Raw genomic sequence first — 72,089 nt, forward strand, 5'->3', positions numbered from 1 at the left:
TCATTTCACAGCTTTCCACTGGAAACCTCCTTGATTGAATATGACAGTAAATGTAGTAAGGCTATATTTACGAGTACTTGAGTTTTTTATTCCACGTTCTTAATCATTTCTGGGAACTATCATTGTGTATTTTAACAGTTTTACCAAAATTAGACAGTTTGCTTTGAAGTATTTACCGGAATCGTCACCATTTCAACTGATTCACACAAAAAAACGCCAAAGCCAATCCACCTTGATTGTAAACATAAACACTATTCTCGTCATTCCAAGGCTTTAGACACCAATTCTGAGCTCTGTAAGCATGAACCCTTCATAACTGAAAGCACAGTCCCGTGAAAACGCCACCGGAAGTACCCGGAGTTGTAAATATTACCTGTATTTTCATCATTTCACAGCTTTCCACTGGAAACCTCCGAGATGGAATATGACAGTAAATGTACTAAGGCTCTATTTACGAGTATTTGAGTTGTTTCTTACACGTTGATAATCATTTCTGGGAACTATCATTGTGTATTTTAACAGTTTTACCAAAATTAGACAGTTTGCTTTGAAGTATTTACCGGAATCGTCACCATTTCAACTGATTCACACAAAAAAACGCCAAAGCCAATCCACCTTGATTGTAAACATAAACACTATTCTCGTCATTCCAAGGCTTTAGACACCAATTCTGAGCTCTGTAAGCATGAACCCTTCATAACTGAAAGCACAGTCCCGTGAAAACGCCACCGGAAGTACCCGGAGTTGTAAATATTACCTGTATTTTCATCATTTCACAGCTTTCCACTGGAAACCTCCGAGATGGAATATGACAGTAAATGTACTAAGGCTCTATTTACGAGTACTTGAGTTGTTTCTTACACGTTCTTAATCATTTCTGGGAACTATCGTTGTATATTTTCACAGTTTTACCAAAATTAGACAGTTTCCTTACAAGTATTTAATGGAATTGTCACCATTTTAACTGATTCACACAAAAAAACGCCAAAGCCAATCCTCCTTAATTGTAAATATAAACACTATTCTCGTCATTCCAGGGCTTTAGACACCAATTCTGAGCTCTGTAAGCATGAACTCTTCATATTTGAAAGCACAGTCCCGTGAATACGCCACCGGAAGTCCTGGAGTTGTAAATATTACCAGTATTTTCGTCATTTCACAGCTTTCCACTGGAAACTTCCGTGATTGAATATGACATTAAATGAAGTAAGGCTCTATTTACGAGTATTTGAGTTGTTTCTTACACGTTCTTAATCATTTCTTGGAACTATCATTGTGTATTTTAACAGTTTTACCAAAATTAGACAGTTTGCTTACAAGTATTTAACGGAATCGTCACCATTTTAACTGATTCACACAAAAAAACACCAAAGCCAATCCTCCTTAATTGAAAAACATAAACACTATTCTCGTCATTCCAGGGCTTTAGACACCAATTCTGAGCTCTGTAAGCATGAACTCTTAATATTTGAAAGCACAGCCCCGTGAATACGCCACCGGAAGTCCTGGAGTTGTAAATATTACCAGTATTTTCATTGTTTCACAGCTTTCCACTGGAAACTTCCGTGATTGAATATGACATTAAATGAAGTAAGGCTCTATTTACGAGTATTTGAGTTGTTTCTTACACGTTCTTAATCATTTCTGGGAACTATCATTGTGTGTTTTAACAGTTTTACAAAAATTAGACAGTTTGCTTAGAAGTATTTACCGGAATCGTCACCATTTCAACTGATTCACACAAAAAAACGCCAAAGCCAATCCTCCTTAATTGTAAACATAAACACTATTCTCGTCATTCCAAGGCCGTCGACACCAATTCTGAGCTCTGTAAACATGAACTCTTAATATTTGAAAGCACAGTCCCGTGAAAACGCCACCGGAAGTACCCGGAGTTGTAAATATTACCAGTATTTTCGTCATTTCACAGCTTTCCACTAGTATCCTCCGTGATTGAATTCGACAGTAAATGTAGTAAGACTCTATTTCCTAGTACTTGAGTTGTTTCTTACATGCTCTTAAGCATTTCTGGGAACTATCATTGTGTATTTTAACAGTTTTACCAAAATTAGACAGTTTGCTTAGAAGTATTTACTGAAGTCGTCACCATTTCAACTTATTCACACAAAAAACCACCAGAGCCTAACCTCCTTAATTATAAACATAAACCCTATTCTCGTCATTCCAAGGCTTTAGACACCAATTCTGAGCTCTGTAAGCATGAACTCTTAATATTTAAAGCACAGTCCCGTGAAAACGCCACCGGAAGTACCGGGAGTTGTAAATATTACCAGTATTTTCGTCATTTCACAGCATTCCACTGGAAACCTCCGTGATTGAATTCGACTGTAAATGTAATAAGACCCTATTTACGAGTACGTGAGTTGTTTCTTACACGTTCTTAATAATTTCTGGGATCTATCATTGTGTATTTTAACAGTTTTACCAAAATTAGACAGTTTGCTTAGAAGTATTTACCGGAATCGTCACCATTTTAACTGATTAACACAAAAAAACACCAAAGCCAATCCTCTTTAATTGTAAACATAAACACTATTCTTGTCATTCCAGGGCTTTAGACACCAATTCTGTGCTCTGTAAGCATGAACCCTTAATATTTGAAAGCAAAGTCCCGTGAAAACGCCACCTGAATACCCGGAGTTGTAAATATTACCAGTATTTTCGTCATTCAACAGCTTTCCACTGGAAACCTCTGAGACTGAATATGACAGTAAATGTAGTAAGGCTCTATTTACGAGTACTTGAGTTGTTTCTTACACGTTCTTAATCATTTCTGGGAACTATCATTGTGTATTTTAGCAGTTTTACCAAAATTAGACAGTTTGCTTAGAAGTATTTACCGGAATCGTCACCATTTCAACTGATTCACACAAAAAAACGCCAAAGCCAATCCACCGTGATTGAAAACATAAACACTATTCTCGTCATTCCAAGGCTTTAGACACCAATTCTGAGCTCCGTAAGCATGAACTCTTAATATTTGAAAGCACAGTCCCGTGAAAACGCCACCGGAATACCCGGAGTTGTAAATATTACCAGTATTTTCGTCATTTCACAGCTTTCCACTGGAAACCTCCGTGATTGAATATGACAGTAAATGTAGTAAGGCTATATTTACGAGTACTTGAGTTGTTTCTTACACGTTCTTAATCATTTCTGGGAACTATCGTTGTGTATTTTCACAGTTTTACCAAAATTAGACAGTTTCCTTACAAGTATTTAATGGAATCGTCACCATTTTCACTGATTCACACAAAAAACCGCTAAAGTCAATCCTCCTTAATTGTAAACATAAACACGATTCTCGTCATTCCAAGGCCTTAGACACCAATTCTGAGCTCTGTAAGCATGAACTCTTAATATTTGAAAGCACAGTCCCGTGAAAACGCCACCGGAAGTACCCGGACTTGTAAATATTACCAGTATTTTCGTCATTTCACAGCTTTCCATTGGAAACCTCCGTGATTGAATTCGACAGTAAATGTAGTAAGACTCTATTTACTAGTACTTGAGTTGTTTCTTACACGTTCTTAAGCATTTCTGGGAACTATCATTGTGTATTTTAACAGTTTTACCAAAATTAGACAGTTTCCTTAGATGTATTTCCCGGAATCGTCACCATTTCAACTGATTCACACAAAAAAACACCAAAGCCTATCCTCCTTAATTGTAAACATAAACACTATTCTCGTCATTCCAAGGCTTTAGACACCAATTCTGAGCTCTGTAAGCATGAACTCTTAATATTTGAAAGCACAGTCCCGTGAAAACGCCACCGGAAGTACCCGGACTTGTAAATATTACCAGTATTTTCGTCATTTCACAGCTTTCCATTGGAAACCTCCGTGATTGAATTCGACAGTAAATGTAGTAAGACTCTATTTACTAGTACTTGAGTTGTTTCTTACACGTTCTTAAGCATTTCTGGGAACTATCATTGTGTATTTTAACAGTTTTACCAAAATTAGACAGTTTCCTTAGATGTATTTCCCGGAATCGTCACCATTTCAACTGATTCACACAAAAAAACACCAAAGCCTATCCTCCTTAATTGTAAACATAAACACTATTCTCGTCATTCCAAGGCTTTAGACACCAATTCTGAGCTCTGTAAGCATGAACTCTTAATATTTGAAAGCACAGTCCCGTGAAAACGCCACCGGAAGTACCCGGACTTGTAAATATTACCAGTATTTTCGTCATTTCACAGCTTTCCACTGGAAACCTCCGTGATTGAATATGACAGTAAGTGAAGTAAGGCTCTATTTACGAGTATTTGAGTTGTTTCTTACACGTTCTTAATCATTTCTTGGAACTATCATTGTGTATTTTAACAGTTTTACCAAACTTAGACAGTTTGCTTAGAAGTATTTACCGGAATCGTCACCATTTCAACTGATTCACACAAAAAAACGCCAAAGCCTATCTTCCTTAATTGTAAACATAAACAGTATTCTCGTCATTCCAAGGCTTTAGACACCAATTCTAAGCTCCGTAAGCATGAACTCTTAATATTTGAAAGCACAGTCCCGTGAAAACGCCACCGGAATACCCGGAGTTGTAAATATTACCAGTATTTTCGTCATTTCACAGCTTTCCACTGGAAACCTCCGTGATTGAATTCGACAGTAAATGTAGTAAGACTCTATTTACTAGTACTTGAGTTGTTTCTTACACGTTCTTAAGCATTTCTGGGAACTATCATTGTGTATTTTAACAGTTTTACCAAAATTAGACAGTTTGCTTAGAAGTATTTACCGGAATCGTCACCATTTCAACTGATTCACACAAAAAAACGCCAAAGCCATTCCACCGTGATTGTAAACATAAACACTATTCTCGTCATTCCAAGGCTTTAGACACCAATTCTGAGCTCTGTAAGCATGAACCCTTCATAACTGAAAGCACAGTCCCGTGAAAACGCCACCGGAAGTACCCGGAGTTGTAAATATTACCTGTATTTTCATCATTTCACAGCTTTCCACTGGAAACCTCCGAGATTGAATATGACAGTGAATGTACTAAGGCTCTATTTACGAGTACTTGAGTTGTTTCTTACACGTTCTTAATCATTTCTGGGAAATATCGTTGTGTATTTTAACAGTTTTACCAAAATTAGACAGTTTGCTTAGAAGTATTTACCGGAATCGTCACCATTTTCACTGATTCACACAAAAAACCGCCAAAGCCAATCCTCCTTAATTGTAAACATAAACACGATTCTCGTCATTCCAAGGCCTTAGACACCAATTCTGAGCTCTGTAAGCATGAACTCTTAATATTTGAAAGCACAGTCCCGTGAAAACGCCACCGGAAGTACCCGGACTTGTAAATATTACCAGTATTTTCGACATTTCACAGCTATCCATTGGAAACCTCCGTGATTGAATTCGACAGTAAATGTAGTAAGACTCTATTTACTAGTACTTGAGTTGTTTCTTACACGTTCTTAAGCATTTCTGGGAACTATCATTGTGTATTTTAACAGTTTTACCAAAATTAGACAGTTTCCTTAGATGTATTTCCCGGAATCGTCACCATTTCAACTGATTCACACAAAAAAACACCAAAGCCTATCCTCCTTAATTGTAAACATAAACACTATTCTCATCATTCCAAGGCTTTAGACACCAATTCTGAGCTCTATAAGCATGAACCCTTAATATTTGAAAGCAAAGTCCCTTGAAAACGCCACCGGAATACCCGGAATTGTAAATATTACCAGTATTTTCGTCATTCCACAGCTTTCCACTGGAAACCTCCGTGATTGAATATGACAGTAAATGTAGTAAGACGCTATTTAAGAGTACTTGAGTTGCTTCTTACACGTTCTTAATCATTTCTGGGAACTATCATTGTGTATTTTAACAGTTTTACCAAAATTAGACAGTTTGCTTAGAAGTATTTACCAGAATCGTCACCATTTTAACTGATTCACACAAAAAAGCAACAAAGCCACTCCTCCTTAATTGTAAATATAAACACTATTCTCGTCTTTCCAAGGCTTTAGACACCAATTCTGAGCTCTGTAAGTATGAACTCTTAATATGAGAAAGCACAGTCCCATGAAAACGCCACCGGAAGTAGCCGGAGTTTTAAATATTACCAGTATTTTCATCATTTCACAGCTTTCCACTGGAAACTTCTGTGATTGAATATGACAGTAAATGAAGTAAGGCTCTATTTACGAGTATTTGAGTTGTTTCTTACACGTTCTTAATCATTTCTTGGAACTATCATTGTGTATTTTAACAGTTTTACCAAAATTAGACAGTTTGCTTAGAAGTATTTACCGGAATCGTCACCATTTCAACTGATTCACACAAAAAAACACCAAAGCCTATCCTCCTTAATTGTAAACATAAACACTATTCTCGTCATTCCAAGGCTTTAGACACCAATTCTAAGCTCCGTAAGCATGAACTCTTAATATTTGAAAGCACAGTCCCGTGAAAACGCCACCGGAATACCCGGAGTTGTAAATATTACCAGTATTTTCGTCATTTCACAGCTTTCCACTGGAAACCTCCGTGATTGAATATGACAGTAAATGTAGTAAGGCTATATTTACGAGTACTTGAGTTTTTTATTCCACGTTCTTAATCATTTCTGGGAACTATCATTGTGTATTTTAACAGTTTTACCAAAATTAGACAGTTTGCTTTGAAGTATTTACCGGAATCGTCACCATTTCAACTGATTCACACAAAAAAACGCCAAAGCCAATCCACCTTGATTGTAAACATAAACACTATTCTCGTCATTCCAAGGCTTTAGACACCAATTCTGAGCTCTGTAAGCATGAACCCTTCATAACTGAAAGCACAGTCCCGTGAAAACGCCACCGGAAGTACCCGGAGTTGTAAATATTACCTGTATTTTCATCATTTCACAGCTTTCCACTGGAAACCTCCGAGATGGAATATGACAGTAAATGTACTAAGGCTCTATTTACGAGTATTTGAGTTGTTTCTTACACGTTGTTAATCATTTCTGGGAACTATCATTGTGTATTTTAACAGTTTTACCAAAATTAGACAGTTTGCTTTGAAGTATTTACCGGAATCGTCACCATTTCAACTGATTCACACAAAAAAACGCCAAAGCCAATCCACCTTGATTGTAAACATAAACACTATTCTCGTCATTCCAAGGCTTTAGACACCAATTCTGAGCTCTGTAAGCATGAACCCTTCATAACTGAAAGCACAGTCCCGTGAAAACGCCACCGGAAGTACCCGGAGTTGTAAATATTACCTGTATTTTCATCATTTCACAGCTTTCCACTGGAAACCTCCGAGATGGAATATGACAGTAAATGTACTAAGGCTCTATTTACGAGTACTTGAGTTGTTTCTTACACGTTCTTAATCATTTCTGGGAACTATCGTTGTATATTTTCACAGTTTTACCAAAATTAGACAGTTTCCTTACAAGAATTTAATGGAATTGTCACCATTTTAACTGATTCACACAAAAAAACGCCAAAGCCAATCCTCCTTAATTGTAAATATAAACACTATTCTCGTCATTCCAGGGCTTTAGACACCAATTCTGAGCTCTGTAAGCATGAACTCTTCATATTTGAAAGCACAGTCCCGTGAATACGCCACCGGAAGTCCTGGAGTTGTAAATATTACCAGTATTTTCGTCATTTCACAGCTTTCCACTGGAAACTTCCGTGATTGAATATGACATTAAATGAAGTAAGGCTCTATTTACGAGTATTTGAGTTGTTTCTTACACGTTCTTAATCATTTCTTGGAACTATCATTGTGTATTTTAACAGTTTTACCAAAATTAGACAGTTTGCTTACAAGTATTTAACGGAATCGTCACCATTTTAACTGATTCACACAAAAAAACACCAAAGCCAATCCTCCTTAATTGAAAAACATAAACACTATTCTCGTCATTCCAGGGCTTTAGACACCAATTCTGAGCTCTGTAAGCATGAACTCTTAATATTTGAAAGCACAGCCCCGTGAATACGCCACCGGAAGTCCTGGAGTTGTAAATATTACCAGTATTTTCATTGTTTCACAGCTTTCCACTGGAAACTTCCGTGATTGAATATGACATTAAATGAAGTAAGGCTCTATTTACGAGTATTTGAGTTGTTTCTTACACGTTCTTAATCATTTCTGGGAACTATCATTGTGTATTTTAACAGTTTTACAAAAATTAGACAGTTTGCTTAGAAGTATTTACCGGAATCGTCACCATTTCAACTGATTCACACAAAAAAACGCCAAAGCCAATCCTCCTTAATTGTAAACATAAACACTATTCTCGTCATTCCAAGGCCGTCGACACCAATTCTGAGCTCTGTAAACATGAACTCTTAATATTTGAAAGCACAGTCCCGTGAAAACGCCACCGGAAGTACCCGGAGTTGTAAATATTACCAGTATTTTCGTCATTTCACAGCTTTCCACTAGTATCCTCCGTGATTGAATTCGACAGTAAATGTAGTAAGACTCTATTTCCTAGTACTTGAGTTGTTTCTTACATGCTCTTAAGCATTTCTGGGAACTATCATTGTGTATTTTAACAGTTTTACCAAAATTAGACAGTTTGCTTAGAAGTATTTACTGAAGTCGTCACCATTTCAACTTATTCACACAAAAAACCACCAGAGCCTAACCTCCTTAATTATAAACATAAACCCTATTCTCGTCATTCCAAGGCTTTAGACACCAATTCTGAGCTCTGTAAGCATGAACTCTTAATATTTAAAGCACAGTCCCGTGAAAACGCCACCGGAAGTACCGGGAGTTGTAAATATTACCAGTATTTTCGTCATTTCACAGCATTCCACTGGAAACCTCCGTGATTGAATTCGACTGTAAATGTAGTAAGACCCTATTTACGAGTACGTGAGTTGTTTCTTACACGTTCTTAATAATTTCTGGGATCTATCATTGTGTATTTTAACAGTTTTACCAAAATTAGACAGTTTGCTTAGAAGTATTTACCGGAATCGTCACCATTTTAACTGATTAACACAAAAAAACACCAAAGCCAATCCTCTTTAATTGTAAACATAAACACTATTCTTGTCATTCCAGGGCTTTAGACACCAATTCTGTGCTCTGTAAGCATGAACCCTTAATATTTGAAAGCAAAGTCCCGTGAAAACGCCACCTGAATACCCGGAGTTGTAAATATTACCAGTATTTTCGTCATTCAACAGCTTTCCACTGGAAACCTCTGAGACTGAATATGACAGTAAATGTAGTAAGGCTCTATTTACGAGTACTTGAGTTGTTTCTTACACGTTCTTAATCATTTCTGGGAACTATCATTGTGTATTTTAGCAGTTTTACCAAAATTAGACAGTTTGCTTAGAAGTATTTACCGGAATCGTCACCATTTCAACTGATTCACACAAAAAAACGCCAAAGCCAATCCACCGTGATTGTAAACATAAACACTATTCTCGTCATTCCAAGGCTTTAGACACCAATTCTGAGCTCCGTAAGCATGAACTCTTAATATTTGAAAGCACAGTCCCGTGAAAACGCCACCGGAATACCCGGAGTTGTAAATATTACCAGTATTTTCGTCATTTCACAGCTTTCCACTGGAAACCTCCGTGATTGAATATGACAGTAAATGTAGTAAGGCTATATTTACGAGTACTTGAGTTGTTTCTTACACGTTCTTAATCATTTCTGGGAACTATCGTTGTGTATTTTCACAGTTTTACCAAAATTAGACAGTTTCCTTACAAGTATTTAATGGAATCGTCACCATTTTCACTGATTCACACAAAAAACCGCTAAAGTCAATCCTCCTTAATTGTAAACATAAACACGATTCTCGTCATTCCAAGGCCTTAGACACCAATTCTGAGCTCTGTAAGCATGAACTCTTAATATTTGAAAGCACAGTCCCGTGAAAACGCCACCGGAAGTACCCGGACTTGTAAATATTACCAGTATTTTCGTCATTTCACAGCTTTCCATTGGAAACCTCCGTGATTGAATTCGACAGTAAATGTAGTAAGACTCTATTTACTAGTACTTGAGTTGTTTCTTACACGTTCTTAAGCATTTCTGGGAACTATCATTGTGTATTTTAACAGTTTTACCAAAATTAGACAGTTTCCTTAGATGTATTTCCCGGAATCGTCACCATTTCAACTGATTCACACAAAAAAACACCAAAGCCTATCCTCCTTAATTGTAAACATAAACACTATTCTCGTCATTCCAAGGCTTTAGACACCAATTCTGAGCTCTGTAAGCATGAACTCTTAATATTTGAAAGCACAGTCCCGTGAAAACGCCACCGGAAGTACCCGGACTTGTAAATATTACCAGTATTTTCGTCATTTCACAGCTTTCCACTGGAAACCTCCGTGATTGAATATGACAGTAAGTGAAGTAAGGCTCTATTTACGAGTATTTGAGTTTTTTCTTACACGTTCTTAATCATTTCTTGGAACTATCATTGTGTATTTTAACAGTTTTACCAAACTTAGACAGTTTGCTTAGAAGTATTTACCGGAATCGTCACCATTTCAACTGATTCACACAAAAAAACGCCAAAGCCTATCTTCCTTAATTGTAAACATAAACAGTATTCTCGTCATTCCAAGGCTTTAGACACCAATTCTAAGCTCCGTAAGCATGAACTCTTAATATTTGAAAGCACAGTCCCGTGAAAACGCCACCGGAAGTACCCGGACTTGTAAATATTACCAGTATTTTCGTCATTTCACAGCTTTCCACTGGAAACCTCCGTGATTGAATTCGACAGTAAATGTAGTAAGACTCTATTTACTAGTACTTGAGTTGTTTCTTACACGTTCTTAAGCATTTCTGGGAACTATCATTGTGTATTTTAACAGTTTTACCAAAATTAGACAGTTTGCTTAGAAGTATTTACCGGAATCGTCACCATTTCAACTGATTCACACAAAAAAACGCCAAAGCCATTCCACCGTGATTGTAAACATAAACACTATTCTCGTCATTCCAAGGCTTTAGACACCAATTCTGAGCTCTGTAAGCATGAACCCTTCATAACTGAAAGCACAGTCCCGTGAAAACGCCACCGGAAGTACCCGGAGTTGTAAATATTACCTGTATTTTCATCATTTCACAGCTTTCCACTGGAAACCTCCGAGATTGAATATGACAGTGAATGTACTAAGGCTCTATTTACGAGTACTTGAGTTGTTTCTTACACGTTCTTAATCATTTCTGGGAAATATCGTTGTGTATTTTAACAGTTTTACCAAAATTAGACAGTTTGCTTAGAAGTATTTACCGGAATCGTCACCATTTTCACTGATTCACACAAAAAACCGCCAAAGCCAATCCTCCTTAATTGTAAACATAAACACGATTCTCGTCATTCCAAGGCCTTAGACACCAATTCTGAGCTCTGTAAGCATGAACTCTTAATATTTGAAAGCACAGTCCCGTGAAAACGCCACCGGAAGTACCCGGACTTGTAAATATTACCAGTATTTTCGACATTTCACAGCTATCCATTGGAAACCTCCGTGATTGAATTCGACAGTAAATGTAGTAAGACTCTATTTACTAGTACTTGAGTTGTTTCTTACACGTTCTTAAGCATTTCTGGGAACTATCATTGTGTATTTTAACAGTTTTACCAAAATTAGACAGTTTCCTTAGATGTATTTCCCGGAATCGTCACCATTTCAACTGATTCACACAAAAAAACACCAAAGCCTATCCTCCTTAATTGTAAACATAAACACTATTCTCATCATTCCAAGGCTTTAGACACCAATTCTGAGCTCTATAAGCATGAACCCTTAATATTTGAAAGCAAAGTCCCTTGAAAACGCCACCGGAATACCCGGAATTGTAAATATTACCAGTATTTTCGTCATTCCACAGCTTTCCACTGGAAACCTCCGTGATTGAATATGACAGTAAATGTAGTAAGACGCTATTTAAGAGTACTTGAGTTGCTTCTTACACGTTCTTAATCATTTCTGGGAACTATCATTGTGTATTTTAACAGTTTTACCAAAATTAGACAGTTTGCTTAGAAGTATTTACCAGAATCGTCACCATTTTAACTGATTCACACAAAAAAGCAACAAAGCCACTCCTCCTTAATTGTACACATAAACACTATTCTCGTCTTTCCAAGGCTTTAGACACCAATTCTGAGCTCTGTAAGTATGAACTCTTAATATGAGAAAGCACAGTCCCATGAAAACGCCACCGGAAGTAGCCGGAGTTTTAAATATTACCAGTATTTTCATCATTTCACAGCTTTCCACTGGAAACTTCCGTGATTGAATATGACAGTAAATGAAGTAAGGCTCTATTTACGAGTATTTGAGTTGTTTCTTACACGTTCTTAATCATTTCTTGGAACTATCATTGTGTATTTTAACAGTTTTACCAAAATTAGACAGTTTGCTTAGAAGTATTTACCGGAATCGTCACCATTTCAACTGATTCACACAAAAAAACGCCAAAGCCAATCCACCTTGATTGTAAACATAAACACTATTCTCGTCATTCCAAGGCTTTAGACACCAATTCTGAGCTCTGTAAGCATGAACCCTTCATAACTGAAAGCACAGTCCCGTGAAAACGCCACCGGAAGTACCCGGAGTTGTAAATATTACCTGTATTTTCATCATTTCACAGCTTTCCACTGGAAACCTCCGAGATGGAATATGACAGTAAATGTACTAAGGCTCTATTTACGAGTACTTGAGTTGTTTCTTACACGTTCTTAATCATTTCTGGGAACTATCGTTGTATATTTTCACAGTTTTACCAAAATTAGACAGTTTCCTTACAAGTATTTAATGGAATTGTCACCATTTTAACTGATTCACACAAAAAAACGCCAAAGCCAATCCTCCTTAATTGTAAATATAAACACTATTCTCGTCATTCCAGGGCTTTAGACACCAATTCTGAGCTCTGTAAGCATGAACTCTTCATATTTGAAAGCACAGTCCCGTGAATACGCCACCGGAAGTCCTGGAGTTGTAAATATTACCAGTATTTTCGTCATTTCACAGCTTTCCACTGGAAACTTCCGTGATTGAATATGACATTAAATGAATTAAGGCTCTATTTACGAGTATTTGAGTTGTTTCTTACACGTTCTTAATCATTTCTTGGAACTATCATTGTGTATTTTAACAGTTTTACCAAAATTAGACAGTTTGCTTACAAGTATTTAACGGAATCGTCACCATTTTAACTGATTCACACAAAAAAACACCAAAGCCAATCCTCCTTAATTGAAAAACATAAACACTATTCTCGTCATTCCAGGGCTTTAGACACCAATTCTGAGCTCTGTAAGCATGAACTCTTAATATTTGAAAGCACAGCCCCGTGAATACGCCACCGGAAGTCCTGGAGTTGTAAATATTACCAGTATTTTCATTGTTTCACAGCTTTCCACTGGAAACTTCCGTGATTGAATATGACATTAAATGAAGTAAGGCTCTATTTACGAGTATTTGAGTTGTTTCTTACACGTTCTTAATCATTTCTGGGAACTATCATTGTGTATTTTAACAGTTTTACAAAAATTAGACAGTTTGCTTAGAAGTATTTACCGGAATCGTCACCATTTCAACTGATTCACACAAAAAAACGCCAAAGCCAATCCTCCTTAATTGTAAACATAAACACTATTCTCGTCATTCCAAGGCCGTCGACACCAATTCTGAGCTCTGTAAACATGAACTCTTAATATTTGAAAGCACAGTCCCGTGAAAACGCCACCGGAAGTACCCGGAGTTGTAAATATTACCAGTATTTTCGTCATTTCACAGCTTTCCACTAGTATCCTCCGTGATTGAATTCGACAGTAAATGTAGTAAGACTCTATTTCCTAGTACTTGAGTTGTTTCTTACATGCTCTTAAGCATTTCTGGGAACTATCATTGTGTATTTTAACAGTTTTACCAAAATTAGACAGTTTGCTTAGAAGTATTTACTGAAGTCGTCACCATTTCAACTTATTCACACAAAAAACCACCAGAGCCTAACCTCCTTAATTATAAACATAAACCCTATTCTCGTCATTCCAAGGCTTTAGACACCAATTCTGAGCTCTGTAAGCATGAACTCTTAATATTTAAAGCACAGTCCCGTGAAAACGCCACCGGAAGTACCGGGAGTTGTAAATATTACCAGTATTTTCGTCATTTCACAGCATTCCACTGGAAACCTCCGTGATTGAATTCGACTGTAAATGTAGTAAGACCCTATTTACGAGTACGTGAGTTGTTTCTTACACGTTCTTAATAATTTCTGGGATCTATCATTGTGTATTTTAACAGTTTTACCAAAATTAGACAGTTTGCTTAGAAGTATTTACCGGAATCGTCACCATTTTAACTGATTAACACAAAAAAACACCAAAGCCAATCCTCTTTAATTGTAAACATAAACACTATTCTTGTCATTCCAGGGCTTTAGACACCAATTCTGTGCTCTGTAAGCATGAACCCTTAATATTTGAAAGCAAAGTCCCGTGAAAACGCCACCTGAATACCCGGAGTTGTAAATATTACCAGTATTTTCGTCATTCAACAGCTTTCCACTGGAAACCTCTGAGACTGAATATGACAGTAAATGTAGTAAGGCTCTATTTACGAGTACTTGAGTTGTTTCTTACACGTTCTTAATCATTTCTGGGAACTATCATTGTGTATTTTAGCAGTTTTACCAAAATTAGACAGTTTGCTTAGAAGTATTTACCGGAATCGTCACCATTTCAACTGATTCACACAAAAAAACGCCAAAGCCAATCCACCGTGATTGTAAACATAAACACTATTCTCGTCATTCCAAGGCTTTAGACACCAATTCTGAGCTCCGTAAGCATGAACTCTTAATATTTGAAAGCACAGTCCCGTGAAAACGCCACCGGAATACCCGGAGTTGTAAATATTACCAGTATTTTCGTCATTTCACAGCTTTCCACTGGAAACCTCCGTGATTGAATATGACAGTAAATGTAGTAAGGCTATATTTACGAGTACTTGAGTTGTTTCTTACACGTTCTTAATCATTTCTGGGAACTATCGTTGTGTATTTTCACAGTTTTACCAAAATTAGACAGTTTCCTTACAAGTATTTAATGGAATCGTCACCATTTTCACTGATTCACACAAAAAACCGCTAAAGTCAATCCTCCTTAATTGTAAACATAAACACGATTCTCGTCATTCCAAGGCCTTAGACACCAATTCTGAGCTCTGTAAGCATGAACTCTTAATATTTGAAAGCACAGTCCCGTGAAAACGCCACCGGAAGTACCCGGACTTGTAAATATTACCAGTATTTTCGTCATTTCACAGCTTTCCATTGGAAACCTCCGTGATTGAATTCGACAGTAAATGTAGTAAGACTCTATTTACTAGTACTTGAGTTGTTTCTTACACGTTCTTAAGCATTTCTGGGAACTATCATTGTGTATTTTAACAGTTTTACCAAAATTAGACAGTTTCCTTAGATGTATTTCCCGGAATCGTCACCATTTCAACTGATTCACACAAAAAAACACCAAAGCCTATCCTCCTTAATTGTAAACATAAACACTATTCTCGTCATTCCAAGGCTTTAGACACCAATTCTGAGCTCTGTAAGCATGAACTCTTAATATTTGAAAGCACAGTCCCGTGAAAACGCCACCGGAAGTACCCGGACTTGTAAATATTACCAGTATTTTCGTCATTTCACAGCTTTCCACTGGAAACCTCCGTGATTGAATATGACAGTAAGTGAAGTAAGGCTCTATTTACGAGTATTTGAGTTGTTTCTTACACGTTCTTAATCATTTCTTGGAACTATCATTGTGTATTTTAACAGTTTTACCAAACTTAGACAGTTTGCTTAGAAGTATTTACCGGAATCGTCACCATTTCAACTGATTCACACAAAAAAACGCCAAAGCCTATCTTCCTTAATTGTAAACATAAACAGTATTCTCGTCATTCCAAGGCTTTAGACACCAATTCTAAGCTCCGTAAGCATGAACTCTTAATATTTGAAAGCACAGTCCCGTGAAAACGCCACCGGAATACCCGGAGTTGTAAATATTACCAGTATTTTCGTCATTTCACAGCTTTCCACTGGAAACCTCCGTGATTGAATTCGACAGTAAATGTAGTAAGACTCTATTTACTAGTACTTGAGTTGTTTCTTACACGTTCTTAAGCATTTCTGGGAACTATCATTGTGTATTTTAACAGTTTTACCAAAATTAGACAGTTTGCTTAGAAGTATTTACCGGAATCGTCACCATTTCAACTGATTCACACAAAAAAACGCCAAAGCCATTCCACCGTGATTGTAAACATAAACACTATTCTCGTCATTCCAAGGCTTTAGACACCAATTCTGAGCTCTGTAAGCATGAACCCTTCATAACTGAAAGCACAGTCCCGTGAAAACGCCACCGGAAGTACCCGGAGTTGTAAATATTACCTGTATTTTCATCATTTCACAGCTTTCCACTGGAAACCTCCGAGATTGAATATGACAGTGAATGTACTAAGGCTCTATTTACGAGTACTTGAGTTGTTTCTTACACGTTCTTAATCATTTCTGGGAAATATCGTTGTGTATTTTAACAGTTTTACCAAAATTAGACAGTTTGCTTAGAAGTATTTACCGGAATCGTCACCATTTTCACTGATTCACACAAAAAACCGCCAAAGCCAATCCTCCTTAATTGTAAACATAAACACGATTCTCGTCATTCCAAGGCCTTAGACACCAATTCTGAGCTCTGTAAGCATGAACTCTTAATATTTGAAAGCACAGTCCCGTGAAAACGCCACCGGAAGTACCCGGACTTGTAAATATTACCAGTATTTTCGACATTTCACAGCTATCCATTGGAAACCTCCGTGATTGAATTCGACAGTAAATGTAGTAAGACTCTATTTACTAGTACTTGAGTTGTTTCTTACACGTTCTTAAGCATTTCTGGGAACTATCATTGTGTATTTTAACAGTTTTACCAAAATTAGACAGTTTCCTTAGATGTATTTCCCGGAATCGTCACCATTTCAACTGATTCACACAAAAAAACACCAAAGCCTATCCTCCTTAATTGTAAACATAAACACTATTCTCATCATTCCAAGGCTTTAGACACCAATTCTGAGCTCTATAAGCATGAACCCTTAATATTTGAAAGCAAAGTCCCTTGAAAACGCCACCGGAATACCCGGAATTGTAAATATTACCAGTATTTTCGTCATTCCACAGCTTTCCACTGGAAACCTCCGTGATTGAATATGACAGTAAATGTAGTAAGACGCTATTTAAGAGTACTTGAGTTGCTTCTTACACGTTCTTAATCATTTCTGGGAACTATCATTGTGTATTTTAACAGTTTTACCAAAATTAGACAGTTTGCTTAGAAGTATTTACCAGAATCGTCACCATTTTAACTGATTCACACAAAAAAGCAACAAAGCCACTCCTCCTTAATTGTAAACATAAACACTATTCTCGTCTTTCCAAGGCTTTAGACACCAATTCTGAGCTCTGTAAGTATGAACTCTTAATATGAGAAAGCACAGTCCCATGAAAACGCCACCGGAATACCCGGAGTTGTAAATATTACCAGTATTTTCGTCATTTCACAGCTTTCCACTGGAAACCTCCGTGATTGAATATGACAGTAAATGTAGTAAGGCTATATTTACGAGTACTTGAGTTTTTTATTCCACGTTCTTAATCATTTCTGGGAACTATCATTGTGTATTTTAACAGTTTTACCAAAATTAGACAGTTTGCTTTGAAGTATTTACCGGAATCGTCACCATTTCAACTGATTCACACAAAAAAACGCCAAAGCCAATCCACCTTGATTGTAAACATAAACACTATTCTCGTCATTCCAAGGCTTTAGACACCAATTCTGAGCTCTGTAAGCATGAACCCTTCATAACTGAAAGCACAGTCCCGTGAAAACGCCACCGGAAGTACCCGGAGTTGTAAATATTACCTGTATTTTCATCATTTCACAGCTTTCCACTGGAAACCTCCGAGATGGAATATGACAGTAAATGTACTAAGGCTCTATTTACGAGTATTTGAGTTGTTTCTTACACGTTGTTAATCATTTCTGGGAACTATCATTGTGTATTTTAACAGTTTTACCAAAATTAGACAGTTTGCTTTGAAGTATTTACCGGAATCGTCACCATTTCAACTGATTCACACAAAAAAACGCCAAAGCCAATCCACCTTGATTGTAAACATAAACACTATTCTCGTCATTCCAAGGCTTTAGACACCAATTCTGAGCTCTGTAAGCATGAACCCTTCATAACTGAAAGCACAGTCCCGTGAAAACGCCACCGGAAGTACCCGGAGTTGTAAATATTACCTGTATTTTCATCATTTCACAGCTTTCCACTGGAAACCTCCGAGATGGAATATGACAGTAAATGTACTAAGGCTCTATTTACGAGTACTTGAGTTGTTTCTTACACGTTCTTAATCATTTCTGGGAACTATCGTTGTATATTTTCACAGTTTTACCAAAATTAGACAGTTTCCTTACAAGTATTTAATGGAATCGTCACCATTTTAACTGATTCACACAAAAAAACGCCAAAGCCAATCCTCCTTAATTGTAAACATAAACACTATTCTCGTCATTCCAGGGCTTTAGACACCAATTCTGAGCTCTGTAAGCATGAACTCTTCATATTTGAAAGCACAGTCCCGTGAATACGCCACCGGAAGTCCTGGAGTTGTAAATATTACCAGTATTTTCGTCATTTCACAGCTTTCCACTGGAAACTTCCGTGATTGAATATGACATTAAATGAAGTAAGGCTCTATTTACGAGTATTTGAGTTGTTTCTTACACGTTGTTAATCATTTCTGGGAACTATCATTGTGTATTTTAACAGTTTTACCAAAATTAGACAGTTTGCTTTGAAGTATTTACCGGAATTGTCACCATTTCAACTGATTCACACAAAAAAACGTCAAAGCCAATCCACCTTGATTGTATACATAAACACTGTTCTCGTCATTCCAAGGCTTTAGACACCAATTCTGAGCTCTGTAAGCATGAACCCTTCATAATTGAAAGCACAGTCCCGTGAAAACGCCACCGGAAGTACCCGGAGTTGTAAATATTACCAGTATTTTCATCATTTCACAGCTTTCCACTGGAAACCTCCGAGATTGAATATGACAGTAAATGTAGTAAGGCTGTATTTACGAGTACTTGACTTGTTTCTTACACGTTCTTAATCATTTCTGGGAACTATCGTTGTGTATTTTCACAGTTTTACCAAAATTAGACAGTTTGCTTACAAGTATTTAACGGAATCGTCACCATTTTAACTGATTCACACAAAAAAACACCAAAGCCAATCCTCCTTAATTGAAAAACATAAACACTATTCTCGTCATTCCAGGGCTTTAGACACCAATTCTGAGCTCTGTAAGCATTAACTCTTAATATTTGAAAGCACAGCCCCGTGAATACGCCACCGGAAGTCCTGGAGTTGTAAATATTACCAGTATTTTCATTGTTTCACAGCTTTCCACTGGAAACTTCCGTGATTGAATATGACATTAAATGAAGTAAGGCTCTATTTACGAGTATTTGAGTTGTTTCTTACACGTTCTTAATCATTTCTGGGAACTATCATTGTGTATTTTAACAGTTTTACAAAAATTAGACAGTTTGCTTAGAAGTATTTACTGAAGTCGTCACCATTTCAACTTATTCACACAAAAAACCACCAGAGCCTAACCTCCTTAATTATAAACATAAACCCTATTCTCGTCATTCCAAGGCTTTCGACACCAATTCTGAGCTCTGTAAGCAGGAACTCTTAATATTTAAAGCACAGTCCCGTGAAAACGCCACCGGAAGTACCCGGAGTTGTAAATATTACCAGTATTTTCGTCATTTCACAGCATTCCACTGGAAACCTCCGTGATTGAATTCGACTGTAAATGTAGTAAGACCCTATTTACGAGTACTTGAGTTGTTTCTTACACGTTCTTAATCATTTCTGGGAACTATCATTGTGTATTTTAGCAGTTTTACCAAAATTAGACAGTTTGCTTAGAAGTATTTACCGGAATCGTCACCATTTCAACTGATTCACACAAAAAAACACCAAAGCCTATCCTCCTTAATTGTAAACATAAACACTATTCTCATCATTCCAAGGCCGTCGACACCAATTCTGAGCTCTGTAAACATGAACTCTTAATATTTGAAAGCACAGTCCCGTGAAAACGCCACCGGAAGTACCCGGAGTTGTAAATATTACCAGTATTTTCGTCATTTCACAGCTTTCCACTGGAATCCTCCGTGATTGAATTCGACAGTAAATGTAGTAAGACTCTATTTACTAGTACTTGAGTTGTTTCTTACATGCTCTTAAGCATTTCTGGGAACTATCATTGTGTATTTTAAAAGTTTTACCAAAATTAGACAGTTTGCTTAGAAGTATTTACTGAAGTCGTCACCATTTCAACTTATTCACACAAAAAACCACCAGAGCCTAACCTCCTTAATTATAAACATAAACCCTATTCTCGTCATTCCAAGGCTTTCGACACCAATTCTGAGCTCTGTAAGCAGGAACTCTTAATATTTAAAGCACAGTCTCGTGAAAACGCCACCGGAAGTACCCGGAGTTGTAAATATTACCAGTATTTTCGTCATTTCACAGCATTCCACTGGAAACCTCCGTGATAGAATTCGACTGTAAATGTAGTAAGACCCTATTTACGAGTACTTGAGTTGTTTCTTACACGTTCTTAATCATTTCTGGGAACTATCATTGTGTATTTTAGCAGTTTTACCAAAATTAGACAGTTTGCTTAGAAGTATTTACCGGAATCGTCACCATTTCAACTGATTCACACAAAAAAACACCAAAGCCTATCCTCCTTAATTGTAAACATAAACACTATTCTCGTCATTCCAAGGCTTTAGACACCAATTCTGAGCTCTGTAAGCATGAACTCTTAATATTTGAAAGCACAGTCCCGTGAAAACGCCACCGGAAGTACCCGGACTTGTAAATATTACCAGTATTTTCGTCATTTCACAGCTTTCTACTGGAAACCTCCGTGATTGAATTCGACAGTAAATGTACTAAGACTCTATTTACTAGTACTTGAGTTGTTTCTTACACGTTCTTAATCATTTCTGGGAACTATCATTGTGTATTTTAGCAGTTTTACCAAAATTAGACAGTTTGCTTAGAAGTATTTACCGGAATTGTCACCATTTTAACTGATTCACACAAAAAAACACCAAAGCCAATCCTCCTTAATTGTAAACATAAACACTATACTCGTCTTTCCAAGGCTTTAGACACCAATTCTGAGCTCTGTAAGCATGAACTCTTCAAATTTGAAAACACAGTCCCGTGAAAACGCCACCGGAAGTACCCGGACTTGTAAATATTACCAGTATTTTCGTCATTTCACAGCTTTCCACTGGAAAACTCCGAGACTGAATATGACAGTAAATGTAGTAAGGCTCTATTTACGAGTACTTGAGTTGTTTCTTACACATTCTTAATCATTTCTGGGAACTATCATTGTTTATTTTAACAGTTTTACCAAAATTAGACAGTTTGCTTAGAAGTATTTAGCGGAATCGTCACCATTTTCACTGATTCACACAAAAAACCGCTAAAGTCAATCCTCCTTAATTGTAAACATAAACACGATTCTCGTCATTCCAAGGCCTTAGACACCAATTCTGAGCTCTGTAAGCATGAACTCTTAATATTTGAAAGCACAGTCCCGTGAAAACGCCACCGGAAGTACCCGGACTTGTAAATATTACCAGTATTTTCGTAATTTCATAGCTTTCCATTGGAAACCTCCGTGATTGAATTCGACAGTAAATGTAGTAAGACTCTATTTACTAGTACTTGAGTTGTTTCTTACACGTTCTTAAGCATTTCTGGGAACTATCATTGTGTATTTTAACAGTTTTACCAAAATTAGACAGTTTCCTTAGATGTATTTCCCGGAATCGTCACCATTTCAACTGATTCACACAAAAAAACACCAAAGCCTATCCTCCTTAATTGTAAACATAAACACTATTCTCGTCATTCCAAGGCTTTAGACACCAATTCTGAGCTCTGTAAGCATGAACTCTTAATATTTGAAAGCACAGTCCCGTGAAAACGCCACCGGAAGTACCCGGACTTGTAAATATTACCAGTATTTTCGTCATTTCACAGCTTTCTACTGGAAACCTCCGTGATTGAATTCGACAGTAAATGTACTAAGACTCTATTTACTAGTACTTGAGTTGTTTCTTACACGTTCTTAATCATTTCTGGGAACTATCATTGTGTATTTTAGCAGTTTTACCAAAATTAGACAGTTTGCTTAGAAGTATTTACCGGAATTGTCACCATTTTAACTGATTCACACAAAAAAACACCAAAGCCAATCCTCCTTAATTGTAAACATAAACACTATACTCGTCTTTCCAAGGCTTTAGACACCAATTCTGAGCTCTGTAAGCATGAACTCTTCAAATTTGAAAACACAGTCCCGTGAAAACGCCACCGGAAGTACCCGGACTTGTAAATATTACCAGTATTTTCGTCATTTCACAGCTTTCCACTGGAAAACTCCGAGACTGAATATGACAGTAAATGTAGTAAGGCTCTATTTACGAGTACTTGAGTTGTTTCTTACACATTCTTAATCATTTCTGGGAACTATCATTGTTTATTTTAACAGTTTTACCAAAATTAGACAGTTTGCTTAGAAGTATTTAGCGGAATCGTCACCATTTTCACTGATTCACACAAAAAACCGCTAAAGTCAATCCTCCTTAATTGTAAACATAAACACGATTCTCGTCATTCCAAGGCCTTAGACACCAATTCTGAGCTCTGTAAGCATGAACTCTTAATATTTGAAAGCACAGTCCCGTGAAAACGCCACCGGAAGTACCCGGACTTGTAAATATTACCAGTATTTTCGTAATTTCATAGCTTTCCATTGGAAACCTCCGTGATTGAATTCGACAGTAAATGTAGTAAGACTCTATTTACTAGTACTTGAGTTGTTTCTTACACGTTCTTAAGCATTTCTGGGAACTATCATTGTGTATTTTAACAGTTTTACCAAAATTAGACAGTTTCCTTAGATGTATTTCCCGGAATCGTCACCATTTCAACTGATTCACACAAAAAAACACCAAAGCCTATCCTCCTTAATTGTAAACATAAACACTATTCTCGTCATTCCAAGGCTTTAGACACCAATTCTGAGCTCTGTAAGCATGAACTCTTAATATTTGAAAGCACAGTCCCGTGAAAACGCCACCGGAAGTACCCGGACTTGTAAATATTACCAGTATTTTCGTCATTTCACAGCTTTCCACTGGAAACCTCCGAGATTGAATATGACAGTAAATGTAGTAAGGCTCTATTTAGGAGTACTTGAGTTGTTTCTTACACATTCTTAATCATTTCTGGGAACTATCATTGTTTATTTTAATAGTTTTACCAAAATAAGACAGTTTGCTTAGAAGTATTTAGCAGAATCGTCACCATTTTCACTGATTCACACAAAAAACCGCCAAAGCCAATCCTCCTTAATTGTAAACATAAACACGATTCTCGTCATTCCAAGGCCTTAGACACCAATTCTGAGCTCCGTAAGCATGAACTCTTAATATTTGAAAGCAAAGTCCCGTGAAAACGCCACCGGAATGCCCGGCGTTGTAAATATTACCAGTATTTTCGTCATTTCACACCTTTCCACTGGAAACCTCCGTGATTGAATATGACAGTAAATGTAGTAAGGCTATATTTAGGAGTACTTGAGTTGTTTCTTACACGTTCTTCATCATTTCTGGGAATTATCGTTGTGTATTTTAACAGTTTTACCAAAATTAGACAGTTTGCTTAGAAGTATTTAGCGGAATCGTCACCATTTTCACTGATTCACACAAAAAAACGCCAAAGCCAATGCTCCTTGATTGTAAACATAAACACTATTCTCATCATTCCAAGGCTTAAGACACCAATTCTGAGCCCTGTAAGCATAAACCCTTCATATTTGAAAGCACAGTCCCGTGAAAACGCCACCGGAAATCCTGGAGTTGTAAATATTACCAGTATTTTCATCGTTTCACAGCTTTCCACTGGAAACTTCCGTGATTGAATATGACAGTAAATGAAGTAAGGCTCTATTTACGAGTATTTGAGTTGTATCTTACGCATTCTTAATCATTTCTGGGAACTATCATTGTGTATTTTAACATTTTTACCAAAATTTGACAATTCGCTTAGAAGTATTTACCGGAATCGTCACCATTTTAACTGATTCACACAAAAAAACGCCAAAGCCAATCCTCCTTAATTGTAAACATAAACACTATTCTTGTCATTCCAGGGCTTTAGACACCAATTCTGAGCTCTGTAAGCATGAACCCTTAATATTTGAAAGCAAAGTCCCTTGAAAATGCCACCGGAATACCCGGAGTTGTAAATATTACCAGTATTTTCGTCATTCCACAGCTTTCGACTGGAAACCTCCGTGATTGAATATGACAGTAAATGTAGTAAGACTCTATTTAAGAGTACTTGAGTTGTTTCTTACACGTTCTTAATCATTTCTGGGAACTATCATTGTGTATTTTAGCAGTTTTACCAAAATTAGACAGTTTGCTTAGAAGTATTTACCGGAATCGTCACCATTTTAACTGATTCACACAAAAAAACACCAAAACCAATCCTCCTTAATTGTAAACATAAACATTATTCTCGTCATCCCAAGGCTTTAGACACCAATTCTGAGCTCTGTAAGCATGAACTCTTCATATTTGAAAGCACAGTCCCGTGAAAACGCCACAGGAAGTACCCGGAGTTGTAAATATTACCAGTATTTTCATCATTTCACAGCTTTCCACTGGAAACCTCCGAGATTGAATATGACAGTAAATGTAGTAAGGCTCTATTTAGGAGTACTTGAGTTGTTTCTTACACGTTCTTAATCATTTCTGGGAACTATCGTTGTGTATTTTAACAGTTTTACCAAAATTAGACAGTTTGCTTAGAAGTATTTAGCGGAATCGTCACCATTTTCACTGATTCACACAAAAAACCGCCAAAGCCAATCCTCCTTAATTGTAAACATAAACACGATTCTCGTCATTCCAAGGCCTTAGACACCAATTCTGAGCTCTGTAAGCATGAACTCTTAATATTTGAAAGCACAGTCCCGTGGAAACGCCACCGGAAGTACCCGGACTTGTAAATATTACCAGTATTTTCGTCATTTCACAGCTTTCCACTGGAAACCTCCGAGATTGAATATGACAGTAAATGTAGTAAGGCTCTATTTAGGAGTACTTGAGTTGTTTCTTACACGTTCTTAATCATTTCTGGGAACTATCGTTGTGTATTTTAACAGTTTTACCAAAATTAGACAGTTTGCTTAGAAGTATTTACCGGAATCGTCACCATTTTCACTGATTCACACAAAAAAACACCAAAGCCACTCCTCCTTAATTGTAAACATAAACACTATTCTCGTCATTCCAAGGCTTTAGACACCAATTCTGAGCTCTGTAAGCATGAACTCTTAATATTAGAAAGCACAGTCCCGTTAAAACGCCACCGGAAGTACCTGGACTTGTAAATATTACCAGTATTTTCGTCATTTCACAGCTTTCCATTGGAAACCTCCGTGATTGAATTCGACAGTAAATGTAGTAAGACTCTATTTACTAGTAGTTGAGTTGTTTCTTACACGTTCCTAATCATTTCTGGGAACTATAATTGTGTATTTTAACAGTTTTACCAAAATTAGATAATTTGCTTAGAAGTATTTACCAGAATCGGCACCATTTCAACTGATTCACACAAAAAAACACCAAAGCCTATCCTCCTTAATTGTAAACATAAACACTATTCTCGTCATTCCAAGGTTTTAGACACCAATTCCGAGCTCCGTAAGCATGAACTCTTAATATTTGAAAGCAAAGTCCCGTGAAAACGCCACCGGAATGCCCGGAGTTGTAAATATTACCAGTATTTTCGTCATTTCACAGCTTTCCACTGGAAACCTCCGTGATTGAATATGACAGTAAATGTAGTAAGACTCTATTTAGGAGTACTTGAGTTGTTTCTTACACGTTCTTAATCATTTCTGTGAACTATCGTTGTGTATTTAACAGTTTTACCAAAATTAGACAGTTTGCTTAGAAGTATTTACCGGAATTGTCACCATTTTAACTGATTCACACAAAAAAACACCAAAACCAATCCTCTTTAATTGTAAACATAAACATTATTCTCGTCATCCCAAGGCTTTAGACACCAATTCTGAGCTCTGTAAGCATGAACTCTTCATATTTGAAAGCACAGTCCCGTGAAAACGCCACCGGAAGTACCCGGAGTTGTAAATATTACCAGTATTTTCATCATTTCACAGCTTTCCACTGGAAACCTCCGAGAATGAATATGACAGTAAATGTAGTAAGGCTCTATTTAGGAGTACTTGAGTTGTTTCTGACACATTCTTAATCATTTCTGGGAACTATCGTTGTGTATTTTAACAGTTTTACCAAAATTAGACTGTTTGCTTAGAAGTATTTAGCGGAATCGTCACCATTTTCACTGATTCACACAAAAAACCTCCAAAGCCCATCCTCCTTAATTGTAAACATAAACACGATTCTCGTCATTCCAAGGCCTTAGACACCAATTCTGAGCTCTGTAAGCATGAACTCTTAAGATTTGAAAGCACAGTCCCGTGAAAACGCCACCGGAAGTACCCGGACTTGTAAATATTACCAGTATTTTCATCATTTCACAGCTTTCCACTGGAAACCTCCGAGACTGAATATGACAGTGAATGTAGTAAGGCTCTATTTATGAGTACTTGAGTTGTTTCTTACACATTCTTAATCATTTCTGGGAACTATCATTGTTTATTTTAATAGTTTTACCAAAATAAGACAGTTTGCTTAGAAGTATTTAGCAGAATCGTCACCATTTTCACTGATTCACACAAAAAACCGCCAAAGCCAATCCTCCTTAATTGTAAACATAAACACGATTCTCGTCATTCCAAGGCCTTAGACACCAATTCTGAGCTCCGTAAGCATGAACTCTTAATATTTGAAAGCAAAGTCCCGTGAAAACGCCACCGGAATGCCCGGCGTTGTAAATATTACCAGTATTTTCGTCATTTCACAGCTTTCCACTGGAAACCTCCGTGATTGAATATGACAGTAAATGTAGTAAGGCTATATTTAGGAGTACTTGAGTTGTTTCTTACACGTTCTTCATCATTTCTGGGAATTATCGTTGTGTATTTTAACAGTTTTACCAAAATTAGACAGTTTGCTTAGAAGTATTTAGCGGAATCGTCACCATTTTCACTGATTCACACAAAAAAACGCCAAAGCCAATGCTCCTTGATTGTAAACATAAACACTATTCTCATCATTCCAAGGCTTAAGACACCAATTCTGAGCCCTGTAAGCATAAACCCTTCATATTTGAAAGCACAGTCCCGTGAAAACGCCACCGGAAATCCTGGAGTTGTAAATATTACCAGTATTTTCATCGTTTCACAGCTTTCCACTGGAAACTTCCGTGATTGAATATGACAGTAAATGAAGTAAGGCTCTATTTACGAGTATTTGAGTTGTATCTTACGCATTCTTAATCATTTCTGGGAACTATCATTGTGTATTTTAACATTTTTACCAAAATTTGACAATTCGCTTAGAAGTATTTACCGGAATCGTCACCATTTTAACTGATTCACACAAAAAAACGCCAAAGCCAATCCTCCTTAATTGTAAACATAAACACTATTCTTGTCATTCCAGGGCTTTAGACACCAATTCTGAGCTCTGTAAGCATGAACCCTTAATATTTGAAAGCAAAGTCCCTTGAAAATGCCACCGGAATACCCGGAGTTGTAAATATTACCAGTATTTTCGTCATTCCACAGCTTTCGACTGGAAACCTCCGTGATTGAATATGACAGTAAATGTAGTAAGACTCTATTTAAGAGTACTTGAGTTGTTGCTTACACGTTCTTAATCATTTCTGGGAACTATCGTTGTGTATTTAACATTTTTACCAAAATTAGACAGTTTGCTTAGAAGTATTTACCGGAATCGTCACCATTTTAACTGATTCACACAAAAAAACACCAAAACCAATCCTCCTTAATTGTAAACATAAACATTATTCTCGTCATCCCAAGGCTTTAGACACCAATTCTGAGCTCTGTAAGCATGAACTCTTCATATTTGAAAGCACAGTCCCGTGAAAACGCCACCGGAAGTACCCGGACTTGTAAATATTACCAGTATTTTCATCATTTCACAGCTTTCCACTGGAAACCTCCGAGATTGAATATGACAGTAAATGTAGTAAGGCTCTATTTAGGAGTACTTGAGTTGTTTCTTACACGTTCTTAATCATTTCTGGGAACTATCGTTGTGTATTTTAACAGTTTTACCAAAATTAGACAGTTTGCTTAGAAGTATTTAGCGGAATCGTCACCATTTTCACTGATTCACACAAAAAACCGCCAAAGCCAATCCTCCTTAATTGTAAACATAAACACGGTTCTCGTCATTCCAAGGCCTTAGACACCAATTCTGAGCTCTGTAAGCATGAACTCTTAATATTTGAAAGCACAGTCCCGTGGAAACGCCACCGGAAGTACCCGGACTTGTAAATATTACCAGTATTTTCGTCATTTCACAGCTTTCCATTGGAAACCTCCGTGATTGAATTCGACAGTAAATGTAGTAAGACTCTATTTACTAGTACTTGAGTTGTTTCTTACACGTTCTTAAGCATTTCTGGGAACTATCATTGTGTATTTTAACAGTTTTACCAAAATTAGACAGTTTCCTTAGATGTATTTCCCGGAATCGTCACCATTTCAACTGATTCACACAAAAAAACACCAAAGCCTATCCTCCTTAATTGTAAACATAAACACTATTCTCGTCATTCCAAGGCTTTAGACACCAATTCTGAGCTCTGTAAGCATGAACTCTTCATATTTGAAAGCACAGTCCCGTGAAAACGCCACCGGAAGTACCCGGACTTGTAAATATTACCAGTATTTTCATCATTTCACAGCTTTCCACTGGAAACCTCCGAGATTGAATATGACAGTAAATGTAGTAAGGCTCTATTTAGGAGTACTTGAGTTGTTTCTTACACGTTCTTAATCATTTCTGGAAACTATCGTTGTGTATTTTAACAGTTTTACCAAAATTAGACAGTTTGCTTAGAAGTATTTAGCGGAATCGTCACCATTTTCACTGATTCACACAAAAAACCGCCAAAGCCAATCCTCCTTAATTGTAAACATAAACACGGTTCTCGTCATTCCAAGGCCTTAGACACCAATTCTGAGCTCTGTAAGCATGAACTCTTCATATTTGAAAGCACAGTCCCGTGAAAACGCCAACGGAAGTACCCGGAGTTGTAAATATTACCAGTATTTTCATCATTTCACAGCTTTCCACTGGAAACCTCCGAGGCTGAATATGACAGTAGATGTACTAAGGCTCTATTTACGAGTACTTGAGTTGTTTCTTACACATTCTTAATCATTTCTGGGAACTATCATTGTTTATTTTAACAGTTTTACCAAAATTAGACAGTTTGCTTAGAAGTATTTACCAGAATCGTCACCATTTTAACTGATTCACACAAAAAAACACCAAAGCCACTCCTCCTTAATTGTAAACATAAACACTAATCTCGTCTTTCCAAGGCTTTAGACACCAATTCTGAGCTCTGTAAGCATGAACTCTTAATATTAGAAAGCACAGTCCCGTGAAAACGCCACCGGAAGTACCTGGACTTGTAAATATTACCAGTATTTTCGTCATTTCACAGCTTTCCATTGGAAACCTCCGTGATTGAATTCGACAGTAAATGTAGGAAGACTCTATTTACTAGTACTTGAGTTGTTTCTTACACGTTCTTAAGCATTTCTGGGAACTATCATTGTGTATTTTAACAGTTTTACCAAAATTAGATAATTTGCTTAGAAGTATTTACCAGAATCGTCACCATTTCAACTGATTCACACAAAAAAACACCAAAGCCTATCCTCCTTAATTGTAAACATAAACACTATTCTCGTCATTCCAAGGCTTTAGACACCAATTCCGAGCTCCGTAAGCATGAACTCTTAATATTTGAAAGCAAAGTCCCGTGAAAACGCCACCGGAATGCCCGGAGTTGTAAATATTACCAGTATTTTCGTCATTTCACAGCTTTCCACTGGAAACCTCCGTGATTGAATATGACAGTAAATGTAGTAAGGCTATATTTAGGAGTACTTGAGTTGTTTCTTACACGTTCTTCATCATTTCTGGGAATTATCGTTGTGTATTTTAACAGTTTTACCAAAATTAGACAGTTTGCTTAGAAGTATTTAGCGGAATCGTCACCATTTTCACTGATTCACACAAAAAAACGCCAAAGCCAATCCTCCTTGATTGTAAACATAAACACTATTCTCATCATTCCAAGGCTTAAGACACCAATTCTGAGCTCTGTAAGCATAAACCCTTCATATTTGAAAGCACAGTCCCGTGAAAACGCCACCGGAAATCCTGGAGTTGTAAATATTACCAGTATTTTCATCGTTTCACAGCTTTCCACTGGAAACTTCCGTGATTGAATATGACAGTAAATGAAGTAAGGCTCTATTTACGAGTATTTGAGTTGTATCTTACGCATTCTTAATCATTTCTGGGAACTATCATTGTGTATTTTAACATTTTTACCAAAATTTGACAATTCGCTTAGAAGTATTTACCGGAATCGTCACCATTTTAACTGATTCACACAAAAAAACGCCAAAGCCAATCCTCCTTAATTGTAAACATAAACACTATTCTTCTCATTCCAGGGCTTTAGACACCAATTCTGAGCTCTGTAAGCATGAACCCTTAATATTTGAAAGCAAAGTCCCTTGAAAATGCCACCGGAATACCCGGAGTTGTAAATATTACCAGTATTTTCGTCATTCCACAGCTTTCCACTGGAAACCTCCGTGATTGAATATGACAGTAAATGTAGTAAGACTCTATTTAAGAGTACTTGAGTTGTTGCTTACACGTTCTTAATCATTTCTGGGAACTATCGTTGTGTATTTAACATTTTTACCAAAATTAGACAGTTTGCTTAGAAGTATTTAGCGGAATCGTCACCATTTTAACTGATTCACACAAAAAAACACCAAAACCAATCCTCCTTAATTGTAAACATAAACATTATTCTCGTCATCCCAAGGCTTTAGACACCAATTCTGAGCTCTGTAAGCATGAACTCTTCATATTTGACAGCACAGTCCCGTGAAAACGCCACCGGAAGTACCCGGAGTTGTAAATATTGCCAGTATTTTCGTCATTTCACAGCTTTCCACTGGAAACCTCCGAGATTGAATATGACAGTAAATGTAGTAAGGCTCTATTTAGGAGTACTTGAGTTGTTTCTTACACGTTCTTAATCATTTCTGGGAACGATCGTTGTGTATTTTAACAGTTTTACCAAAATTAGACAGTTTGCTTAGAAGTATTTAGCGGAATCGTCACCATTTTCACTGATTCACACAAAAAACCGCCAAAGCCAATCCTCCTTAATCGTAAACATAAACATGATTCTCGTCATTCCAAGGCCTTAGACATGAATTCTGAGCTCTGTAAGCATGAACTCTTAATATTTGAAAGCACAGTCCCGTGGAAACGCCACCGGAAGTACCCGGAGTTGTAAATATTACCAGTATTTTCATCATTTCACAGCTCTCCACTGGAAACCTCCGAGACTGAATATGACAGTAAATGTACTAAGGCTCTATTTACGTGTACTTGAGTTGTTTCTTACACATTCTTAATCATTTCTGGGAACTATCATTGTTTATTTTAACAGTTTTACCAAAATTAGACAGTTTGCTTAGAAGTATTTAGCGGAATCGTCACAATTTTCACTGATTCACACAAAAAACCGCCAAAGCCAATCCTCCTTAATTGTAAACATAAACACGATTCTCGTCATTCCAAGGCCTTAGACACCAATTCTGAGCTCTGTAAGCATGAACTCTTAATATTTGAAAGCACAGTCCCCTGAAAACGCCACCGGAAGTACCCGGACTTGTAAATATTACCAGTATTTTCGTCATTTCACAGCTTTCCATTGGAAACCTCCGTGATTGAATTCGACAGTAAATGTAGTAAGACTCTATTTACTAGTACTTGAGTTGTTTCTTACACGTTCTTAAGCATTTCTGGGAACTATCATTGTGTATTTTAACAGTTTTACCAAAATTAGACAGTTTCCTTAGATGTATTTCCCGAAATCGTCACCATTTCAACTGATTCACACAAAAAAACACCAAAGCCTATCCTCCTTAATTGTAAACATAAACACTATTCTCGTCATTCCAAGGCTTTAGACACCAATTCTGAGCTCTGTAAGCATGAACTCTTAATATTTGAAAGCACAGTCCCGTGAAAACGCCACCGGAAGTACCCGGACATGTAAATATTACCAGTATTTTCGTCATTTCACAGCTTTCCACTGGAAACCTCCGTGATTGAATTCGACAGTAAATGTAGTAAGACTCTATTTATTAGTACTTGAGTTGTTTCTTACACGTTCTTAATCATTTCTGGGAACTATCATTGTGTATTTTAGCAGTTTTACCAAAATTAGACAGTTTGCTTAGAAGTATTTACCGGAATCGTCACCATTTTAACTGATTCACACAAAAAAACACCAAAGCCTATCCTCCTTAATTGTAAACATAAACACTATTCTCGTCATTCCAAGGCTTTAGACACCAATTCCGAGCTCCGTAAGCATGAACTCTTAATATTTGAAAGCAAAGTCCCGTGAAAACGCCACCGGAATGCCCGGAGTTGTAAATATTACCAGTATTTTCGTCATTTCACAGCTTTCCACTGGAAACCTCCGTGATTGAATATGACAGTAAATGTAGTAAGGCTATATTTAGGAGTACTTGAGTTGTTTCTTACACGTTCTTCATCATTTCTGGGAATTATCGTTGTGTATTTTAACAGTTTTACCAAAATTAGACAGTTTGCTTAGAAGTATTTAGCTGAATCGTCACCATTTTCACTGATTCACACAAAAAAACGCCAAAGCCAATCCTCCTTGATTGTAAACATAAACACTATTCTCATCATTCCAAGGCTTAAGACACAAATTCTGAGCTCTGTAAGCATAAACCCTTCATATTTGAAAGCACAGTCCCGTGAAAACGCCACCGGAAATCCTGGAGTTGTAAATATTACCAGTATTTTCATCGTTTCACAGCTTTCCACTGGAAACTTCCGTGATTAAATATGACAGTAAATGAAGTAAGGCTCTATTTACGAGTATTTGAGTTGTATCTTACGCATTCTTAATCATTTCTGGGAACTATCATTGTGTATTTTAACAGTTTTACCAAAATTAGACAGTTTGCTTAGAAGTATTTAGCGGAATCGTCACCATTTTAACTGATTCACACAAAAAACCGCCAAAGCCAATCCTCCTTAATTGTAAACATAAACACTATTCTCGTCATTCCAAGGCCTTAGACACCAATTCTGAGCTCTGTAAGCATGAACTCTTAATATTTGAAAGCACAGTCCCGTGAAAACGCCACCGGAAGTACCCGGACTTGTAAATATTACCAGTATTTTCGTCATTTCACAGCTTTCCACTGGAAACCTCCGTGATTGAATTCGACAGTAAATGTAGTAAGACTCTATTTACTAGTACTTGAGTTGTTTCTTACACGTTCTTAAGCATTTCTGGGAACTATCATTGTGTATTTTAACAGTTTTACCAAAATTAGACAGTTTCCTTAGATGTATTTCCCGGAATCGTCACCATTTCAACTGATTCACACAAAAAAACACCAAAGCCTATCCTCCTTAATTGTAAACATAAACACTATTCTCGTCATTCCAAGGCTTTAGACACCAATTCTGAGCTCTGTAAGCATGAACTCTTAATATTTGAAAGCACAGTCCCGTGAAAACGCCACCGGAAGTACCCGGACATGTAAAAATTACCAGTATTTTCGTCATTTCACAGCTTTCCACTGGAAACCTCCCTGATTGAATTCGACAGTAAATGTAGTAAGACTCTATTTATTAGTACTTGAGTTGTTTCTTACACGTTCTTAATCATTTCTGGGAACTATCATTGTGTATTTTAGCAGTTTTACCAAAATTAGACAGTTTGCTTAGAAGTATTTACCGGAATCGTCACCATTTTAACTGATTCACACAAAAAAACACCAAAGCCAATCCTCCTTAATTGAAAACATAAACACTATTCTCGTCTTTCCAAGGCTTTAGACACCAATTCTGAGCTCTGTAAGCATGAACTCTTCATATTTGAAAGCACAGTCCCGTGAAAACGCCACCGGAAGTACCCGGAGTTGTAAATATTACCAGTATTTTCATCATTTCACAGCTCTCCACTGGAAACCTCTGAGACTGAATATGACAGTAAATGTAGTAAGGCTCTATTTACGAGTACTTGAGTTGTTTCTTACACATTCTTAATCATTTCTGGGAACTATCATTGTTTATTTTAACAGTTTTACCAAAATTAGACAGTTTGCTTAGAAGTACTTAGCGGAATCGTCACCATTTTCACTGATTCACACAAAAAACCGCCAACGCCAATCCTCCTTAATTGTAAACATAAACACGATTCTTGTCATTCCAAGGCCTTAGACACCAATTCTGAGCTCTGTAAGCATGAACTCTTAATATTTGAAAGCACAGTCCCGTGAAAACGCCACCGGAAGTACCCGGACTCGTAAATATTACCAGTATTTTCGTCATTTCACAGCTTTCCACTGGAAACCTCCGAGATTGAATATGACAGTAAATGTAGTACGGCTCTATTTAGGAGTACTTGAGTTGTTTCTTACACGTTCTTAATCATTTCTGGGAACTATCGTTGTGTATTTTAACAGTTTTACCAAAATTAGACAGTTTGCTTAGAAGTATTTAGCGGAATCGTCACCATTTTCACTGATTCACACAAAAAATCGCCAAAGCCAATCCTCCTTAATTGTAAACATAAACACGATTCTCGTCATTCCAAGGCCTTAGACACCAATTCTGAGCTCTGTAAGCATGAACTCTTAATAATTGAAAGCACAGTCCCGTGAAAACGCCACCGGAAGTACCCGGACTTGTAAATATTACCAGTATTTTCATCATTTCACAGCTTTCCACTGGAAACCTCCGAGACTGAATATGACAGTAAATGTACTAAGGCTCTATTTACGAGTACTTGAGTTGTTTCTTACACATTCTTAATCATTTCTGGGAACTATCATTGTTTATTTTAACAGTTTTACCAAAATTAGACAGTTTGCTTAGAAGTATTTAGCGGAATCGTCACCATTTTCACTGATTCACACAAAAAACCGCCAAAGCCAATCCTCCTTAATTGTAAACATAAACACTATTCTCGTCATTCCAAGGCCTTAGACACCAATTCTGAGCTCTGTAAGCATGAACTCTTAATATTTGAAAGCACAGTCCCATGAAAACGCCACCGGAAGTACCCGGACTTGTAAATATTACCAGTATTTTCGTCATTTCACAGCTTTCCATTGGAAACCTCCGTGATTGAATTCGACAGTAAATGTAGTAAGACTCTATTTACTAGTACTTGAGTTGTTTCTTACACGTTCTTAAGCATTTCTGGGAACTATCATTGTGTATTTTAACATTTTTACCAAAATTTGACAATTCGCTTAGAAGTATTTACCGGAATCGTCACCATTTTAACTGATTCACACAAAAAAACGCCAAAGCCAATCCTCCTTAATTGTAAACATAAACACTATTCTTCTCATTCCAGGGCTTTAGACACCAATTCTGAGCTCTGTAAGCATGAACCCTTAATATTTGAAAGCAAAGTCCCTTGAAAATGCCACCGGAATACCCGGAGTTGTAAATATTACCAGTGTTTTCGTCATTCCACAGCTTTCCACTGGAAACCTCCGTGATTGAATATGACAGTAAATGTAGTAAGACTCTATTTAAGAGTACTTGAGTTGTTGCTTACACGTTCTTAATCATTTCTGGGAACTATCGTTGTGTATTTAACATTTTTACCAAAATTAGACAGTTTGCTTAGAAGTATTTAGCGGAATCGTCACCATTTTAACTGATTCACACAAAAAAACACCAAAACCAATCCTCCTTAATTGTAAACATAAACATTATTCTCGTCATCCCAAGGCTTTAGACACCAATTCTGAGCTCTGTAAGCATGAACTCTTCATATTTGAAAGCACAGTCCCGTGAAAACGCCACCGGAAGTACCCGGAGTTGTAAATATTGCCAGTATTTTCGTCATTTCACAGCTTTCCACTGGAAACCTCCGAGATTGAATATGACAGTAAATGTAGTAAGGCTCTATTTAGGAGTACTTGAGTTGTTTCTTACACGTTCTTAATCATTTCTGGGAACTATCGTTGTGTATTTTAACAGTTTTACCAAAATTAGACAGTTTGCTTAGAAGTATTTAGCGGAATCGTCACCATTTTCACTGATTCACACAAAAAACCGCCAAAGCCAATCCTCCTTAATTGTAAACATAAACATGATTCTCGTCATTCCAAGGCCTTAGACACGAATTCTGAGCTCTGTAAGCATGAACTCTTAATATTTGAAAGCACAGTCCCGTGGAAACGCCACCGGAAGTACCCGGAGTTGTAAATATTACCAATATTTTCATCATTTCACAGCTCTCCACTGGAAACCTCTGAGACTGAATATGACAGTAAATGTACTAAGGCTCTATTTACGTTTACTTGAGTTGTTTCTTACACATTCTTAATCATTTCTGGGAACTATCATTGTTTATTTTAACAGTTTTACCAAAATTAGACAGTTTGCTTAGAAGTATTTAGCGGAATCGTCACCATTTTCACTGATTCACACAAAAAACCGCCAAAGCCAATCCTCCTTAATTGTAAACATAAACACGATTCTCGTCATTCCAAGGCCTTAGACACCAATTCTGAGCTCTGTAAGCATGAACTCTTAATATTTGAAAGCACAGTCCCGTGAAAACGCCACCGGAAGTACCCGGACTTGTAAATATTACCAGTATTTTCGTCATTTCACAGCTTTCCATTGGAAACCTCCGTGATTGAATTCGACAGTAAATGTAGTAAGACTCTATTTACTAGTACTTGAGTTGTTTCTTACACGTTCTTAAGCATTTCTGGGAACTATCATTGTGTATTTTAACAGTTTTACCAAAATTAGACAGTTTCCTTAGATGTATTTCCCGGAATCGTCACCATTTCAACTGATTCACACAAAAAAACACCAAAGCCTATCCTCCTTAATTGTAAACATAAACACTATTCTCGTCATTCCAAGGCTTTAGACACCAATTCTGAGCTCTGTAAGCATGAACTCTTAATATTTGAAAGCACAGTCCCGTGAAAACGCCACCGGAAGTACCCGGACATGTAAATATTACCAGTATTTTCGTCATTTCACAGCTTTCCACTGGAAACCTCCGTGATTGAATTCGACAGTAAATGTAGTAAGACTCTATTTATTAGTACTTGAGTTGTTTCTTACACGTTCTTAATCATTTCTGGGAACTATCATTGTGTATTTTAGCAGTTTTACCAAAATTAGACAGTTTGCTTAGAAGTATTTACCGGAATCGTCACCATTTTAACTTATTCACACAAAAAAACACCAAAGCCAATCCTCCTTAATTATGAACATAAACACTATTCTCGTCTTTCCAAGGCTTTAGACACCAATTCTGAGCTCTGTAAGCATGAACTCTTAATATTAGAAAGCACAGTTCCGTGAAAACGCCACCGGAAGTACCTGGACTTGTAAATATTACCAGTATTTTCGTCATTTCACAGCTTTCCACTGGAAACCTCCGTGATTGAATATGACAGTAAATGTAGTAAGGCTATATTTAGGAGTACTTGAGTTGTTTCTTACACGTTCTTCAACATTTCTGGGAATTATCGTTGTGTATTTTAACAGTTTTACCAAAATTAGACAGTTTGCTTAGAAGTATTTAGCGGAATCGTCACCATTTTCACTGATTCACACAAAAAAACGCCAAAGCCAATCCTCCTTGATTGTAAACATAAACACTATTCTCATCATTCCAAGGCTTAAGACACCAATTCTGAGCTTTGTAAGCATAAACCCTTCATATTTGAAAGCGCAGTCCCGTGAAAACGCCACCGGAAATCCTGGAGTTGTAAATATTACCAGTATTTTCATCGTTTCACAGCTTTCCACTGGAAACTTCCGTGATTAAATATGACAGTAAATGAAGTAAGGCTCTATTTACGAGTATTTGAGTTGTATCTTACGCATTCTTAATCATTTCTGGGAACTATCATTGTGTATTTTAACAGTTTTACCAAAATTAGACAGTTTGCTTAGAAGTATTTAGCGGAATCGTCACCATTTTAACTGATTCACACAAAAAACCGCCAAAGCCAATCCTCCTTAATTGTAAACATAAACACGATTCTCGTCATTCCAAGGCCTTAGACACCAATTCTGAGCTCTGTAAGCATGAACTCTTAATATTTGAAAGCACAGTCCCGTGAAAACGCCACCGGAAGTACCCGGACTTGTAAATATTACCAGTATTTTCATCATTTCACAGCTTTCCACTGGAAACCTCCGAGACTGAATATGACAGTAAATGTACTAAGGCTCTATTTAGGAGTACTTGAGTTGTTTCTTACACGTTCTTAATCATTTCTGGGAACTATCGTTGTGTATTTTAACAGTTTTACCAAAATTAGACAGTTTGCTTAGAAGTATTTAGCGGAATCGTCACCATTTTCACTGATTCACACAAAAAACCGCCAAAGCCAATCCTCCTTAATTGTAAACATAAACACGATTCTCGTCATTCCAAGGCCTTAGACACCAATTCTGAGCTCTGTAAGCATGAACTCTTAATATTTGAAAGCACAGTCCCGTGGAAACGCCACCGGAAGTACCCGGACTTGTAAATATTACCAGTATTTTCGTCATTTCACAGCTTTCCATTGGAAACCTCCGTGATTGAATTCGACATTAAATGTAGTAAGACTCTATTTACTAGTACTTGCGTTGTTTCTTACACGTTCTTAAGCATTTCTGGGAACTATCATTGTGTATTTTAACAGTTTTACCAAAATTAGACAGTTTCCTTAGATGTATTTCCCGGAATCGTCACCATTTCAACTGATTCACACAAAAAAACACCAAAGCCAATCCTCCTTGATTGTAAACATAAACACTATTCTCATCATTCCAAGGCTTAAGACACCAATTCTGAGCTTTGTAAGCATAAACCCTTCATATTTGAAAGCGCAGTCCCGTGAAAACGCCACCGGAAATCCTGGAGTTGTAAATATTACCAGTATTTTCATCGTTTCACAGCTTTCCACTGGAAACTTCCGTGATTAAATATGACAGTAAATGAAGTAAGGCTCTATTTACGAGTATTTGAGTTGTATCTTACGCATTCTTAATCATTTCTGGGAACTATCATTGTGTATTTTAACAGTTTTACCAAAATTAGACAGTTTGCTTAGAAGTATTTAGCGGAATCGTCACCATTTTAACTGATTCACACAAAAAACCGCCAAAGCCAATCCTCCTTAATTGTAAACATAAACACGATTCTCGTCATTCCAAGGCCTTAGACACCAATTCTGAGCTCTGTAAGCATGAACTCTTAATATTTGAAAGCACAGTCCCGTGAAAACGCCACCGGAAGTACCCGGACTTGTAAATATTACCAGTATTTTCATCATTTCACAGCTTTCCACTGGAAACCTCCGAGACTGAATATGACAGTAAATGTACTAAGGCTCTATTTAGGAGTACTTGAGTTGTTTCTTACACGTTCTTAATCATTTCTGGGAACTATCGTTGTGTATTTTAACAGTTTTACCAAAATTAGACAGTTTGCTTAGAAGTATTTAGCGGAATCGTCACCATTTTCACTGATTCACACAAAAAACCGCCAAAGCCAATCCTCCTTAATTGTAAACATAAACACGATTCTCGTCATTCCAAGGCCTTAGACACCAATTCTGAGCTCTGTAAGCATGAACTCTTAATATTTGAAAGCACAGTCCCGTGGAAACGCCACCGGAAGTACCCGGACTTGTAAATATTACCAGTATTTTCGTCATTTCACAGCTTTCCATTGGAAACCTCCGTGATTGAATTCGACATTAAATGTAGTAAGACTCTATTTACTAGTACTTGCGTTGTTTCTTACACGTTCTTAAGCATTTCTGGGAACTATCATTGTGTATTTTAACAGTTTTACCAAAATTAGACAGTTTCCTTAGATGTATTTCCCGGAATCGTCACCATTTCAACTGATTCACACAAAAAAACACCAAAGCCTATCCTCCTTAATTGTAAACATAGACACTATTCTCGTCATTCCAAGGCTTTAGACACCAATTCTGAGCTCTGTAAGCATGAACTCTTAATATTGGAAAGCACAGTCCCGTGAAAACGCCACCGGAAGTACCCGGACATGTAAATATTACCAGTATTTTCGTCATTTCACAGCTTTCCACTGGAAACCTCCCTGATTGAATTCGACAGTAAATGTAGTAAGACTCTATTTATTAGTACTTGAGTTGTTTCTTACACGTTCTTAATCATTTCTGGGAACTATCATTGTGTATTTTAGCAGTTTTACCAAAATTAGACAGTTTGCTTAGAAGTATTTACCGGAATCGTCACCATTTTAACTGATTCACACAAAAAACCGCCAAAGCCAATCCTCCTTAATTGTAAACATAAACACGATTCTCGTCATTCCAAGGCCTTAGGCACCAATTCTGAGCTCTGTAAGCATGAACTCTTAATATTTGAAAGCACAGTCCCGTGAAAACGCCACCGGAAGTACCCGGACTGGTAAATATTACCAGTATTTTCATCATTTCACAGCTTTCCACTGGAAACCTCCGAGACTGAATATGACAGTAAATGTACTAAGGCTCTATTTAGGAGTACTTGAGTTGTTTCTTACACGTTCTTAATCATTTCTGGGAACTATCGTTGTGTATTTTAACAGTTTTACCAAAATTAGACAGTTTGCTTAGAAGTATTTAGCGGAATCGTCACCATTTTCACTGATTCACACAAAAAACCGCCAAAGCCAATCCTCCTTAATTGTAAACATAAACACGATTCTCGTCATTCCAAGGCCTTAGACACCAATTCTGAGCTCTGTAAGCATGAACTCTTAATATTTGAAAGCACAGTCCCGTGGAAACGCCACCGGAAGTACCCGGACTTGTAAATATTACCAGTATTTTCGTCATTTCACAGCTTTCCATTGGAAACCTCCGTGATTGAATTCGACAGTAAATGTAGTAAGACTCTATTTACTAGTACTTGCGTTGTTTCTTACACGTTCTTAAGCATTTCTGGGAACTATCATTGTGTATTTTAACAGTTTTACCAAAATTAGACAGTTTCCTTAGATGTATTTCCCGGAATCGTCACCATTTCAACTGATTCACACAAAAAAACACCAAAGCCTATCCTCCTTAACTGTAAACATAAACACTATTCTCGTCATTCCAAGGCTTTAGACACCAATTCTGAGCTCTGTAAGCATGAACTCTTAATATTTGAAAGCACAGTCCCGTGAAAACGCCACCGGAAGTACCCGGACATGTAAATATTACCAGTATTTTCGTCATTTCACAGCTTTCCACTGGAAACCTCCCTGATTGAATTCGACAGTAAATGTAGTAAGACTCTATTTATTAGTACTTGAGTTGTTTCTTACACGTTCTTAATCATTTCTGGGAACTATCATTGTGTATTTTAGCAGTTTTACCAAAATTAGACAGTTTGCTTAGAAGTATTTACCGGAATCGTCACCATTTTAACTGATTCACACAAAAAAACACCAAAGCCAATCCTCCTTAATTGAAAACATAAACACTATTCTCGTCTTTCCAAGGCTTTAGACACCAATTCTGAGCTCTGTAAGCATGAACTCTTCATATTTGAAAGCACAGTCCCGTGAAAACGCCACCGGAAGTACCCGGAGTTGTAAATATTACCAGTATTTTCATCATTTCACAGCTCTCCACTGGAAACCTCCGAGACTGAATATGACAGTAAATGTAGTAAGGCTCTATTTACGAGTACTTGAGTTGTTTCTTACACATTCTTAATCATTTCTGGGAACTATCATTGTTTATTTTAACAGTTTTACCAAAATTAGACAGTTTGCTTAGAAGTACTTAGCGGAATCGTCACCATTTTCACTGATTCACACAAAAAACCGCCAAAGCCAATCCTCCTTAATTGTAAACATAAACACGATTCTTGTCATTCCAAGGCCTTAGACACCAATTCTGAGCTCTGTAAGCATGAACTCTTAATATTTGAAAGCACAGTCCCGGGAAAACGCCACCGGAAGTACCCGGACTCGTAAATATTACCAGTATTTTCGTCATTTCACAGCTTTCCACTGGAAACCTCCGAGATTGAATATGACAGTAAATGTAGTACGGCTCTATTTAGGAGTACTTGAGTTGTTTCTTACACGTTCTTAATCATTTCTGGGAACTATCGTTGTGTATTTTAACAGTTTTACCAAAATTAGACAGTTTGCTTAGAAGTATTTAATGGAATCGTCACCATTTTAACTGATTCACACAAAAAACCGCCAAAGCCAATCCTCCTTAATTGTAAACATAAACACGATTCTCGTCATTCCAAGGCCTTAGACACCAATTCTGAGCTCTGTAAGCATGAACTCTTAATAATTGAAAGCACAGTCCCGTGAAAACGCCACCGGAAGTACCCGGACTTGTAAATATTACCAGTATTTTCATCATTTCACAGCTTTCCACTGGAAACCTCCGAGACTGAATATGACAGTAAATGTACTAAGGCTCTATTTACGAGTACTTGAGTTGTTTCTTACACATTCTTAATCATTTCTGGGAACTATCATTGTTTATTTTAACAGTTTTACCAAAATTAGACAGTTTGCTTAGAAGTATTTAGTGGAATCGTCACCATTTTCACTGATTCACACAAAAAACCGCCAAAGCCAATCCTCCTTAATTGTAAACATAAACACGATACTCGCCATTCCAAGGCCTTAGACACCAATTCTGAGCTCTGTAAGCATGAACTCTTAATATTTGAAAGCACAGTCCCGTGAAAACGCCACCGGAAGTACCCGGACTTGTAAATATTACCAGTATTTTCATCATTTCACAGCTTTCCACTGGAAACCTCCGAGACTGAATATGACAGTAAATGTACTAAGGCTCTATTTACGAGTACTTGAGTTGTTTCTTACACATTCTTAATCATTTCTGGGAACTATCATTGTTTATTTTAACAGTTTTACCAAAATTAGACAGTTTGCTTAGAAGTATTTAGCGGAATCGTCACCATTTTCACTGATTCACACAAAAAACCGCCAAAGCCAATCCTCCTTAATTGTAAACATAAACACTATTCTCGTCATTCCAAGGCCTTAGACACCAATTCTGAGCTCTGTAAGCATGAACTCTTAATATTTGAAAGCACAGTCCCATGAAAACGCCACCGGAAGTACCCGGACTTGTAAATATTACCAGTATTTTCGTCATTTCACAGCTTTCCATTGGAAACCTCCGTGATTGAATTCGACAGTAAATGTAGTAAGACTCTATTTACTAGTACTTGAGTTGTTTCTTACACGTTCTTAAGCATTTCTGGGAACTATCATTGTGTATTTTAACATTTTTACCAAAATTAGACAGTTTGCTTAGAAGTATTTAGCGGAATCGTCACCATTTTCACTGATTCACACAAAAAAACGCCAAAGCCAATCCTCCTTGATTGTAAACATAAACACTATTCTCATCATTCCAAGGCTTAAGACACCAATTCTGAGCTCTGTAAGCATAAACCCTTCATATTTGAAAGCACAGTCCCGTGAAAACGCCACCGGAAATCCTGGAGTTGTAAATATTACCAGTATTTTCATCGTTTCACAGCTTTCCACTGGAAACTTCCGTGATTGAATATGACAGTAAATGAAGTAATGCTCTATTTACGAGTATTTGAGTTGTATCTTACGCATTCTTAATCATTTCTGGGAACTATCATTGTGTATTTTAACATTTTTACCAAAATTTGACAATTCGCTTAGAAGTATTTACCGGAATCGTCACCATTTTAACTGATTCACACAAAAAAACGCCAAAGCCAATCCTCCTTAATTGTAAACATAAACACTATTCTTCTCATTCCAGGGCTTTAGACACCAATTCTGAGCTCTGTAAGCATGAACCCTTAATATTTGAAAGCAAAGTCCCTTGAAAATGCCACCGGAATACCCGGAGTTCTAAATATTACCAGTGTTTTCGTCATTCCACAGCTTTCCACTGGAAACCTCCGTGATTGAATATGACAGTAAATGTAGTAAGACTCTATTTAAGAGTACTTGAGTTGTTGCTTACACGTTCTTAATCATTTCTGGGAACTATCGTTGTGTATTTAACATTTTTACCAAAATTAGACAGTTTGCTTAGAAGTATTTAGCGGAATCGTCACCATTTTAACTGATTCACACAAAAAAACACCAAAACCAATCCTCCTTAATTGTAAACATAAACATTATTCTCGTCATCCCAAGGCTTTAGACACCAATTCTGAGCTCTGTAAGCATGAACTCTTCATATTTGAAAGCACAGTCCCGTGAAAACGCCACCGGAAGTACCCGGAGTTGTAAATATTGCCAGTATTTTCGTCATTTCACAGCTTTCCACTGGAAACCTCCGAGATTGAATATGACAGTAAATGTAGTAAGGCTCTATTTAGGAGTACTTGAGTTGTTTCTTACACGTTCTTAATCATTTCTGGGAACTATCGTTGTGTATTTTAACAGTTTTACCAAAATTAGACAGTTTGCTTAGAAGTATTTAGCGGAATCGTCACCATTTTCACTGATTCACACAAAAAACCGCCAAAGCCAATCCTCCTTAATTGTAAACATAAACATGATTCTCGTCATTCCAAGGCCTTAGACACGAATTCTGAGCTCTGTAAGCATGAACTCTTAATATTTGAAAGCACAGTCCCGTGGAAACGCCACCGGAAGTACCCGGAGTTGTAAATATTACCAATATTTTCATCATTTCACAGCTCTCCACTGGAAACCTCTGAGACTGAATATGACAGTAAATGTACTAAGGCTCTATTTACGTTTACTTGAGTTGTTTCTTACACATTCTTAATCATTTCTGGGAACTATCATTGTTTATTTTAACAGTTTTACCAAAATTAGACAGTTTGCTTAGAAGTATTTAGCGGAATCGTCACCATTTTCACTGATTCACACAAAAAACCGCCAAAGCCAATCCTCCTTAATTGTAAACATAAACACGATTCTCGTCATTCCAAGGCCTTAGACACCAATTCTGAGCTCTGTAATCGTGAACTCTTAATATTTGAAAGCACAGTCCCATGAAAACGCCACCGGAAGTACCCGGACTTGTAAATATTACCAGTATTTTCATCATTTCACAGCTTTCCATTGGAAACCTCCGTGATTGAATTCGACAGTAAATGTAGTAAGACTCTATTTACTAGTACTTGAGTTGTTTCTTACACGTTCTTAAGCATTTCTGGGAACTATCATTGTGTATTTTAACAGTTTTACCAAAATTAGACAGTTTCCTTAGATGTATTTCCCGGAATCGTCACCATTTCAACTGATTCACACAAAAAAACACCAAAGCCTATCCTCCTTAATTGTAAACATAAACACTATTCTCGTCATTCCAAGGCTTTAGACACCAATTCTGAGCTCTGTAAGCATGAACTCTTAATATTTGAAAGCACAGTCCCGTGAAAACGCCACCGGAAGTACCCGGACATGTAAATATTACCAGTATTTTCGTCATTTCACAGCTTTCCACTGGAAACCTCCGTGATTGAATTCGACAGTAAATGTAGTAAGACTCTATTTATTAGTACTTGAGTTGTTTCTTACACGTTCTTAATCATTTCTGGGAACTATCATTGTGTATTTTAGCAGTTTTACCAAAATTAGACAGTTTGCTTAGAAGTATTTACCGGAATCGTCACCATTTTAACTTATTCACACAAAAAAACACCAAAGCCAATCCTCCTTAATTATGAACATAAACACTATTCTCGTCTTTCCAAGGCTTTAGACACCAATTCTGAGCTCTGTAAGCATGAACTCTTAATATTAGAAAGCACAGTTCCGTGAAAACCCCACCGGAAGTACCTGGACTTGTAAATATTACCAGTATTTTCGTCATTTCACAGCTTTCCACTGGAAACCTCCGTGATTGAATATGACAGTAAATGTAGTAAGGCTATATTTAGGAGTACTTGAGTTGTTTCTTACACGTTCTTCATCATTTCTGGGAATTATCGTTGTGTATTTTAACCGTTTTACCAAAATTAGACAGTTTGCTTAGAAGTATTTAGCGGAATCGTCACCATTTTCACTGATTCACACAAAAAAACGCCAAAGCCAATCCTCCTTGATTGTAAACATAAACACTATTCTCATCATTCCAAGGCTTAAGACACCAATTCTGAGCTCTGTAAGCATAAACCCTTCATATTTGAAAGCACAGTCCCGTGAAAACGCCACCGGAAATCCTGGAGTTGTAAATATTACCAGTATTTTCATCGTTTCACAGCTTTCCACTGGAAACTTCCGTGATTAAATATGACAGTAAATGAAGTAAGGCTCTATTTACGAGTATTTGAGTTGTATCTTACGCATTCTTAATCATTTCTGGGAACTATCATTGTGTATTTTAACAGTATTACCAAAATTAGACAGTTTGCTTAGAAGTATTTAGCGGAATCGTCACCATTTTCACTGATTCACACAAAAAACCGCCAAAGCCAATCCTCCTTAATTGTAAACATAAACACGATTCTCGTCATTCCAAGGCCTTAGACACCAATTCTGAGCTCTGTAAGCGTGAACTCTTAATATTTGAAAGCACAGTCCCATGAAAACGCCACCGGAAGTACCCGGACTTGTAAATATTACCAGTATTTTCATCATTTCACAGCTTTCCATTGGAAACCTCCGTGATTGAATTCGACAGTAAATGTAGTAAGACTCTATTTACTAGTACTTGAGTTGTTTCTTACACGTTCTTAAGCATTTCTGGGAACTATCATTGTGTATTTTAACAGTTTTACCAAAATTAGACAGTTTCCTTAGATGTATTTCCCGGAATCGTCACCATTTCAACTGATTCACACAAAAAAACACCAAAGCCTATCCTCCTTAATTGTAAACATAAACACTATTCTCGTCATTCCAAGGCTTTAGACACCAATTCTGAGCTCTGTAAGCATGAACTCTTAATATTTGAAAGCACAGTCCCGTGAAAACGCCACCGGAAGTACCCGGACATGTAAATATTACCAGTATTTTCGTCATTTCACAGCTTTCCACTGGAAACCTCCGTGATTGAATTCGACAGTAAATGTAGTAAGACTCTATTTATTAGTACTTGAGTTGTTTCTTACACGTTCTTAATCATTTCTGGGAACTATCATTGTGTATTTTAGCAGTTTTACCAAAATTAGACAGTTTGCTTAGAAGTATTTACCGGAATCGTCACCATTTTAACTTATTCACACAAAAAAACACCAAAGCCAATCCTCCTTAATTATGAACATAAACACTATTCTCGTCTTTCCAAGGCTTTAGACACCAATTCTGAGCTCTGTAAGCATGAACTCTTAATATTAGAAAGCACAGTTCCGTGAAAACCCCACCGGAAGTACCTGGACTTGTAAATATTACCAGTATTTTCGTCATTTCACAGCTTTCCACTAGAAACCTCCGTGATTGAATATGACAGTAAATGTAGTAAGGCTATATTTAGGAGTACTTGAGTTGTTTCTTACACGTTCTTCATCATTTCTGGGAATTATCGTTGTGTATTTTAACAGTTTTACCAAAATTAGACAGTTTGCTTAGAAGTATTTAGCGGAATCGTCACCATTTTCACTGATTCACACAAAAAAACGCCAAAGCCAATCCTCCTTGATTGTAAACATAAACACTATTCTCATCATTCCAAGGCTTAAGACACCAATTCTGAGCTCTGTAAGCATAAACCCTTCATATTTGAAAGCACAGTCCCGTGAAAACGCCACCGGAAATCCTGGAGTTGTAAATATTACCAGTATTTTCATCGTTTCACAGCTTTCCACTGGAAACTTCCGTGATTAAATATGACAGTAAATGAAGTAAGGCTCTATTTACGAGTATTTGAGTTGTATCTTACGCATTCTTAATCATTTCTGGGAACTATCATTGTGTATTTTAACAGTATTACCAAAATTAGACAGTTTGCTTAGAAGTATTTAGCGGAATCGTCACCATTTTCACTGATTCACACAAAAAACCGCCAAAGCCAATCCTCCTTAATTGTAAACATAAACACGATTCTCGTCATTCCAAGGCCTTAGACACCAATTCTGAGCTCTGTAAGCGTGAACTCTTAATATTTGAAAGCACAGTCCCATGAAAACGCCACCGGAAGTACCCGGACTTGTAAATATTACCAGTATTTTCATCATTTCACAGCTTTCCATTGGAAACCTCCGTGATTGAATTCGACAGTAAATGTAGTAAGACTCTATTTACTAGTACTTGAGTTGTTTCTTACACGTTCTTAAGCATTTCTGGGAACTATCATTGTGTATTTTAACAGTTTTACCAAAATTAGACAGTTTCCTTAGATGTATTTCCCGGAATCGTCACCATTTCAACTGATTCACACAAAAAAACACCAAAGCCTATCCTCCTTAATTGTAAACATAAACACTATTCTCGTCATTCCAAGGCTTTAGACACCAATTCTGAGCTCTGTAAGCATGAACTCTTAATATTTGAAAGCACAGTCCCGTGAAAACGCCACCGGAAGTACCCGGACATGTAAATATTACCAGTATTTTCGTCATTTCACAGCTTTCCACTGGAAACCTCCGTGATTGAATTCGACAGTAAATGTAGTAAGACTCTATTTATTAGTACTTGAGTTGTTTCTTACACGTTCTTAATCATTTCTGGGAACTATCATTGTGTATTTTAGCAGTTTTACCAAAATTAGACAGTTTGCTTAGAAGTATTTACCGGAATCGTCACCATTTTAACTTATTCACACAAAAAAACACCAAAGCCAATCCTCCTTAATTATGAACATAAACACTATTCTCGTCTTTCCAAGGCTTTAGACACCAATTCTGAGCTCTGTAAGCATGAACTCTTAATATTAGAAAGCACAGTTCCGTGAAAACCCCACCGGAAGTACCTGGACTTGTAAATATTACCAGTATTTTCGTCATTTCACAGCTTTCCACTGGAAACCTCCGTGATTGAATATGACAGTAAATGTAGTAAGGCTATATTTAGGAGTACTTGAGTTGTTTCTTACACGTTCTTCATCATTTCTGGGAATTATCGTTGTGTATTTTAACAGTTTTACCAAAATTAGACAGTTTGCTTAGAAGTATTTAGCGGAATCGTCACCATTTTCACTGATTCACACAAAAAAACGCCAAAGCCAATCCTCCTTGATTGTAAACATAAACACTATTCTCATCATTCCAAGGCTTAAGACACCAATTCTGAGCTCTGTAAGCATAAACCCTTCATATTTGAAAGCACAGTCCCGTGAAAACGCCACCGGAAATCCTGGAGTTGTAAATATTACCAGAATTTTCATCGTTTCACAGCTTTCCACTGGAAACTTCCGTGATTAAATATGACAGTAAATGAAGTAAGGCTCTATTTACGAGTATTTGAGTTGTATCTTACGCATTCTTAATCATTTCTGGGAACTATCATTGTGTATTTTAACAGTTTTACCAAAATTAGACAGTTTGCTTAGAAGTATTTAGCGGAATCGTCACCATTTTCACTGATTCACACAAAAAACCGCCAAAGCCAATCCTCCTTAATTGTAAACATAAACACGATTCTCGTCATTCCAAGGCCTTAGACACCAATTCTGAGCTCTGTAAGCATGAACTCTTAATATTTGAAAGCACAGTCCCGTGAAAACGCCACCGGAAGTACCCGGACTTGTAAATATTACCAGTATTTTCATCATTTCACAGCTTTCCACTGGAAACCTCCGAGACTGAATATGACAGTAAATGTACTAAGGCTCTATTTAGGAGTACTTGAGTTGTTTCTTACACGTTCTTAATCATTTCTGGGAACTATCGTTGTGTATTTTAACACTTTTACCAAAATTAGACAGTTTGCTTAGAAGTATTTAGCGGAATCGTCACCATTTTCACTGATTCACACAAAAAACCGCCAAAGCCAATCCTCCTTAATTGTAAACATAAACACGATTCTCGTCATTCCAAGGCCTTAGACACCAATTCTGAGCTCTGTAAGCATGAACTCTTAATATTTGAAAGCACAGTCCCGTGGAAACGCCACCGGAAGTACCCGGACTTGTAAATATTACCAGTATTTTCGTCATTTCACAGCTTTCCATTGGAAACCTCCGTGATTGAATTCGACAGTAAATGTAGTAAGACTCTATTTACTAGTACTTGCGTTGTTTCTTACACGTTCTTAAGCATTTCTGGGAACTATCATTGTGTATTTTAACAGTTTTACCAAAATTAGACAGTTTCCTTAGATGTATTTCCCGGAATCGTCACCATTTCAACTGATTCACACAAAAAAACACCAAAGCCTATCCTCCTTAATTGTAAACATAAACACTATTCTCGTCATTCCAAGGCTTTAGACACCAATTCTGAGCTCTGTAAGCATGAACTCTTAATATTTGAAAGCACAGTCCCGTGAATACGCCACCGGAAGTACCCGGACATGTAAATATTACCAGTATTTTCGTCATTTCACAGCTTTCCACTGGAAACATCCCTGATTGAATTCGACAGTAAATGTAGTAAGACTCTATTTATTAGTACTTGAGTTGTTTCTTACACGTTCTTAATCATTTCTGGGAACTAATATTGTGTATTTTAGCAGTTTTACCAAAATTAGACAGTTTGCTTAGAAGTATTTACCGGAATCGTCACCATTTTAACTGATTCACACAAAAAAACACCAAAGCCAATCCTCCTTAATTGAAAACATAAACACTATTCTCGTCTTTCCAAGGCTTTAGACACCAATTCTGAGCTCTGTAAGCATGAACTCTTCATATTTGAAAGCACAGTCCCGTGAAAACGCCACCGGAAGTACCCGGAGTTGTAAATATTACCAGTATTTTCATCATTTCACAGCTCTCCACTGGAAACCTCCGAGACTGAATATGACAGTAAATGTAGTAAGGCTCTATTTACGAGTACTTGAGTTGTTTCTTACACATTCTTAATCATTTCTGGGAACTATCATTGTTTACTTTAACAGTTTTACCAAAATTAGACAGTTTGCTTAGAAGTACTTAGCGGAATCGTCACCATTTTCACTGATTCACACAAAAAACCGCCAAAGCCAATCCTCCTTAATTGTAAACATAAACACGATTCTTGTCATTCCAAGGCCTTAGACACCAATTCTGAGCTCCGTAAGCATGAACTCTTAATATTTGAAAGCACAGTCCCGTGAAAACGCCACCGGAAGTACCCGGACTCGTAAATATTACCAGTATTTTCGTCATTTCACAGCTTTCCACTGGAAACCTCCGAGATTGAATATGACAGTAAATGTAGTAAGGCTCTATTTAGGAGTACTTGAGTTGTTTCTTACACGTTCTTAATCATTTCTGGGAACGATCGTTGTGTATTTTAACAGTTTTACCAAAATTAGACAGTTTGCTTAGAAGTATTTAGCGGAATCGTCACCATTTTCACTGATTCACACAAAAAACCGCCAAAGCCAATCCTCCTTAATTGTAAACATAAACACGATTCTCGTCATTCCAAGGCTTTAGACACCAATTCTGAGCTCTGTAAGCATGAACTCTTAATATTTGAAAGCACAGTCCCGTGGAAACGCCACCGGAAGTACCCGGAGTTGTAAATATTACCAATATTTTCATCATTTCACAACTCTCCACTGGAAACCTCTGAGACTGAATATGACAGTAAATGTACTAAGGCTCTATTTACGTTTACTTGAGTTGTTTCTTACACATTCTTAATCATTTCTGGGAACTATCATTGTTTATTTTAACAGTTTTACCAAAATTAGACAGTTTGCTTAGAAGTATTTAGCGGAATCGTCACCATTTTCACTGATTCACACAAAAAACCGCCAAAGCCAATCCTCCTTAATTGTAAACATAAACACGATTCTCGTCATTCCAAGGCCTTAGACACCAATTCTGAGCTCTGTAAGCGTGAACTCTTAATATTTGAAAGCACAGTCCCATGAAAACGCCACCGGAAGTACCCGGACTTGTAAATATTACCAGTATTTTCGTCATTTCACAGCTTTCCATTGGAAACCTCCGTGATTGAATTCGACAGTAAATGTAGTAAGACTCTATTTACTAGTACTTGAGTTGTTTCTTACACGTTCTTAAGCATTTCTGGGAACTATCATTGTGTATTTTAACAGTTTTACCAAAATTAGACAGTTTCCTTAGATGAATTTCCCGGAATCGTCACCATTTCAACTGATTCACACAAAAAAACACCAAAGCCTATCCTCCTTAATTGTAAACATAAACACTATTCTCGTCATTCCAAGGCTTTAGACACCAATTCTGAGCTCTGTAAGCATGAACTCTTAATATTTGAAAGCACAGTCCCGTGAAAACGCCACCGGAAGTACCCGGACATGTAAATATTACCAGTATTTTCGTCATTTCACAGCTTTCCACTGGAAACCTCCGTGATTGAATTCGACAGTAAATGTAGTAAGACTCTATTTATTAGTACTTGAGTTGTTTCTTACACGTTCTTAATCATTTCTGGGAACTATCATTGTGTATTTTAGCAGTTTTACCAAAATTAGACAGTTTGCTTAGAAGTATTTACCGGAATCGTCACCATTTTAACTTATTCACACAAAAAAACACCAAAGCCAATCCTCCTTAATTATGAACATAAACACTATTCTCGTCTTTCCAAGGCTTTAGACACCAATTCTGAGCTCTGTAAGCATGAACTCTTAATATTAGAAAGCACAGTTCCGTGAAAACCCCACCGGAAGTACCTGGACTTGTAAATATTACCAGTATTTTCGTCATTTCACAGCTTTCCACTGGAAACCTCCGTGATTGAATATGACAGTAAATGTAGTAAGGCTATATTTAGGAGTACTTGAGTTGTTTCTTACACGTTCTTCATCATTTCTGGGAATTATCGTTGTGTATTTTAACAGTTTTACCAAAATTAGACAGTTTGCTTAGAAGTATTTAGCGGAATCGTCACCATTTTCACTGATTCACACAAAAAAACGCCAAAGCCAATCCTCCTTGATTGTAAACATAAACACTATTCTCATCATTCCAAGGCTTAAGACACCAATTCTGAGCTCTGTAAGCATAAATCCTTCATATTTGAAAGCACAGTCCCGTGAAAACGCCACCGGAAATCCTGGAGTTGTAAATATTACCAGTATTTTCATCGTTTCACAGCTTTCCACTGGAAACTTCCGTGATTAAATATGACAGTAAATGTAGTAAGGCTCTATTTACGAGTATTTGAGTTGTATCTTACGCATTCTTAATCATTTCTGGGAACTATCATTGTGTATTTTAACAGTTTTACCAAAATTAGACAGTTTGCTTAGAAGTATTTAGCGGAATCGTCACCATTTTAACTGATTCACACAAAAAACCGCCAAAGCCAATCCTCCTTAATTGTAAACATAAACACGATTCTCGTCATTCCAAGGCCTTAGACACCAATTCTGAGCTCTGTAAGCATGAACTCTTAATATTTGAAAGCACAGTCCCGTGAAAACGCCACCGGAAGTACCCGGACTTGTAAATATTACCAGTATTTTCATCATTTCACAGCTTTCCACCTGAAACCTCCGAGACTGAATATGACAGTAAATGTACTAAGGCTCTATTTAGGAGTACTTGAGTTGTTTCTTACACGTTCTTAATCATTTCTGGGAACTATCGTTGTGTATTTTAACAGTTTTACCAAAATTAGACAGTTTGCTTAGAAGTATTTAGCGGAATCGTCACCATTTTCACTGATTCACACAAAAAACCGCCAAAGCCAATCCTCCTTAATTGTAAACATAAACACGATTCTCGTCATTCCAAGGCCTTAGACACCAATTCTGAGCTCTGTAAGCATGAACTCTTAATATTTGAAAGCACAGTCCCGTGGAAACGCCACCGGAAGTACCCGGACTTGTAAATATTACCAGTATTTTCGTCATTTCACAGCTTTCCATTGGAAACCTCCGTGATTGAATTCGACAGTAAATGTAGTAAGACTCTATTTACTAGTACTTGCGTTGTTTCTTACACGTTCTTAAGCATTTCTGGGAACTATCATTGTGTATTTTAACAGTTTTACCAAAATTAGACAGTTTCCTTAGATGTATTTACCGGAATCGTCACCATTTCAACTGATTCACACAAAAAAACACCAAAGCCTATCCTCCTTAATTGTAAACATAAACACTATTCTCGTCATTCCAAGGCTTTAGACACCAATTCTGAGCTCTGTAAGCATGAACTCTTAATATTTGAAAGCACAGTCCCGTGAAAACGCCACCGGAAGTACCCGGACATGTAAATATTACCAGTATTTTCGTCATTTCACAGCTTTCCACTGGAAACCTCCCTGATTGAATTCGACAGTAAATGTAGTAAGACTCTATTTATTAGTACTTGAGTTGTTTCTTACACGTTCTTAATCATTTCTGGGAACTATCATTGTGTATTTTAGCAGTTTTACCAAAATTAGACAGTTTGCTTAGAAGTATTTACCGGAATCGTCACCATTTTAACTGATTCACACAAAAAAACACCAAAGCCAATCCTCCTTAATTGAAAACATAAACACTATTCTCATCTTTCCAAGGCTTTAGACACCAATTCTGAGCTCTGTAAGCATGAACTCTTCATATTTGAAAGCACAGTCCCGTGAAAACGCCACCGGAAGTACCCGGAGTTGTAAATATTACCAGTATTTTCATCATTTCACAGCTCTCCACTGGAAACCTCCGAGACTGAATATGACAGTAAATGTAGTAAGGCTCTATTTACGAGTACTTGAGTTGTTTCTTACACATTCTTAATCATTTCTGGGAACTATCATTGTTTACTTTAACAGTTTTACCAAAATTAGACAGTTTGCTTAGAAGTACTTAGCGGAATCGTCACCATTTTCACTGATTCACACAAAAAACCGCCAAAGCCAATCCTCCTTAATTGTAAACATAAACACGATTCTTGTCATTCCAAGGCCTTAGACACCAATTCTGAGCTCCGTAAGCATGAACTCTTAATATTTGAAAGCACAGTCCCGTGAAAACGCCACCGGAAGTACCCGGACTCGTAAATATTACCAGTATTTTCGTCATTTCACAGCTTTCCACTGGAAACCTCCGAGATTGAATATGACAGTAAATGTAGTACGGCTCTATTTAGGAGTACTTGAGTTGTTTCTTACACGTTCTTAATCATTTCTGGGAACTATCGTTGTGTATTTTAACAGTTTTACCAAAATTAGACAGTTTGCTTAGAAGTATTTAGCGGAATCGTCACCATTTTCACTGATTCACACAAAAAACCGCCAAAGCCAATCCTCCTTAATTGTAAACATAAACACGATTCTCGTCATTCCAAGGCCTTAGACACCAATTCTGAGCTCTGTAAGCATGAACTCTTAATAATTGAAAGCACAGTCCCGTGAAAACGCCACCGGAAGTACCCGGACTTGTAAATATTACCAGTATTTTCATCATTTCACAGCTTTCCACTGGAAACCTCCGAGACTGAATATGACAGTAAATGTACTAAGGCTCTATTTACGAGTACTTGAGTTGTTTCTTACACATTCTTAATCATTTCTGGGAACTATCATTGTTTATTTTAACAGTTTTACCAAAATTAGACAGTTTGCTTAGAAGTATTTAGTGGAATCGTCACCATTTTCACTGATTCACACAAAAAACCGCCAAAGCCAATCCTCCTTAATTGTAAACATAAACACGATACTCGCCATTCCAAGGCCTTAGACACCAATTCTGAGCTCTGTAAGCATGAACTCTTAATATTTGAAAGCACAGTCCCGTGAAAACGCCACCGGAAGTACCCGGACTTGTAAATATTACCAGTATTTTCATCATTTCACAGCTTTCCACTGGAAACCTCCGAGACTGAATATGACAGTAAATGTACTAAGGCTCTATTTACGAGTACTTGAGTTGTTTCTTACACATTCTTAATCATTTCTGGGAACTATCATTGTTTATTTTAACAGTTTTACCAAAATTAGACAGTTTGCTTAGAAGTATTTAGCGGAATCGTCACCATTTTCACTGATTCACACAAAAAACCGCCAAAGCCAATCCTCCTTAATTGTAAACATAAACACTATTCTCGTCATTCCAAGGCCTTAGACACCAATTCTGAGCTCTGTAAGCATGAACTCTTAATATTTGAAAGCACAGTCCCATGAAAACGCCACCGGAAGTACCCGGACTTGTAAATATTACCAGTATTTTCGTCATTTCACAGCTTTCCATTGGAAACCTCCGTGATTGAATTCGACAGTAAATGTAGTAAGACTCTATTTACTAGTACTTGAGTTGTTTCTTACACGTTCTTAAGCATTTCTGGGAACTATCATTGTGTATTTTAACATTTTTACCAAAATTAGACAGTTTGCTTAGAAGTATTTAGCGGAATCGTCACCATTTTCACTGATTCACACAAAAAAACGCCAAAGCCAATCCTCCTTGATTGTAAACATAAACACTATTCTCATCATTCCAAGGCTTAAGACACCAATTCTGAGCTCTGTAAGCATAAACCCTTCATATTTGAAAGCACAGTCCCGTGAAAACGCCACCGGAAATCCTGGAGTTGTAAATATTACCAGTATTTTCATCGTTTCACAGCTTTCCACTGGAAACTTCCGTGATTGAATATGACAGTAAATGAAGTAATGCTCTATTTACGAGTATTTGAGTTGTATCTTACGCATTCTTAATCATTTCTGGGAACTATCATTGTGTATTTTAACATTTTTACCAAAATTTGACAATTCGCTTAGAAGTATTTACCGGAATCGTCACCATTTTAACTGATTCACACAAAAAAACGCCAAAGCCAATCCTCCTTAATTGTAAACATAAACACTATTCTTCTCATTCCAGGGCTTTAGACACCAATTCTGAGCTCTGTAAGCATGAACCCTTAATATTTGAAAGCAAAGTCCCTTGAAAATGCCACCGGAATACCCGGAGTTGTAAATATTACCAGTGTTTTCGTCATTCCACAGCTTTCCACTGGAAACCTCCGTGATTGAATATGACAGTAAATGTAGTAAGACTCTATTTAAGAGTACTTGAGTTGTTGCTTACACGTTCTTAATCATTTCTGGGAACTATCGTTGTGTATTTAACATTTTTACCAAAATTAGACAGTTTGCTTAGAAGTATTTAGCGGAATCGTCACCATTTTAACTGATTCACACAAAAAAACACCAAAACCAATCCTCCTTAATTGTAAACATAAACATTATTCTCGTCATCCCAAGGCTTTAGACACCAATTCTGAGCTCTGTAAGCATGAACTCTTCATATTTGAAAGCACAGTCCCGTGAAAACGCCACCGGAAGTACCCGGAGTTGTAAATATTGCCAGTATTTTCGTCATTTCACAGCTTTCCACTGGAAACCTCCGAGATTGAATATGACAGTAAATGTAGTAAGCCTCTATTTAGGAGTACTTGAGTTGTTTCTTACACGTTCTTAATCATTTCTGGGAACTATCGTTGTGTATTTTAACAGTTTTACCAAAATTAGACAGTTTGCTTAGAAGTATTTAGCGGAATCGTCACCATTTTCACTGATTCACACAAAAAACCGCCAAAGCCAATCCTCCTTAATTGTAAACATAAACATGATTCTCGTCATTCCAAGGCCTTAGACACGAATTCTGAGCTCTGTAAGCATGAACTCTTAATATTTGAAAGCACAGTCCCGTGGAAACGCCACCGGAAGTACCCGGAGTTGTAAATATTACCAATATTTTCATCATTTCACAGCTCTCCACTGGAAACCTCTGAGACTGAATATGACAGTAAATGTACTAAGGCTCTATTTACGTTTACTTGAGTTGTTTCTTACACATTCTTAATCATATCTGGGAACTATCATTGTTTATTTTAACAGTTTTACCAAAATTAGACAGTTTGCTTAGAAGTATTTAGCGGAATCGTCACCATTTTCACTGATTCACACAAAAAACCGCCAAAGCCAATCCTCCTTAATTGTAAACATAAACACGATTCTCGTCATTCCAAGGCCTTAGACACCAATTCTGAGCTCTGTAAGCATGAACTCTTAATATTTGAAAGCACAGTCCCGTGAAAACGCCACCGGAAGTACCCGGACTTGTAAATATTACCAGTATTTTCATCATTTCACAGCTTTCCACTGGAAACCTCCGAGACTGAATATGACAGTAAATGTACTAAGGCTCTATTTACGAGTACTTGAGTTGTTTCTTACACATTCTTAATCATTTCTGGGAACTATCATTGTTTATTTTAACAGTTTTACCAAAATTAGACAGTTTGCTTAGAAGTATTTAGCGGAATCGTCACCATTTTCACTGATTCACACAAAAAACCGCCAAAGCCAATCCTCCTTAATTGTAAACATAAACACTATTCTCGTCATTCCAAGGCCTTAGACACCAATTCTGAGCTCTGTAAGCATGAACTCTTAATATTTGAAAGCACAGTCCCATGAAAACGCCACCGGAAGTACCCGGACTTGTAAATATTACCAGTATTTTCGTCATTTCACAGCTTTCCATTGGAAACCTCCGTGATTGAATTCGACAGTAAATGTAGTAAGACTCTATTTACTAGTACTTGAGTTGTTTCTTACACGTTCTTAAGCATTTCTGGGAACTATCATTGTGTATTTTAACATTTTTACCAAAATTAGACAGTTTGCTTAGAAGTATTTAGCGGAATCGTCACCATTTTCACTGATTCACACAAAAAAACGCCAAAGCCAATCCTCCTTGATTGTAAACATAAACACTATTCTCATCATTCCAAGGCTTAAGACACCAATTCTGAGCTCTGTAAGCATAAACCCTTCATATTTGAAAGCACAGTCCCGTGAAAACGCCACCGCAAATCCTGGAGTTGTAAATATTACCAGTATTTTCATCGTTTCACAGCTTTCCACTGGAAACTTCCGTGATTGAATATGACAGTAAATGAAGTAATGCTCTATTTACGAGTATTTGAGTTGTATCTTACGCATTCTTAATCATTTCTGGGAACTATCATTGTGTATTTTAACATTTTTACCAAAATTTGACAATTCGCTTAGAAGTATTTACCGGAATCGTCACCATTTTAACTGATTCACACAAAAAAACGCCAAAGCCAATCCTCCTTAATTGTAAACATAAACACTATTCTTCTCATTCCAGGGCTTTAGACACCAATTCTGAGCTCTGTAAGCATGAACCCTTAATATTTGAAAGCAAAGTCCCTTGAAAATGCCACCGGAATACCCGGAGTTGTAAATATTACCAGTGTTTTCGTCATTCCACAGCTTTCCACTGGAAACCTCCGTGATTGAATATGACAGTAAATGTAGTAAGACTCTGTTTAAGAGTACTTGAGTTGTTGCTTACACGTTCTTAATCATTTCTGGGAACTATCGTTGTGTATTTAACATTTTTACCAAAATTAGACAGTTTGCTTAGAAGTATTTAGCGGAATCGTCACCATTTTAACTGATTCACACAAAAAAACACCAAAACCAATCCTCCTTAATTGTAAACATAAACATTATTCTCGTCATCCCAAGGCTTTAGACACCAATTCTGAGCTCTGTAAGCATGAACTCTTCATATTTGAAAGCACAGTCCCGTGAAAACGCCACCGGAAGTACCCGGAGTTGTAAATATTGCCAGTATTTTCGTCATTTCACAGCTTTCCACTGGAAACCTCCGAGATTGAATATGACAGTAAATGTAGTAAGGCTCTATTTAGGAGTACTTGAGTTGTTTCTTACACGTTCTTAATCATTTCTGGGAACTATCGTTGTGTATTTTAACAGTTTTACCAAAATTAGACAGTTTGCTTAGAAGTATTTAGCGGAATCGTCACCATTTTCACTGATTCACACAAAAAACCGCCAAAGCCAATCCTCCTTAATTGTAAACATAAACATGATTCTCGTCATTCCAAGGCCTTAGACACGAATTCTGAGCTCTGTAAGCATGAACTCTTAATATTTGAAAGCACAGTCCCGTGGAAACGCCACCGGAAGTACCCGGAGTTGTAAATATTACCAATATTTTCATCATTTCACAGCTCTCCACTGGAAACCTCTGAGACTGAATATGACAGTAAATGTACTAAGGCTCTATTTACGTTTACTTGAGTTGTTTCTTACACATTCTTAATCATTTCTGGGAACTATCATTGTTTATTTTAACAGTTTTACCAAAATTAGACAGTTTGCTTAGAAGTATTTAGCGGAATCGTCACCATTTTCACTGATTCACACAAAAAACCGCCAAAGCCAATCCTCCTTAATTGTAAACATAAACACGATTCTCGTCATTCCAAGGCCTTAGACACCAATTCTGAGCTCTGTAAGCATGAACTCTTAATATTTGAAAGCACAGTCCCGTGAAAACGCCACCGGAAGTACCCGGACTTGTAAATATTACCAGTATTTTCGTCATTTCACAGCTTTCCATTGGAAACCTCCGTGATTGAATTCGACAGTAAATGTAGTAAGACTCTATTTACTAGTACTTGAGTTGTTTCTTACACGTTCTTAAGCATTTCTGGGAACTATCATTGTGTATTTTAACAGTTTTACCAAAATTAGACAGTTTGCTTAGAAGTATTTAGCGGAATCGTCACCATTTTCACTGATTCACACAAAAAACCGCCAAAGCCAATCCTCCTTAATTGTAAACATAAACACGATTCTCGTCATTCCAAGGCCGTAGACACCAATTCTGAGCTCTGTAAGCATGAACTCTTAATAATTGAAAGCACAGTCCCGTGAAAACGCCACCGGAAGTACCTGGACTTGTAAATATTACCAGTATTTTCATCATTACACAGCTTTCCACTGGAAACCTCCGAGACTGAATATGACAGTAAATGTACTAAGGCTCTATTTACGAGTACTTGAGTTGTTTCTTACACATTCTTAATCATTTCTGGGAACTATCATTGTTTATTTTAACAGTTTTACCAAAATTAGACAGTTTGCTTAGAAGTATTTAGTGGAATCGTCACCATTTTCACTGATTCACACAAAAAACCGCCAAAGCCAATCCTCCTTAATTGTAAACATAAACACGATACTCGTGATTCCAAGGCCTTAGACACCAATTCTGAGCTCTGTAAGCATGAACTCTTAATATTTGAAAGCACAGTCCCGTGAAAACGCCACCGGAAGTACCCGGACTTGTAAATATTACCAGTATTTTCGTCATTTCACAGCTTTCCACTGGAAACCTCCGAGATTGAATATGACAGTAAATGTAGTAAGCCTCTATTTAGGAGTACTTGAGTTGTTTCTTACACGTTCTTAATCATTTCTGGGAACTATCGTTGTGTATTTTAACAGTTTTACCAAAATTAGACAGTTTGCTTAGAAGTATTTAGCGGAATCGTCACCATTTTCACTGATTCACACAAAAAACCGCCAAAGCCAATCCTCCTTAATTGTAAACATAAACATGATTCTCGTCATTCCAAGGCCTTAGACACGAATTCTGAGCTCTGTAAGCATGAACTCTTAATATTTGAAAGCACAGTCCCGTGGAAACGCCACCGGAAGTACCCGGAGTTGTAAATATTACCAATATTTTCATCATTTCACAGCTCTCCACTGGAAACCTCTGAGACTGAATATGACAGTAAATGTACTAAGGCTCTATTTACGTTTACTTGAGTTGTTTCTTACACATTCTTAATCATATCTGGGAACTATCATTGTTTATTTTAACAGTTTTACCAAAATTAGACAGTTTGCTTAGAAGTATTTAGCGGAATCGTCACCATTTTCACTGATTCACACAAAAAACCGCCAAAGCCAATCCTCCTTAATTGTAAACATAAACACGATTCTCGTCATTCCAAGGCCTTAGACACCAATTCTGAGCTCTGTAAGCATGAACTCTTAATATTTGAAAGCACAGTCCCGTGAAAACGCCACCGGAAGTACCCGGACTTGTAAATATTACCAGTATTTTCATCATTTCACAGCTTTCCACTGGAAACCTCCGAGACTGAATATGACAGTAAATGTACTAAGGCTCTATTTACGAGTACTTGAGTTGTTTCTTACACATTCTTAATCATTTCTGGGAACTATCATTGTTTATTTTAACAGTTTTACCAAAATTAGACAGTTTGCTTAGAAGTATTTAGCGGAATCGTCACCATTTTCACTGATTCACACAAAAAACCGCCAAAGCCAATCCTCCTTAATTGTAAACATAAACACTATTCTCGTCATTCCAAGGCCTTAGACACCAATTCTGAGCTCTGTAAGCATGAACTCTTAATATTTGAAAGCACAGTCCCATGAAAACGCCACCGGAAGTACCCGGACTTGTAAATATTACCAGTATTTTCGTCATTTCACAGCTTTCCATTGGAAACCTCCGTGATTGAATTCGACAGTAAATGTAGTAAGACTCTATTTACTAGTACTTGAGTTGTTTCTTACACGTTCTTAAGCATTTCTGGGAACTATCATTGTGTATTTTAACATTTTTACCAAAATTAGACAGTTTGCTTAGAAGTATTTAGCGGAATCGTCACCATTTTCACTGATTCACACAAAAAAACGCCAAAGCCAATCCTCCTTGATTGTAAACATAAACACTATTCTCATCATTCCAAGGCTTAAGACACCAATTCTGAGCTCTGTAAGCATAAACCCTTCATATTTGAAAGCACAGTCCCGTGAAAACGCCACCGGAAATCCTGGAGTTGTAAATATTACCAGTATTTTCATCGTTTCACAGCTTTCCACTGGAAACTTCCGTGATTGAATATGACAGTAAATGAAGTAATGCTCTATTTACGAGTATTTGAGTTGTATCTTACGCATTCTTAATCATTTCTGGGAACTATCATTGTGTATTTTAACATTTTTACCAAAATTTGACAATTCGCTTAGAAGTATTTACCGGAATCGTCACCATTTTAACTGATTCACACAAAAAAACGCCAAAGCCAATCCTCCTTAATTGTAAACATAAACACTATTCTTCTCATTCCAGGGCTTTAGACACCAATTCTGAGCTCTGTAAGCATGAACCCTTAATATTTGAAAGCAAAGTCCCTTGAAAATGCCACCGGAATACCCGGAGTTGTAAATATTACCAGTGTTTTCGTCATTCCACAGCTTTCCACTGGAAACCTCCGTGATTGAATATGACAGTAAATGTAGTAAGACTCTGTTTAAGAGTACTTGAGTTGTTGCTTACACGTTCTTAATCATTTCTGGGAACTATCGTTGTGTATTTAACATTTTTACCAAAATTAGACAGTTTGCTTAGAAGTATTTAGCGGAATCGTCACCATTTTAACTGATTCACACAAAAAAACACCAAAACCAATCCTCCTTAATTGTAAACATAAACATTATTCTCGTCATCCCAAGGCTTTAGACACCAATTCTGAGCTCTGTAAGCATGAACTCTTCATATTTGAAAGCACAGTCCCGTGAAAACGCCACCGGAAGTACCCGGAGTTGTAAATATTGCCAGTATTTTCGTCATTTCACAGCTTTCCACTGGAAACCTCCGAGATTGAATATGACAGTAAATGTAGTAAGGCTCTATTTAGGAGTACTTGAGTTGTTTCTTACACGTTCTTAATCATTTCTGGGAACTATCGTTGTGTATTTTAACAGTTTTACCAAAATTAGACAGTTTGCTTAGAAGTATTTAGCGGAATCGTCACCATTTTCACTGATTCACACAAAAAACCGCCAAAGCCAATCCTCCTTAATTGTAAACATAAACATGATTCTCGTCATTCCAAGGCCTTAGACACGAATTCTGAGCTCTGTAAGCATGAACTCTTAATATTTGAAAGCACAGTCCCGTGGAAACGCCACCGGAAGTACCCGGAGTTGTAAATATTACCAATATTTTCATCATTTCACAGCTCTCCACTGGAAACCTCTGAGACTGAATATGACAGTAAATGTACTAAGGCTCTATTTACGTTTACTTGAGTTGTTTCTTACACATTCTTAATCATTTCTGGGAACTATCATTGTTTATTTTAACAGTTTTACCAAAATTAGACAGTTTGCTTAGAAGTATTTAGCGGAATCGTCACCATTTTCACTGATTCACACAAAAAACCGCCAAAGCCAATCCTCCTTAATTGTAAACATAAACACGATTCTCGTCATTCCAAGGCCTTAGACACCAATTCTGAGCTCTGTAAGCATGAACTCTTAATATTTGAAAGCACAGTCCCGTGAAAACGCCACCGGAAGTACCCGGACTTGTAAATATTACCAGTATTTTCGTCATTTCACAGCTTTCCATTGGAAACCTCCGTGATTGAATTCGACAGTAAATGTAGTAAGACTCTATTTACTAGTACTTGAGTTGTTTCTTACACGTTCTTAAGCATTTCTGGGAACTATCATTGTGTATTTTAACAGTTTTACCAAAATTAGACAGTTTGCTTAGAAGTATTTAGCGGAATCGTCACCATTTTCACTGATTCACACAAAAAACCGCCAAAGCCAATCCTCCTTAATTGTAAACATAAACACGATTCTCGTCATTCCAAGGCCGTAGACACCAATTCTGAGCTCTGTAAGCATGAACTCTTAATAATTGAAAGCACAGTCCCGTGAAAACGCCACCGGAAGTACCTGGACTTGTAAATATTACCAGTATTTTCATCATTACACAGCTTTCCACTGGAAACCTCCGAGACTGAATATGACAGTAAATGTACTAAGGCTCTATTTACGAGTACTTGAGTTGTTTCTTACACATTCTTAATCATTTCTGGGAACTATCATTGTTTATTTTAACAGTTTTACCAAAATTAGACAGTTTGCTTAGAAGTATTTAGTGGAATCGTCACCATTTTCACTGATTCACACAAAAAACCGCCAAAGCCAATCCTCCTTAATTGTAAACATAAACACGATACTCGTGATTCCAAGGCCTTAGACACCAATTCTGAGCTCTGTAAGCATGAACTCTTAATATTTGAAAGCACAGTCCCGTGAAAACGCCACCGGAAGTACCCGGACTTGTAAATATTACCAGTATTTTCATCATTTCACAGCTCTCCACTGGAAACCTCCGAGACTGAATATGACAGTAAATGTAGTAAGGCTCTATTTACGAGTACTTGAGTTGTTTCTTACACGTTCTTAATCATTTCTGGGAACTATCATTGTTTATTTTAACAGTTTTACCAAAATTAGACAGTTTGCTTAGAAGTATTTAGCGGAATCGTCACCATTTTCACTGATTCACACAAAAAACCGCCAAAGCCAATCCTCCTTAATTGTAAACATAAACACGATTCTCGTCATTCCAAGGCCGTAGACACCAATTCTGAGCTCTGTAAGCATGAACTCTTAATAATTGAAAGCACAGTCCCGTGAAAACGCCACCGGAAGTACCTGGACTTGTAAATATTACCAGTATTTTCATCATTACACAGCTTTCCACTGGAAACCTCCGAGACTGAATATGACAGTAAATGTACTAAGGCTCTATTTACGAGTACTTGAGTTGTTTCTTACACATTCTTAATCATTTCTGGGAACTATCATTGTTTATTTTAACAGTTTTACCAAAATTAGACAGTTTGCTTAGAAGTATTTAGTGGAATCGTCACCATTTTCACTGATTCACACAAAAAACCGCCAAAGCCAATCCTCCTTAATTGTAAACATAAACACGATACTCGTCATTCCAAGGCCTTAGACACCAATTCTGAGCTCTGTAAGCATGAACTCTTAATATTTGAAAGCACAGTCCCGTGAAAACGCCACCGGAAGTACCCGGACTTGTAAATATTACCAGTATTTTCATCATTTCACAGCTTTCCACTGGAAACCTCCGAGACTGAATATGACAGTAAATGTACTAAGGCTCTATTTACGAGTACTTGAGTTGTTTCTTACACATTCTTAATCATTTCTGGGAACTATCATTGTTTATTTTAACAGTTTTACCAAAATTAGACAGTTTGCTTAGAAGTATTTAGCGGAATCGTCACCATTTTCACTGATTCACACAAAAAACCGCCAAAGCCAATCCTCCTTAATTGTAAACATAAACACTATTCTCGTCATTCCAAGGCCTTAGACACCAATTCTGAGCTCTGTAAGCATGAACTCTTAATATTTGAAAGCACAGTCCCGTGAAAACGCCACCGGAAGTACCCGGACTTGTAAATATTACCAGTATTTTCGTCATTTCACAGCTTTCCATTGGAAACCTCCGTGATTGAATTCGACAGTAAATGTAGTAAGACTCTATTTACTAGTACTTGAGTTGTTTCTTACACGTTCTTAAGCATTTCTGGGAACTATCATTGTGTATTTTAACAGTTTTACCAAAATTAGACAGTTTCCTTAGATGTATTTCCCGGAATCGTCACCATTTCAACTGATTCGCACAAAAAAACACCAAAGCCTATCCTCCTTAATTGTAAACATAAACACTATTCTCGTCATTCCAAGGCTTTAGACACCAATTCTGAGCTCTGTAAGCATGAACTCTTAATATTTGAAAGCACAGTCCCGTGAAAACGCCACCGGAAGTACCCGGAGTTGTAAATATTACCAGTATTTTCATCATTTCACAGCTTTCCACTGGAAACCTCCGAGATTGAATATGACAGTAAATGTAGTACGGCTCTATTTAGGAGTACTTGAGTTGTTTCTTACACGTTCTTAATCATTTCTGGGAACTATCGTTGTGTATTTTAACAGTTTTACCAAAATTAGACAGTTTGCTTAGAAGTATTTAGCGGAATCGTCACCATTTTCACTGATTCACACAAAAAACCGCCAAAGCCAATCCTCCTTAATTGTAAACATAAACACGATTCTCGTCATTCCAAGGCTTTAGACACCAATTCTGAGCTCTGTAAGCATGAACTCTTAATAATTGAAAGCACAGTCCCGTGAAAACGCCACCGGAAGTACCCGGACTTGTAAATATTACCAGTATTTTCATCATTTCACAGCTTTCCACTGGAAACCTCCGAGACTGAATATGACAGTAAATGTACTAAGGCTCTATTTACGAGTACTTGAGTTGTTTCTTACACATTCTTAATCATTTCTGGGAACTATCATTGTTTATTTTAACAGTTTTACCAAAATTAGACAGTTTGCTTAGAAGTATTTAGTGGAATCGTCACCATTTTCACTGATTCACACAAAAAACCGCCAAAGCCAATCCTACTTAATTGTAAACATAAACACGATACTCGTCATTCCAAGGCCTTAGACACAAATTCTGAGCTCTGTAAGCATGAACTCTTAATATTTGAAAGCACAGTCCCGTGAAAACGCCACCGGAAGTACCCGGACTTGTAAATATTACCAGTATTTTCATCATTTCACAGCTTTCCACTGGAAACCTCTGAGACTGAATATGACAGTAAATGTACTAAGGCTCTATTTACGAGTACTTGAGTTGTTTCTTACACATTCTTAATCATTTCTGGGAACTATCATTGTTTATTTTAACAGTTTTACCAAAATTAGACAGTTTGCTTAGAAGTATTTAGCGGAATCGTCACCATTTTCACTGATTCACACAAAAAACCGCCAAAGCCAATCCTCCTTAATTGTAAACATAAACACGATTCTCGTCATTCCAAGGCCTTAGACACCAATTCTGAGCTCTGTAAGCATGAACTCTTAATATTTGAAAGCACAGTCCCGTGAAAACGCCACCGGAAGTACCCGGACTTGTAAATATTACCAGTATTTTCGTCATTTCACAGCTTTCCATTGGAAACCTCCGTGATTGAATTCGACAGTAAATGTAGTAAGACTCTATTTACTAGTACTTGAGTTGTTTCTTACACGTTCTTAATCATTTCTGGGAACTATCATTGTGTATTTTAGCATTTTTGCCAAAATTAGACAGTTTGCTTAGAAGTATTTACCGGAATCGTCACCATTTTCACTGATTCACACAAAAAACGCCAAAGCCAATCCTCCTTGATTATAAACATAAACACTATTCTCGTCATTCCAAGGCTTTAGACACCAATTCTGAGATCTGTAAGCATGAACCCTTCATATTTGAAAGCACAGTCCCGTGAAAACGCCACCGGAGGTACCCGGAGTTGAAAGTATTACCAGTATTTTCATCATTTCACAGCTTTCCACTGGAAACCTCCGAGATTGAATATGACAGTAAATGTACTAAGGCTCTATTTACGAGTACTTGAGTTGTTTCTTACACGTTCTTAATCATTTCTGGTAACTATCGTTGTGTATTTTAACAGTTTTACCAAAATTAGACAGTTTGCTTACAAGTATTTACCGGAATCGTCACCATTTCAACTGATTCACACAAAAAAACGCCAAAGCCAATCCTCCTTGATTGTAAACATAAACACTATTCTCGTCATTCCAAGGCTTTAGACACCAATTCTGAGCTCTGTAAGCATGAACTCTTCATATTTGAAAGCACAGTCCCGTGAAAACGCCACCGGAAGTACCCGGAGTTGAAAATATTACCAGTATTTTCATCATTTCACAGCTTTCCACTGGAAACCTCCGAGACTGAATATGACAGTAAATGTAGTAAGGCTCTATTTACGAGTACTTGAGTTGTTTCTTACACGTTCTTAATCATTTCTGGGAACTATCTTTGTGTATTTTAACAGTTTTACCAAAATTAGACAGTTTGCTTAGAAGTATTTACCAGAATCGTCACCATTTAAACTGAATCACACAAAAAAACACCAAAGCCTATCCTCCTTAATTGTAAACATAAACATTATTCTCGTCATTCCAAGGCTTTAGACACCAATTCTGAGATCTGTAAGCATGACCTCTTAATATGTGAAAGCACAGTCCCGTGAAAACGCCACCGGAAGTACCCGGACTTGTAAATATTACCAGTATTTTCGTCATTTCACAGCTTTCCACTGGAAACCTCCGTGATTGAATTCGACAGTAAATGTAGTAAGACTCTATTTACTAGTACTTGAGTTGTTTCTTACACGTTCTTAATCATTTCTGGGAACTATCATTGTGTATTTTAGCAGTTTTACCAAATTAAGACAGTTTACTTAGAAGTATTTACCGGAATCGTTACCATTTCAACTGATTCACACCAAAAAACGCCAAAGCCAATCCTCCTTGATTGTAAACATAAACACTATTCTTGTCATTCCAGGGCTTTAGACACCAATTCTGAGCTCTGTAAGCATGAACCCTTAATATTTGAAAGCAAAGTCCCTTGAAAATGCCACCGGAATACCCGGAGTTGTAAATATTACCAGTATTTTCGTCATTCCACAGCTTTCCACTGGAAACCTCCGTGATTGAATATGACAGTAAATGTAGTAAGACTCTATTTAAGAGTATTTGAGTTGTTGCTTACACGTTATTAATCATTTCTGGGAACTATCGTTGTGTATTTAACAGTTTTACCAAAATTAGACAGTTTGCTTAGAAGTATTTACCGGAATCGTCACCATTTTAACTGATTCACACAAAAAAACACCAAAGCCTTTCCTCCTTAATTGTAAACATAAACACGATTCTCGTCAATCCAAGGCCTTAGACACCAATTCGGAGCTCTGTAAGCATGAACTCTTAATATTTGAAAGCACAGTCCCGTGAAAACGCCACTGGAAGTACCCGGACTTGTAAATATTTCCAGTATTTTCGTCATTTCACAGCTTTCCATTGGAAACCTCCGTGATTGAATTCGACAGTAAATGTAGTAAGACTCTATTTACTAGTACTTGAGTTGTTTCTTACACGTTCTTAAGCATTTCTGGGAACTATCATTGTGTATTTTAACAGTTTTACCAAAATTAGACAGTTTCCTTAGATGTATATCCCGGAATAGTCACCATTTCAACTAATTCACACAAAAAAACACCAAAGCCTATCCTCATTAATTGTAAACATAAACACTATTCTCGTCATTCCAAGGCTTTAGACACCAATTCTGAGCTCTGTAAGCATGAACTCTTAATATGTGAAAGCACAGTCCCGTGAAAACGCCACCGGAAGTACCCGGACTTGTAAATATTACCAGTATTTTCGTCATTTCACAGCTTTCCACTGGAAACCTCCGTGATTGAATTCGACAGTAAATGTAGTAAGACTCTATTTACTAGTACTTGAGTTGTTTCTTACACGTTCTTAATCATTTCTGGGAACTATCATTGTGTATTTGAGCAGTTTTACCAAAATTAGTCAGTTTGCTTAGAAGTATTTACCCGAATCGTCACCATTTCAACTGATTCACACCAAAAAACGCCAAAGCCAATCCTCCTTGATTGTAAACATAAACACTATTCTCGTCATTCCAAGGCTTTAGACACCAATTCTGAGATCTGTAAGCATGAACCCTTAATATTTGAAAGCACAGTCCCGTGAAAGCGCCACCGGAAGTACCCGGAGTTGAAAATATTACCAGTATTTTCATCATTTCACAGCTTTCCACTGGAAACCTCCGAGATTGAATATGACAGTAAATGTACTAAGGCTCTATTTACGAGTACTTGAGTTGTTTCTTACACGTTCTTAATCATTTCTGGTAACTATCGTTGTGTATTTTAACAGTTTTACCAAAATTAGACACTTTGCTTACAAGTATTTAACAGAATCATCACCATTTTAACTGATTCACACAAAAAAACACCAAAGCCAATCCTCCTTAATTGTAAACATAAACACTATTCTCGTCATTCCAAGGCTTTAGACACCAATTCTGAGCTCTGTAAGCATGAACTCTTAACATTTGAAAGCACAGTCCCGTGAAAACGCCACCGGAAGTACCCGGACTTGTAAATATTACCAGTATTTTCGTCATTTCACAGCTTTCCACTGGAAACCTCCGTGATTGAATTCGACAGTAAATGTAGTAAGACTCTATTTACTAGTACTTGAGTTGTTTCTTACACGTTCTTAATCATTTCTGGGAACTATCATTGTGTATTTTAGCAGTTTTACCAAAATTAGACAGTTTGCTTAGAAGTATTTACCGGAATCGTCACCATTTCAACTGATTCACACCAAAAAACGCCAAAGCCAATCCTCCTTGATTGTAAACATAAACACTATTCTCATCATTCCAAGGCTTTAGACACCAATTCTGAGATCTGTAAGCATGAACCCTTCATATTTGAAAGCACAGTCCTGTGAAAACGCCACCGGAAGTACCCGGAGTTGAAAATATTACCAGTATTTTCATCATTTCACAGCTTTCCACTGGAAACCTCCGAGATTGAATATGACAGTAAATGTACTAAGGCTCTATTTACGAGTACTTGAGTTGTTTCTTACACGTTCGTAATCGTTTCTGGTAACTATCGTTGTGTATTTTAACAGTTTTACCAAAATTAGACAGTTTGCTTACAAGTATTTAACAGAATCATCACCATTTTAACTGATTCACACAAAAAAACACCAAAGCCAATCCTCCTTAATTGTAAACATAAACACTATTCTCGTCATTCCAAGGCTTTAGACACCAATTCTGAGCTCTGTAAGCACGAACTCTTAATATTTGAAAGCACAGTCCCGTGAAAACG

The sequence above is a fragment of the Myotis daubentonii genome, chromosome 11, assembly GCF_963259705.1.
Source record: "Myotis daubentonii chromosome 11, mMyoDau2.1, whole genome shotgun sequence".
Classification (NCBI taxonomy): Eukaryota; Metazoa; Chordata; class Mammalia; order Chiroptera; family Vespertilionidae; genus Myotis; species Myotis daubentonii.